The sequence below is a fragment of the Amblyomma maculatum genome, chromosome 9 (genome assembly GCF_055883805.1).
Source record: "Amblyomma maculatum isolate TAMU_Amacu chromosome 9, ASM5588380v1, whole genome shotgun sequence".
NCBI classification, from domain to species: Eukaryota; Metazoa; Arthropoda; class Arachnida; order Ixodida; family Ixodidae; genus Amblyomma; species Amblyomma maculatum.
The window spans coordinates 38,088,282-38,160,370 of NC_139352.1; the positions used below are offsets into that span (position 1 = coordinate 38,088,282).

At 45.4% G+C, this 72,089-nt stretch overlaps 1 protein-coding gene across 3 annotated transcripts; it reads left to right on the forward strand.

Annotated features, from left to right (window-relative positions):
* The first annotated feature begins 1,476 nt into the window (after positions 1 to 1,476).
* Positions 1,477 to 31,829, forward strand: LOC146178875 (uncharacterized). 3 transcript variants are annotated; one of them, XM_084578610.1, is made up of 8 exons: positions 1,477 to 1,585; positions 5,370 to 5,717; positions 10,266 to 10,404; positions 12,108 to 12,332; positions 21,225 to 21,619; positions 26,303 to 26,441; positions 28,488 to 28,712; positions 30,991 to 31,829. In XM_084578610.1, the coding sequence occupies exons 3-8, from the start codon at positions 10,386 to 10,388 to the stop codon at positions 31,404 to 31,406; spliced, it is 1,419 nt and encodes a 472-aa protein (XP_084434736.1). In that variant the 5' UTR covers positions 1,477 to 1,585; positions 5,370 to 5,717; positions 10,266 to 10,385; the 3' UTR covers positions 31,407 to 31,829. The 3 variants fall into 3 exon arrangements, with proteins under 3 accessions (XP_084434736.1, XP_084434734.1, XP_084434735.1); XM_084578608.1 differs by having other exon boundaries at positions 5,370 to 5,545; XM_084578609.1 differs by having other exon boundaries at positions 1,492 to 1,595; positions 5,370 to 5,545.
* The last annotated feature ends 40,260 nt before the right edge of the window (positions 31,830 to 72,089 follow it).

Sequence of the window (72,089 nt, forward strand, 5' to 3'; positions counted from 1 at the left end):
AATTACATATGTGGTGAAGAGACGCCGAAAGGGCCGAATAAAACTTACCTCCAAGCTGACGTCGTAGAAGGCGGTTTTCATTTCGTTAGCGCATTTTCTGAAGATATCCCCTTCTGCACTGTGAAGTTCTCCGCGCACTCCACGCACGTGCTGGCTTCGTACAGTTTCTGACCGCGCACCGAGCAGTTATTCTTAAATTAAGACTCAAAATTTACGATCACGCGAAAGCCCCCGAACAGCACGCGCTGTGGAGCTTGCTCAGCCATGGCTGTTTTTCCGCGCACTGAACCGTCACCACTTATTTCGACGCATCGAGTAGAAAATAAAAACTACGGTAGAAGTGCCAAGCGCCGAAAAAGCACGTGCACGCAAGGCCCGACGCCTTAGGGTACATCTCCATATACAGCCTGCTCGTCCCGTCCTGGGGAAGACGTGATTTTTTTTTTATTTTTTTGAAGAGCCTTTCTATTGACCAGCGGAGCCCAGCTCTGGGCTGTCGCTTTTGGGGGGTCTAGCATGCCGTTTCCATATACACTGCCACCGAGGGGAAAAGCCAGTGCTACGCATTGCACACTGGCTTAGTTTTTGTTTTATTTATGTCTTTACTTTCAAAGTGCCATATTGTTCGGGTTCCGAATTCCTACTTCAAAGGAAAAAAAAAAAAAAAAGCCAGAGCCGACAGCAGACGCGCTCGCGCGCGCACGATGCGCTGCGCCCAAAGCGCCGGCGGCCTTCTCTCAGACGGCGTGAATGGGTAGCGGCTTTCTTCGCTTTGCTTTTGGTTTATTTTTCAACACACACACATGGTACATGTGTCAGTTATGTACGCGTGTGACACGAGGCAGGAAATGACTGACAAAAGTTTTCTTCTCACAAGGTTTCTGCCGAGAAGAGTAGACTTTGCGTTCACTCCGCCGCCTCTCTCCGACGAGTAGACATACCACATATGGGTGCGCCGGCGGAAGGTGGCGCTACTTGTTCCGGAGCAGTGGCGCCTCCATACCAGCGCACTAGGCCCACAGAGTGAAGTGAGCTGGCCGTCGGCGGTCTGCTCATAGAGTACTCTACGTTACTCTATGAGTCTGCAAGCGGATCGTAACGGCCGGCCTGCTGTTCCTACCGCTCAATAATCGGTGGCATTCAGAACACCCTGTATCCCGTTCCATAGGAGTTGCTGCAGCTTGAGGCAACGCACAACACGGTACACAAAACACCGTTTTTCCAGCGATTTGAGCGCTATTATTGACGAAATACATGTTAAAACACGCGCCTGCCAGCAACGGCTACACAAACGAAACCACAAAAAAGACTCGGAAGTCAAAATTCACGTGACAAAGAATCGTGACGCAATCTCCGAGAGCACATCCTGATGTTTCGGCAGTTTCGATTTCTGTTTTCAAGCAAGACCGACTTTGGCTTCAATAAACTTTCTTTTTTTCCTCTTTTTTTTTCTCGTGTATGCGCAGTGCACACCACATGGTAGGTGCGCGCCATTTTTCAAGATGCCAACAACAGTCACACTCGTTCATCGCAAGGAGGCGAGACTAGAGTCAAGGCGTCAAGTTTCTTCTCGCAGTTAGGTTAGGTAAGTGCCGGTAAGAAAGATATTTGTGTAGGGAGCCTACATGTTGGGGTCTTTGGTGCCAATGAACATGAATAGTCGGCGTCACTGTTGTGTAGAGCGCTCAGGCAGTGTGCATCACACGTTCAAAACAAATTGGAAAGCAGCCATCGCCTTCCGCACAGTGTCCGTGCGCACCTGCGACGAGTTGTCGATTTTTATTTTTATGCAGGGAAGTGCGCTGGGCAGGCGCTCTACACAACGGTGACGCAGACTGAGCTGTACTTATAAAGCTAGTTTGTCGTCAGAACAAAGCGAGCGCTCTTGGAAGAAACTACTGCTCCACTGCTGCGGCGACTTCGCCGGTGCATCGTACGCTGCACTTGGCTGTCCGAAACGCATTCGAGAGAGACCGCGAAATTCAATCTGTGCATGATGGCTTCTCTTCGATATTGTGTGCTGCCGACCGAGCACTGCCGTATGAACACTGAGGCACCGTTGATGTCTTGTGTGTTAAGTGAACGCAGACATGAGAAGAAGGTGGCCGTTTCATTCTGTTCTTCTCGAGTGCTGTAGCTAAGGCGAGAGTCGGCGCTAACTATAGTGCAAACATCAAGCGCGTATACCGTTGCGGAGACAACGCGCATCCCGCATCACACTGCAGCGTGCGGGCTCACCAGTTGCGAAGCGGCTGCCCGGCTTTGGGTGGCCTTTCAAGCTGTTTTGTGCCTCCAGAGAGCATCGCAACACATGCTTGTATGCGTTGTAGTAGGCACTATGCACGAACAGTTATGCCGAATCTAGGATTTTGTGTCAGGATTTTGTACAAACGGGAATAAAAGTGGACAGACCACAGCTTCGGCAGCATGAGCAGCACCAGGGCTACCACGCGGCGATGCTATCTCGTTTCGAGAGTGCCCAGAGAAACTCTTTCGTTACCGCGAGAAAATGGCCATTTTTCATAGGTCTCGGAAAATATATATATTTTTTTTGCCAGTACGAATAATACTGCAGCACAGGTTGCCGCATACAAGATTGCGCATGATGAAATGCTCTTTCCAAAAACGTTACAAAGCAAATTTTTTATGGAACACAAAAAAAAAATCAGAAAATTGCCATTTCTGTGGCGAGTTGATAAAAAAGGCACAATATCTACAGAAGCAATATTAACAAAGAAAATTTAGTCTGTACATATTGAAGATCAATGACCCAGAAACACTGTGCAAAAAAAAAAAAGAAACTGCCTGTACAGAGCCGTTCTTCAGCTACATAACAAAAGCAACAAGTGGAAACAGCCTCATTTCTCGTGCCGTTTGTTGAAGGAGTTCCTGGTTTTTGCGAGACACCAAATCAAAACTGTATACCCGGCCTTTACAACCAAAACTGGTTGTAAAGGCCGGGTATACATGTTGGATATGCGGTGGACCTTCAGGAATGTGCTTTCGTAGAATAAAACCACCCAGAATCAGAGCCAAAGCTCATTATAAATTGCTGGCGCCACTTTCAGCTAATTATCACCATTCAACACCGTCAGATAACAAAGCTGACAATACTATTCAATATTTAACTTGCTGAAAGTCTTTTAATCATAAAATTTTGACATTAACGCTGTATTACCACGAGTGGCAGGTTTGTTATTTAAACCACGGCCATTATGCCTTCTTTTGCAGCAACACATCCATACTAGTTCTCAAAAAGGTACACCAAAAACAGAACGTCGCCAGAGCGGAAAAATTTAAACTGTTTCTACAAGTGCAGTGCTTAGACTAACCACTATGTAAAGCTAGATGCACGAGAAACAAATTCAGCATGTCTAAATCTGCGCGATTTAAAGCATCGATCACCAATGATCGATTTGAATAGACGTGGTAATGAAAGAGTTAAACTTCGTCCTCGCTCCCGCATAGTAGCTTATTAATCCTTACAAATTTCCAGTGGATCGTTCGGCTGTTCTAATGCTGATGGCCTCGACAAACGAAAGTGCTCATCTCGAAGTGTCTGAAAATGGTGCTGGATATGAGAAGCACTCTGTCAAGGGGTTGGTACTCTGTAAATGTCTGAGGTGCGATCAGTAATGATGGCTGGTTCCCTGTTCTGTGCAGTGAGGACCGCTGTAATACATCCCATCCATCGGGAAGAAATGGTCCCCTATGTGCTTGTTGGCCTCTTAAGTGATAGCTGCTTCATTTTTCAACGCGATTGGCGCCCTCTTCGTACAGTTCGCATCGCGGGTACACTGTTCGAACAGCTGGGAATCCGCATGCTAAAGGGGCTGCCAGTAGGTGATGACCAAATTCCTGTCGCAACAGTTTGCAGGCTCATCAAGAAGCAATTGGCGTAATGGGATCTCTCACAGCTATACCCAGTTAACTATGGACTGCTCCGGATTCATTATAGTGTAGTAGTGTCCTTTTATCTACAAACTATGGATTGCCACACAATAAGCGTGAAAGACGCTTCATACTGGCTATGTCATCGTAGCATCATTTGTACGAATGTGTGCCAAGTGGTACAGCGCTTGTTATTGCCATTGGTGGGAATTTCAATAAGTATTATTTTTGCTTTCAGTGTTAAAATTGTTATTTTGTGCAGAGATCGAGAGCCTGTGAAAGCCTGACATTTTGTTAACAGTTATTCCACGGTGTGTTTGAAGCAGCAGCCAGAGGACTGTGCATTTTTTGCCTGGATGTAATCGTATCTATTAGAGCATTCAGGAACCTAGTGCAAACAGCATGTCGTTAGTGAAGGAATGCTCAGCCTATTGAATCACCCATTGGAATAACCTTTCAGATGCATTTGACTGTGAAAATATTGTACCCATTCCTTCTTCAGGTCAGAGAAAATGCTGAATATGAGTACAAGTAATATCTAACAGGCTTTTACCACTCGGGAATGTAATGCTTTGATTCCGCACTAACCATTATATGGGTACCACTGATTGTTGACAATGGCGATGCCAGGTGGATTTTTTCATATTGTGGCTAGTAAGGCTGACACATTGAGATTTTTGTTTCACGTCTTGGAATCGCTGTACTCGGCAATTGACAGTCACGTGAGGACCTCATTGGTTACTGTTACTTAGGTATTATTTTTTTGGTGACTGTTTAGAGAACAAGCTTGCTGTTTCAAGTGTTTCTCATGATCCATACTCACTTTACCTTGTATCTGTCTATTTCTGGCTTATCTCCTTCCCTGAAAGGTCTGCCTCCTGCTACACATTTTTCAGGCTTCATGCTAGACAACCTGGAACCATTGATAGAAGTTTTGTAGAGTGTGCTATGCATGCAGACTCGTGGCACTAGCTTGATCATTCAACAGTATCTGCTTTTGATAAATTCTTCACATTCATTGCATATGTAACTAATAGTACGTAAATTGCTAGTCTATTTGCTATCTCTGTGTCTGTGCACTTTGTCTCTAGACTGCTTCATGGTTCTTTTGTCTTCTGCACTGGGCTCCACAAAGCATTCATTACATTGTCACTTCAGTTTGACACTTTACAAAAGTGCAGTGGTTAAGGTGGAACATTTGTTACCCTCAACTCACATCCATGTTGATGTACCAACCTTTTGTTTATGGCTTGCATCACATTAACTGCTTTTCATCTCTTCCACTTTCTGCAAGAAAGAGTATTTAGGAGAATTGTTTTCTGGACAGCCTCCTTTTTGGGGGTGGGGGGTGGTTGGGAAGAGGGGTCATAGCTACACCGCTTCAACTTCAGAGTCCTTTTGTAGTTCAAACCAATTCCACGTTGTGTCTTCTCGAGAATTGCCTACACATCCTCCTGTGTCCATTTTTTATTGCACAGGCAGACGTTCTTCGTGTAGTCCAGCTGCTGTTGTGCACTGCCCCAGTGCAGCACCGGGACAGGCCCTGAGGTTGTGTTGCACGCGCTACCCGAAGACCCTGTCCTGCCTGAGGCTTGGAGCGACTTAGTGCGCCAGTGTCCCAGTGCTGGTGGAAATGACTGGATGCCACCAGAAGGCGAGGAAAACTTTCTCTGCTCACTCCACTTTGACATCAAGGGCTTCACACATAATCCCTGCACAAAGTGTCGGGGGCTGCAAGCAGTTGCTGCACCTTCACAGAGTGCAGGAGAAAGCCGTTTTCTTTCCCAGCTTTACCCGTCAACGCTGAAGACGCAGTCATGTCGTAGGTTGGTACTGTATCGTTTGTTGGGATGTCAATGATAGAGGGACGCTGACGGCAAATTGAATTTGGCTTATATGAACAAAATGCTGTGTTCCACTGATACAAAGAATGACTAAGTTACACTAATATGAGAATGATAGGAAACAGTCATCATGTAGGCTGACAAAAGGTACATGAAATATAAGTATTACTGCCCAGCTCTTTCCACAGAGAGTATTGTAGTATGAAAACCAGTTTCACGTGTTCTTCTAATGCCAGATTTACTAACTGTAATTCACTTCCAAGCAGTCACCGAGTTTTTCTTGCCCTTGACATAACAAACCTGAACCGAGTGGCAAGGAAGAAAAAAATGTTCAGTTTTCAATGCCAACTTTCGCAGCTATTTTTACTGCTGAAGACATCAGCACAGAGCCACATAATTATGTTTTCTAGCAAAAATTATGCGACAGTTCCAGTGTCCCGTTAAGCAGTGCTGATTGTTTCCTTTGTCTGCAGGTGAGCTTGACCAGCATTTGAGCATGCATGCTGTTAAGATCTGATTAAATCTTGATGCATCGAGATTTTTTTCTCATTTTTGATTGAAAAATCTTCCAGTTATGTGTAATGCGGTTTGGACCCGATTAGGGTCCCTATTTTATGTTTGCGTCGTTTTCACAAATGTCATCTCCTTGACCTCAAATCATCTGATTGGCTTAAACACTGGAACTGAGTGTTACTATCACTTTCATTTCCACTGTTTTCATCAGTCAGATGACTCATCGGGGAAATAACTACAATTCTGAAAATTACGCAAACTCAATGCAGACACAGGTTTGAATTGCATCAGCCATGCTACTCAGAGGCAGCCTTGCCCAAAATTGACGGTTTAAGTTTAAATGCAACATTAAATTGCAACCACATGTTGACATCACATTGCAACTTTTATATTTTGTTTGTACAATAGCCTAGCCTTCGCAAAATAATTTTCTTATTGCATGAGGCACAGGTTTGCAACACGATTTGCTTTTGTAAAACTGTGGGTCATAATCCAGGGCGGAAGGTTTTGGTTTCAGGAAACTAGATTGAATAGTACATTTGCGTTCAGGCATGTTCAGACTGCATTGCACAGTGTTTACTCTAACCTGACATTCCATTTCAGCGATTTCTGTGTGAAACTGAAGTAATAATCTATACAGTTTCCACATGCAAAGTCTTGTGCTTGAATTTTTCTTTTGGAGTGCTTGGCCTTCCTGAGCACTGCATTTCTCACCATTGCCGTCTCTCTGCCCCATGGTGGATAATTGTTCGTAATAGTATTGTCATATTGTCATGTGTGCATATGTTCAACAAGCTGGCCTAATTTACAGTTGCTGTAAATGGTCTCATAGTGCCCTTTAAGGCACTATATACTGTTATTTTCACAGTGAACGTAAATTTTCCTGGGAGTATGGCACACTTCATAGTTATCATATACACGAAATAAGCTCTTTCATTTTGTAGGTAGGGTAGTTTATTTTTAAACTAAGCAAACGCACTGCCCAATATTGTTTTGAAGAACGTGTTGACAAAGAAGGCAGTGTAACAGGGGATGCTTTTAGGCTGTGCCACCAGCCATTAAAGGCATGACATTTTGTCATCATGTTGTTCCATTGTTTTGCTCCCCACCACTTGACAAAAAATATTGATGCTGTGTGGCTGAGATGAGGATGAAGACTGATGGACATTAGAGAAGAAGGCCACATTAATGCAGTGCAGGAATTTCCTTAGTGCTTAATGAGCATTAATTGAAATGCATTCTAAACAGCAGTGCATATGAATGACTTTGTTGAACAAAATTTTTACCCTGCTTCACTGTTGCAAACTAGGTTGCAAAATTCAGAGATAATGAGAAGGGGGTGTATCAGACTGGCTAGTTTATCTTAATGGAAACGATGGAACAGCACTGTCAGATAAGGTGGAAATACATTCTTGTACTGGTTGTGTATCTCCTCGTGTTCCAACTTCTTGCTGTGGTATTAGGCGTATCAAGTAATGTAGTGTAATATATTGCGTTATGCAGATTGCTTATGGTTGTCCAGAAGGGCATAGACGTGTGGTAGGGACCAAAGTTTGAATCTGAAGACTTCTGGCACTGCATTGTCTATCACAAGCACAGACACAGGACGTAGACAGAGGAGACAGGTTGTAGTCCTGTCTTACGTACACGACATCTCGCATCGTCTTAAGATCATGAGCCGATTTGATATTAGGCTTGTGCTATCTGCACCGAACAAGTTAAAGTGTCTGCAGGAAGGTGAACGGAACAAAATGAGCCCAAGGAAGGCTGTGGCGCACTGCATAAGGAGCACTTTGTCAACTGCCGCGAAGGTGTTGTGTACAAGATTCCTTTGACATGTGGGAAGGCATATGTGGGGCAGATAGGCCAGTGCCTCAGTGAGAGCTTAAGGGAGCACAGGAATGCGTGTGTAGCATTGTCGGCTCCAGGAAACCTGGCAACCTATTGCTACATGGAAAGGATGGCACTCAACAGGACACAAGGGGTAAACATTGTGTAGCCAGGGTCACGGAAATCTAGCTGCTGACTGAGGCAAAAGACACTTTGAAGCAAGATTATTGAAGCATTTAACCCCTTAAGGGCTTTAATAAAAAAAAAAATTGTTCCAAAATTGCTAAAATTATGACACGAAATGCTTGATAACATATTTAAAATGGGAAATTAATTGCGCAAAAATGTACAGCAGCTATTAACCTTCTTTTTAGCATTCTATGTGCCTATCGTAATATGCCATACATGGCTTCATTTAGACGATATAGAAAGAAGTAAATAAATGTCAGAGAAAGTGTAGAAAAAAAGATATGCCTTGAATAGTCATCCACACTTGTCCATTTTTTCGTAGTTCGCATCAAACTAACTTAGATTGCCGTCTGTGTGATAGCGCTCAAAGCATGGTACCATTGCAGGAGCTGGCCAACATCTGCTCGCTGCACTCTTCCGCTTCAGACTCACTGTCTGTATAAACATCATCACTATCTTCTTCGCTTGAAGAATAAATCAAAAAGTCTACATCCGTATAAGTTGCACTGTCACCATCTTATGCATATTGTTTTCCCACACTGGAATGCCACTACACCACCGGACCACGTGACCAGCTACAACGCAGACATAGCAAATGGGGCGGTTATTTTGGGTGCGCCATGGATTTATAGTGCGCGGACCGGTGCGAGGACGAGCAGGTGTGCCGTAGGCACGGGCTGCTGCCTACGAAAGATGGGGCCCAGTGTCATGTATGTCGACATAGTGGGTGGAAGCGGGGGTCTGCTTGCAATTTCGGCATTAGTCAGCGGAGTAGCGACGATAGGCAGTGGGTTGCCGGGTAGCAGGATCTCGGCAACCTGCTCCTGGATGACGCGTTGCAATGGAGGCAACAGAGATTGTGTGGCAGGGCGGCAGGTAACCAGAGACAACTGACGAGCCACCTCTTCCCGTACAAACTGCTGGATTTGCTAGAGAAGCATTGCGTGATCTTGAGGCGAAGCGGGAAGACCGAGAGTTGAAACGGCGTCTTCCGAGGAAATGCTATGCCGCGTCATGAGATGCTGTTTTTGGAGCTCGTCATAACTTTGACAAAAAGAGATGACATCACAAATAGTTTGGGGATAAGCTGGCCAGGTTGAGCTGTGGTGTCAGTCGGTTATGGTACGACTGCGGAGCTCCAGGATGTGAAAAGGCGGCACCTCCACCAAGTGTAACTGATGATCATATGTTTGTTTTGAAAGCACGGGAAAGTGTAGGAAACACAGGACGCACCTTGTGCCATCTCGTGCACAAACTATAATTCAGTAAATGTGCAAAACACAGAACACATGCTGCCATCTAAGTTTTAAATAGGAAAGCACCATTTGACGAGTTTGGCTCGTCAAAAGCCACTTAGATCGCCGCCAAACACCCATGACGAGCTCGGATCATTATAAGCAAAAAGGCGGTGATCGTTCATGATGAACAGAGCTCGTCATAGGTCCTTAAAGGGTTAAAATTATTTCGGGTCAAGAGGGGAGTGCGTGAGTGTACCGTCTGTAGCGCTCAGCAAGAAGGAATTGCTACTGCTTCGTTTCCACAGTAAGACAACTAGATAGGCGCAATTTTCCCTTATTCTCGTTTTAATTTTTTCCTTCAATATATTTCTTTGAATTTTCCTGTTTTTTTTTTTATTTTTACTGTATCCTTTTCTTCTTTGTCATGTTTTCTTCATTTCACAAATAATAGCCAGTTGATAGCGTGCGTATCATCGGTGTGAATGTCTTGTAATCTTTTGTGTCAGTGTGTGCTTGTGATAGACAATGCAGTGCCAGAAATCTTTAGCTTCATCTAACCAACTAGTCCGCACGCAAGTTCTATTCACCAAAGGTTTACAGCAGTTTCCGTGCACCTATGCACATATCATAGGGTAACACCGTTTTTTTGCTTATTATGTGTTATGCCTCTAAGTGAATATTTATTTCATTGCCAGCAGTTTAATCTTGGTATGTTTTGGCAGTGACAATGCTAGCTAATTAGTTTGTCCACACCCTCCAGGATGATGCATCAACGCAGTACATCGCTCAAGACGCTGCCCAGTCATTGGAGTTGTTCACCCTATCCAAGTTGTCGCAGTGCTCCCCAGTGAAGGTGTCCACGCTTACACAAACTGTGGAAATGGGTATAGACGCCAAAGGTACCAGACACTCATTTTAACTAACACTTTGCTTCCTACACTTGTTGCACCGTTAGGCTGCTACCAATGGCTTCAGAGTTGTATTTTCCCCCTTGCCAAATGCTCCTGGACAGTTAGAGTCATTTCGTGGGTTACAAAGGAACTATGCTCCGAGTCTGATTTGTTTCATTTTTTTGCCTCGTGGTGATATTGAAACCTCTTGTAGAGTCGGGTCAGTTGAGATGCACAGTGTTTACAGCATGGCAGCGATGCATCAGTGCTGCTCTGTAGAAAAGGCCTGTTTCCTCGAAGTGGGATATATCTGCGGACAAGTTTTTGAAGTTTATGGTAGCAGCAGCACGCAAGACAACTTCTGTTCGTAGGTTTTAGCACAGACATTGAAACTGCTGCAGACAAACCTGGAATGCAACAGGCATCCACTGATGAGTGTTTCTTCTCTGAATTGAATGACGGCTGCCGCGCGCTGACCTAAATGTATCCGTCATTTTCTAAGAAGCCAAATTTCTTACCTGCATGGTGTCAATGTCTTTCTGGGCAATCTCTTGCCCCTGTGACCGTACACAGAGTTGATTACGCCAGGAGACAGCCGGTGTCGACATCGGCATGCTTTTCCTGTTGGCACAATATTCACCAGGGACTACATTTTCTCACGAACCTATTAGATCCCTACATGAAAAATGATTTTGGGATGTAATGTGTAAACTTCACATGGAAATAGTATGTTCTGAATATTTCATGTGCCACTTTTATGAAAAGGATTTTATACAGTTTATAGTTACAATTTCTTTGTTATTATCATTTTCTTTTTCATCGCCACTTGAATGCAATGTTTATTAATACTTATCATTTGAGAGGTAATTTTCTTCTTTAAAATTTGAGACTGTTCACTTTAGTATCAAGCATTCTGTGTTAAATACAAAAAAATTGGGAGTGGCTTAGCTCTGCTGTGCCTGGCTATACGTAGCGTAAAGCATGCGCAGTAGCGCACGGCGCAAATGTCGTAAACAGGGCTCCACCTAAAGGTCACGCATCGGAGAGGAGCGCACGCCGGTAGCGAGGAACGCGCACCGGCTGTGGCAAGGAGGCGATGCACCTGCGCCTCTCGTGACGTCACGTGGCTCTCGCTTATGCACATAACGGGCAGCGCACACTCTCGCAAAACTCACCTCTGACCCACATAGTTTAGCTTTACGGTAAAAAAAAATATATTTGTTGCACCTTCTAAAAGCTACCGCTTCATTGTAGGCAGTATAGCATTATTTTTATTACTGCAGAGCCTGAGGAAGCCGATTGTTTACCTAGATAGCAGTGCAAACATGGAGTGTTGTGATGGTCTACTTCCTAAGAGGTGAACCTTAGCAAGGTTTTCCAGGTTATATCAAATGCTTTGCTATCGACGTATTGTCAGTAAGACCCTCTTTTCAGAAAGGGAGGTCCCTCTTCACAAAATGGCCTTGCCGCATTCTTCTCAAAAAGGAAGGTCCCTCTTCACAAAATGGCCTTGCCGCATTTTGGAAATGCTTCACTACACAGTACTAGTGCAGCAAAATAAAACTTACTTTCCCTCGTCCTGGCCGCTGATGAGGCGACAACCAAGAGTTTTACACCACATATGTTAGCCACATTAAAATATTATTGCTCTGTAACTGCCTAAAAAAAGTTGACCTTTAATTTGCCTCACTGATATTTTTTCGAATTTGCAGGTGCCGCCAGTAATGCAAGTCTGGACACATCTATGCCTTCAAAAAATTCACCAGAGGGAAACAAGCAGTTCCAGTGCCCGGAGTGCAGCTATGCTACAAACGCCCACAGCCACTTGGAAAGGCATCTGAGAACTCACACAGGAGAGCGCCCCTTTCAGTGCAGTGAATGTCAGAGGTGGTTTTCAGATAAGAGCAACTTGGTGAAGCACCTTCGCACCCACAGCGGTGAGAAACCCTATCACTGCACACATTGCAACAAGAGCTGTAAACATATTGGCCATTTAATAGTACATGTTTGTGTTCATGCCGGTGAGAGGCCCTACAAATGCCACCTGTTTGGCATGGTTTTTGTAAAGGATTGGCACTTGTATCAGCACCGCAAACTGGACAAAGTGTTGGTGACATCACTTTTTGTTGTGTTTGTTGCTATGTTGGGGCAAATTGTTGTGCTAGTAATCTATATACAGTAAAACCTCATTAAAACGTACCCGCTTTAACAGTAGTTTCGTTTTAAAAGTAGTAAAGTCAAATCTCTGACTCGGCACCTATTCAATATAATGCATTTCGCATCCGCATAAACCGTACCAGGCTATTGCGGACGTATCGGTTAGCACGTACCATTTTCACTTTTCGGCGTACAACTCACGGCGGTAGTACCGCCTCACAAAAGACTTTTTGACTAGCGTTGTGACAAACCTCTGTAAACACGACCGATGCGGTAGCAAGCTACATAGCCAATGACAAATCGGAGCCAAGTTTACCAAATGCAGCTGCGATGATGATGATGATGATAGTACAACTAGCGCCATCTTGCGGTGAGTGCGCCAATCCAAGCCGTAAACTAGCTATGGCCTCCGAGCGCCATGCCGCAGGAGCCGATCACGGAGTCATCCATATAATCCGTCCTCCCCCTAGCCGGCCCTATTTTGGACCACCCCTTCTTGCTCTATGACCCTTGCACGCCTAGGCCTTGGTTCACTTTCTTTCGCACGTGTGACGAGGTGACTTTGAGCGGTGTGCGTCGAGAGTTCTCCATTCGTCTGCATCATGCCGAAGCTTGGACAGAAACATCGGGTGCTTAGTATGAATGGCAAGGTGGAGATTGGCCGTGCCATCGAGAGAGAGGCGAAAAACTCTGTGCTGGCATGTGAGAGAGACTTGCCGCTAACTACTGTGTGTGACATTTGGTATGCCAGAGTAAAGCTACTCGGCAGTGCTGCTGCGACTGCGAAGAGATGTCGAGTACGAGGATCAACATTTCCGGATGTAGAGGAGGCGCTGGTGCGATGGCTGAAAACAGCTCGGTCGAGAAACCTACCAGTTAGCGGACCTCTCCTCGTTGAGAAAGCCCTGGTTTTCGCCTCGCAGCTCAACCGTGACAACTTCGTGTGCAGCAATGGCTGGCCAGCCAGATTCAAAGCAGGGCACTGAATATGCACGAAGACTGTAGCTGGAGAAGGTGCCGCGGTTGACACTGAAGCCGCAGAAGATTGGAGGAATGGCCAGCTTGGACAAATTTTGGAAGACTATGTGCCTGACAACATATTTAACCTCGATGCGTTCGTGCTTTTCTTCAAGCTGCTGCCGAATAGAACTCTTGTGTTCAAGGGAGAACCGTGCACTGGCGGCAAGCATGCCAAGGACTGCATTTCAGTTGCATTCGCATGCAATATATCTGGAAGCGAGAAGTTGTCACTTCTCGTCATTGGCAAGTCAGCCAAGCCAAGGCGCCCCACTGCCATCAGGTGTTTTTTATAGACAAGCGTCATGTTTGTAAACAAAGGTGGCGCTGCGATCGGCAGCGACATGGGGTGTAGGCAAAAGTGCGGCGTGCCTACACTGCGCAAAGCGACGCTGCCTTCGAAACCAGTTCGCGCGTGTGAATATATTGAAATGTAAGCTTCGCTTATTATGTAGAAATAACTTGGCTTATGCCTGGAGAGTATTTCCGCACATTATCAGCCGATTACAGCTAGAATTACTTGGTGAAGAGTGCTGCATTGGCTTCCTTCTCCGTGGCCTCAACAGCGCGCGACTGCGGTACGTAGGCGACGGCCGTGAGTGATTAAGTTAAATAAAAACGAGAAAGCGCAATGTATAAGAAAGACTAATAGTCAGCCCTGTTCAACTCCCAGGCTTATTCCTAGCGCATGCAAGGAGGACGACAATATGAATGACTGGAAGTGTGTTTTTCATATGACGAATCTATTGACTGCCTTTCTGTTGCTTCAAGCACTCACTCTAAAGAACAATATTATCGGCAACTATATATAGTAAACTAGAAATCACATTTCTAGCTCACTTTACCGGCAACTTAAGTCATAGAATTTCGTATCTAAAAAGAAGAACTCAATCTTTTAGATCTTTTTAACATATGTTGGCAAAGTGCACTGCCAACTTGTTTTCGCCTGCCCAATAAAAAAGACGTTGACGTCTATCTCATCTTACAGATGTAGCAAGGTCATTCACAGGTTAATATGTACATGAATGCCAGTACGAAAGCTCTCATTTTGTTCTCTTTGCTCAATAGGAGAGACGCATGAGTGCAGATGAAACGTTCTCCACGATCGCTTGCAGCGAAATGTGCGTGATCTGCTGAGCTTTTTTTAATATACATGGAAATTTTTTATTCAAATGCGCATCATCTTATTCTGCTTATTTTGCACCCCTCATAGTCGATTCCTCTTTGGGACATTGAACTCCATGTACCATATATACTTAAATATCCTGCTCGATCAGAGCTAGATTGTACGTGGATATTTAATTCGTTTGTCAGGATCTTATAATGACCTCCAAAAATAAAATTTAGAAATGAGAAATAATGCTGCGGAACTGCCCGGATCATAACAATGTTTACTATAGAACCGGTGATGAAGAGACTGGTTGAAACTCGTGAAAGTACAAACAGAGAAAAGCTTAGGTCCGGGCCTGTTATAGCCAGCAATATCATACTGGAGTGACCACGCTCAAAGTAATTGCAATTACCTTCACAGCAGCGTTTGTGTCCTTTCTGTGTGAACATATGCAGGGGCAGCACTGCAAGTGAATAGAACTCACAGTGCAGCTTCCCTGCGGGATCATACGCACACGGAATATATCGCGTCTGAACTTCTTACACTTAATAGCATATCAAAATGGGCACGAGCTGCAGGCGTTTGTTCTTGCGCTATTCGTCGTGCCGCCGAAAAGCAATCATGATAATTAAGGGTTGCAAACGAACTGATCTAGTTTCGGTGAAGAACTGCAACGCATATATATGTTAGCCGCGAAGGCAATCCGTCACCGAAGAGTCTACTTGTCGCGCGCAATGCCGCTGCCCTTCGCTCTCATCTTTATTCTACCGCAAGAAACATGTTAAAACAAGTGCCATTTTGCTTTTTGTGCCTTGTGGCGCAATCAACCGCACCACAGCTCGTAGAAATATTGGGAAATATGCCCGAAAATACAGCAATCGCCGCGCATCCAATGCAGACAGCCCGCGCTTTTGCCTACACCACGAAAGTCACTGCTGTCGCCAGCGCCACTGCATCTCCGCTGACGTCACGGGCTGACGCTTGTCTATAGGAATAACACCAAGGCATGGATGACTGGGAAGTTTTTTGAAGAGTATGTGCACTTCATTGACTGCTGTTTTGAGGCGAAAGGAAGAAATGCTGTTATCCTTGACAACGCATCAGCGCATGTTGCAGTGGATGGCCTCAAGGCGCTGAAGCTGGTGTTTTTGCCACCAAACACTGCAGTGATTGCCCAGCCCTTGGACCAGGGCATCATTAGAGTGGTAAAGCAGCTCTACAGGAAGAACTTACTGTGCAGGATGCTGCTTGCACTGGAATGCGGCAAGGTGTACGCCATTGACCGGCTGGGTGCGATTCACCTGCTGGAAAACTCATGGTGGCAGGTCGAGTCTGCTACCGTGCAGAACTGTTTTAAGCACGCAGGTTTTTGCGAAGTGTGCGCGGGTGACGCAGACGACACAAGCGATATCACCGGTGTCCCGGACCAAACATGTGACAACCTGCTGACCGAAGTACTTGAGAGGGAATGTTCTTCAGAAGGCATTACCTTCTCTGAATTCAGGGACGTCGACAACGAAGTGGAAACTTCGCCCGACATGTCGGATGAAGCCATCGTTGCCTCAGTAGTGGCGGAAGTGGCTCCAATTGACAGTGACGACGACGACACAGAAAGTGTGGAAGACTTGGGCCCAACAGTGGCAGGTGCTGTGCGCGCTGTGAGTGTCATGCGGCTGTTCGCCGAAAAAGGGGGACTGGCCGAAAAGCTGGCTCATGTTGGTGAAGTTTTCAGTAGCCCTTTAAAGTTGAAGTGCGTGGAATTAGGCATGCACATTTGGATTTGAACGTGCCATTTTCTTCATAGTGCTTATTGTAGTGTTCACTTAATGCAAATGGCTGAAATTTATGCAGTGTCTCTTGGAAATCTTCACTTGCCTCAGAGGGACATGAGTGCCTTAAAGTTTGTGTTGTACCTCCTTGCACATCTTAGCAAAGAACTCTATAAAAAATTTCTATATTAGGCACCCATTGCACATTGTATGTAATTTCAAGCTGGGCATCCATTTTTCTGCAGGGAACACTGCTAAATAGATCCATAAACTCACGTTTAAACATTTACTTTCCTGTAATATGCTCCAAGATTACCTCGGAAGGAGACTGCAGCCATGAAATTAGGAGACGCCTGCTTCTGGGAAAGAGAGCAATGGTTAGCCTTGACCACCTAGTAAAGAGCAGAGACATTAGTCTGCCAACCAAGATCCGTATAACTCGTGCTATGGTCTTTCCAGTTGTGATGTATGGATGCGAGAGTTGGACTGTGGAAAAGGCTGACCGCCGAAAAATTGACGCGTTTGAATTGTGGTGGTGGCGAAGACTCTTGAGAGTTCCTTGGACTGCCAGAAGATCGAATCAGTCGATATTGTCGACCATAAACCCTGACTGCTCATTGGAGGGTCAAATTCTAAAGTTAAAGCTCAGCTACTTTGGTCATCTGATGAGAAGAGAGGAGTCGCTGGAGAAAGATTTGATGTTGGGAAAGGTTGAGGGTCGCCGGAGAAGGGGTAGGCAGCGAACGCGATGGTTAGATGGCATCCTCGAGGCACTGCAGATGAAGTTATGTGATGTTGGGAAGATAGTGAGAGACCGGAAAGCGCGGCGTGACATGGTCCATAGGGGCACGAAGAGTCGAACACGACTGAACGACTGAACTGAACTGAATATGCTCAGTTATATGTATCATTTTCAAAAAATGTTAGTTGCCTTAGTTGCCTGAAGATGTCTTTTTTTTTTATTTTATAGTTTTCCACTTACGAACAGTGGCACAAAATTATTAGGTTTCTCACGAACATGAGCGCTTGTTTGATGTTAATGTTTACTTCATTAACTCTTTTCGCTGCTCTATCTCTCAGTAATATTTGTGGCCAGCACAAAAGTTAATTGTGACATCTGCGTATTAAATCTTTCAAAGGTGACTCCTTATACAAAGTGCTTTCATTTTCTTTGATAGTGATTAAAAATGTTTTTTTTTCTTTGCATTCTAGAGCCCATCTAAAGTAATTTTTAGCTTTCTTGTGTGCTTTTGTGCACTTTAATTAGAAATCGGTCTTAAGTCAAAATTTTTACTTGCCTCGTGAATAGGGTGAGCTGGAAGTGTGGCCAGCAAAGGGCAGCAAAAACAATGTTATCCAGTGTCAAAATTTTAACACAAGCATTCATTCTGCGGCATTCAAGGTGGCGTCGTACCATTTTGCTTCCCATTTAGACCCCATCATCTAGTCAAGTTGGACGCTAATTTGCGATAGGGATTCAAAATGAGGACACATGAACCTGTCATTGCAGGCCATTCATTGCAATCATAGGTGGCCACTGAGAAGTGAGAATGGTGCTACAACTTTCCTTTAAAAACCGCTTTCCCAAGATTTGTGCCAGTCTCTCAATGCTAATCTGCCAAGCAAAACCATGTCAAGCCATGCTGATCAATGCTTTCACGTGTCATAATTTGATCAAGTGGAGTCTAACCCCAACCTATTTCGTATGCATCTTTTTAAGCATTGGAAAGCAAGAGCAATTTTTGTCGCAGCGAGACTACAGTCGAACCCGGATATATCGAATTTTGGTTATATCGAACTCACGGAATATCCCCTTGAAAATCCCATGTAAAAGTATAGGAAAGCCACGTCATATATCGAACCCACTATCACCGGTCGTTCGATATATCGAACTCCGCACCACGCACTGGAAAGTGTGCCTTCCCCAAAGACGATCGCATCACACTCCGGCGCGGGCAGCCATGTGCGCGAATGAACCAGAGAGAACCGGTGGGAACGAGAGGGGGAAAACGCTATAGAGCGAAGCGTAAGGGTGTGCCCATTCTTTTGCCGAACTATCTCCCTCCTTCCTCTTTCCCGGCTTTCGTTCGCAGTAGCACGCGCTACGCATGCGCCAAGCCAGCTCAGCCCGTTTTCAGACAGAACGTCGGACGCTTTCTGCAGCGTGTGTTGCGAACCCTCTGCGCGCGGCGGCTGACGTGGCTATGGCGCCTGCGGAAGTTAAGAAGCGGTAGATCTTTTTTTCTTTCTTTCTTTCTTTCTTTTTTTTTTTTTTGCGAGAGTCGTTTGTTCTTATTGTGCTGTACGCGCGACGTAGCGTAAGATATGGCGTTACGAAGCGGCCTTTTTCTTTTTTTCTTTTTTTTTTTTTTGCTGGAGTCGTTTATTTTTGCATGTATGAATCAACGAAAGCACGCGGTCAGCTGCGATCATGACACCGGCTTTTAGCATTTTTCGCTTCAAGCAGCATTTGCAGCTACTTTATCACGCTTTCCAATGATTTTGTGGCAGTAGACTACGCCCGCCCACCCCAAGCGCAGCGTGATAAATCGAACCAGGCTTGTGCAATCAAGCCATCACAGGCAGTCTGCCAAGTTCGCTCCCGGCCGCAGCAGGAGCTATCAAAAAATAAACACGCCGCGATGTTATCGCTGCGCAGCATCTTGGCACGCTGCCAAGAAATGAGCTGTGGATGAGACGACCGAAACGAAATGCGACATGCAAGCGATAACGCTGGCGATTTCTGCCGCGGCGACACAGAAACCTTTTTTTGAGCTGCCGCGGTGGCTCGTACGGCGCAGTTCCAACAAGTTGGAAATTTTTTGCTCGTCGCTGAGATCGCTTAACGCTTGCATGTGAGCAAGCTGTCCTTAACGTTTTTTTTTTTTTTTCCAAATTCTCGAGTGCAAAAGTGGAGGGGGGGTTCATTATGCAAGGGAGTTGATTACGCGACAAATACAGTATCGTTTTTTCGCATCGTAAGTGCCGTCCCAAGCCGATTTCTGTATATCGAATTATCGATATATCGAACTATTTCGCGATCCCCTTTGAGTTCGATATATCCGAGTTCGACTGTATTTTCATTTCTTCTTTCTTCTTGATCCTTAGCACTTTTGCAGAAAAAATTTTCTGCTTCAGGGCTATGTTGTTTTATATCTTTGCCTTCTGTATTGGCCTGCACAAATGGCTGCTATATCCTGGTTCCGTAACGTTAAACAGGTAATAGAATTTTGTAAGGACACTTGTTGTAACCAAAGTTTTTTTTTTTTAAGCGTAGTGGCTGTTGTTTTTCATATGGCACAACTCTTTATGTATCTCCTTGAATATTGCAGCTGTGAATTGGATGGCTTTGGAGGATATGTCTGCAGTTCGCTCTTTCCGCTGCAAATAATTGTGTTGAATGTCTTTTATGATTTTCAGATTTCATTGCTATGTTAATTGCATAGTGAATTGGTGAATTGCATGGATCGGAAGTCAGATTGCCTTATGATATCTAGGCTTTTATTGAAATATTGTGTCACCTGTTTTCTGTGTTTGATGTAGAGGTGTGCAAATACTGAACATGAATAATGGGGGAAAAATGTCTTCAGATATAGTATGCCTGATCATTGAAAAAAAAGAAGGAAATGTATGAAATAGTAAACATTCTTCTTATTTATTTCAGAGTTCATATTTATATGCAAAGAAAATTAAACTAGAGGTGAATAAAACTACTCAGCTGGCAAATACAAAATAAAGTTTTGCAGAATTCCGTAAACTGGTTTTCTGTACTGGAAAGACCTGCATGAAACTGGCTGGGGCTATCATATCAGTACTGAGCACAGCTCAATAATTTGTCCTTCAAGGGAAAAGAAAAAAATGGGCTTTGAATGGGCCCGCAAAAAATAGCCAATAACGTTTGCATGACAGTAGTTTTAGTTGATGAATACCTGCACGTTGGCTGTCCACATTTGAAATTATTAATAAAGAATAATTGGTTCACAGGAAAGGAAAGACGCAGTATATGTCACACTTGCTCTGTGGACACCTGAACTGCGCCTAAGGGAAGGGAGGGAGGTGGGAGTGAAAGTGGAAAGAGAGACCTAGTGGAAAGTGACGGAGTAATTTTGACCACCTGAAGATCTTTAACATGCGCTGACATCATACAGCATACAGACACCACTTCGTTTCGCTTCCATCGAAACACAGCCGCCAGAATGAGAATAATTCTTTTGCTGGTATTGTCAAGTGCTTTGCTTTGCATAAACTGTCGAAGGCCTTCTTAGCAAAACAGGTGTGTCGCATTTTGGAGATGCTCCACTGCAGAGTACACATGCTCAAACATTTTAGTGAAGCATCTCCAAAACCCAGTGGGACCGTTTGTAAAAAAAAAACCTTCCCCTTTTATGAAGAATGCCTTCTTGGCGCTGCAAGTCCAGAGTGCATTGAAACTGGATTTAATTCGAGCATTTTGGGTGTATTGAGTAATTTCTTATGTTCAAAAATTCGGAATATCAGGTTCTTTAACATGAATAAAGAAACAAGCATATTCGATTCGTATTCAAAATTTTGAATATTTGCAAAACTCAAGTGTTAAGCTTTTCATAGTGGTGAGAGGACGGGATAAATTTTTAATGGCACAATCTTTCATTTCAAGTCTGCAGTCTGTCAAAGTCTAAATTTTACACCGTATGTGATAGCCACATTAAAGTGTCTTAAAAATTTTATTGCTTCCTAACTGCCTAAATAAAGGTAATCTTTAACTTGCCTCATTCATGTTTGTTCCAAATTTACAGATACAAGTGATGCAAGCCGGAGCAGGTTTGGGCCAATCAATTCGCCAAGAAAATTTCGGTTACGGTGCCCCGAGTGCAGCTATGCCACAAATGTCACGACCAGCTTCAAAAGACACCTGAGAACTCATACAGGAGAGCGCCCTTTTCAGTGCAGTGAATGCAGAAAGCGGTTTGCAGATAAGTACGACTTGAAGCTGCACCTTCGCATCCACACAGGCGAGAAACCATACCACTGCGAACATTGCAGCAAGAGCTTCAGACATATTAGTCGCTTAGCGGATCACGTTCGCCTTCACACCGGTGAGAGGCCCTACAAATGCCATGTATGTGACATGGCTTTTATAAGGAATTGGTACTTGAGTCAGCATCTACGAAGGCATCACAAACCAGAACAGGTACTGGCACATCACTCTTGAGACATCATTTGCTGTTACATGCAGGGAGTGCCTGAAGCACAACAAACTGAAACTTCTGAAGTGTACTGTTTTCGTAAGTTATTGCTTGTTACGCTAGCTTTCAGGGGAAGGTAAAGCTGTGCACAATGTGACATTTACCTACATGTGCAGGGTCATCCACTTCTAGCTATAACACGGTCACTGCTTTCAAAGCAACACTGCGTCCAACCCAGGTGCATATTGATGCAAAGTGATGCAAGCGCAGAGGGACCTGGAAGTGTTGTTTCACATAGACTGCCAGTTAGCTTTACTGTGTAGACAGTTCGGACTTAACAGCGTTTTGAAAGCAGTGACCATGTTATAGCTAGAAGGGGACGAGGCTGTACCTTATCCATTTTACATCATGAAATCCACTTTTTGAGTTAGTGTGCTTGAACTGGCATTTTGTAATCATTGATATAGCTCTTATAGCACCTCCAAGGTCACTTTTTTATGTTTATAGCTAGGGGTAAATTAAACTGCTAGTAAATTATGAGCATGGCGCATGCAATTGCTACATCAAGGTTGTGAGTTTACGGCAGCCCTTTCGAATAAAGTGCATAAACTTAAAGGGAACAAGTTCATTTGTATGTGAACGTGCCAGTTTCTTCTCTTCGTGTACATCTAGCATTCATGAGCACTCTTTAAAATAAACCTATACGGTGGTATTCAGTGTTATCGGTACCCTGACTGACACTGTCACGTTATGCAAGTGACTGAAATCTATATAGTATTGCCCATTAAAACTCGTCAGTTTCTTTAAAGAGAATGCTTTGAAATTAGGGTCTTGGCAAAGCATCTCGTCAGCTATCTTAAGAACTGACAGCCAGTCTGCTTTGCTTTCGATATTGGCATCCTTTTTTTTTCAGTTCAACTGTTATGCTTTGATAGATCCAGGGCTCATTTTTAAAATGTTATGTTACCTCATATGGAAAAAGATAAGTTGCCTGAAGACGTTACTTTTAATTACATTAGTTTTCCACCCATGAACATCAGTGCAAAGTAATGCGTTTCTCAGGAAATTGTGTGAGTGATAAGATTTGATTTTAATAATAATCTTTGCGGATCCATATCAGCCATATTTTATAGGAACTGCAAGGAAGGGCATCTACATTATAAATATTTCTAATGTTCTCACAGCTAGGCATTGTATTTTTTATGAGTCTATAGCCACCAAGTGGTTTCTTAATGCTTCCTGTAGCCTATCTGATGTAATTTTGAGTTTCTTTTTGTTTGGATGGCTGCATAACATTGTTATTACAGCAAAATTTGTCTCCTCATGTGTGAGCTGGAAGTGTGGGAAGTAACGAGAAAATTTTCATATTTTTTCATGTCAAAATTATCATGAAACCATTCATATGCAAAGTTCAGTGTGGTGTCATACCATTTTGGTTCTCATTTAGCATCTATCTGCTAGTCAATTGGAGGTGAGTTTTCAACCAGGATTGATACATTTGAACCCGGATATACCAAACTCGAAGGGGATCGCGAAATATTTCGATATATCAGTAATTCAATGTACAGAATTGGCTTGAGATGCCACTTGCGATCGTGAAAAAGGATACTGTATTTGTTGCGTAATGAACTCAACCCGCACCTTTGCCCCCGAGAATTTTGAATTAAAAATATGCGGTCAGTGCCATGTCCTTCCGTTTCGACCGTCGCATCCACAGGTCATTTATTGCCGGCCCGCCAAGATGCTGCGCAGTGATAACGTCGCGGCGTGTTTATCTTTTGAGTAGACTTTTGGTAGATCCTGCGGTGGTGGGGAGTGAACTTGACAAAGTGCCCTTGATGGCTTGACTGCACAAGCGTGGTTCGATTTATTACGCCGCGCTTGGGGCGGGCGTAGTCCACTATCACAAAATCATAGGAAAGCGTGATAGCTGCAAATGCTGTTTGAAGCGAACAATGCTAAGAGCCAGCGTTATGATCACAGCTGACCGTGTGCTTTTGTTGAGTCACAGATGCATTTAAGAATGCACGACTCTCGCAAAAAAAAATCTGCCACTTCTTAGTGTACGCTGCGCTGCACGTTCAGCACGACAAGTAAGGATGACTCTCGCAAAAGAAAAAAAAATTTTGCTGCTTCATAACGTCCGCAGCCCCCATAGCACGGTGGAAGAAATATTTCAGGTGTAGTAACTCCGCGGCCGCGGAAATGTCGTACCAACTTCGACGCTTCACCGTGAGATGGCGCTACTATACAGGAGGTTTTCAAATGTTCGCCGTGACACGTGCTATCAACAATTCTAGCGTTGTCGGTGATGCGTCACCTGTGCGAAATGATCATACTTGATTTTAATGGTCCTTTTCAGTGAAATTCGTCGGCTAGATTTCCAGGTTATGACCTGATGCTACTTTAAAGATGCGATGGCATCTGAAACCGCGATAATTTTTGGCGTGTGGTCCGCTTTTTCTCAGTCAATGAACGCCTAACATGGCCTGCTATTGTGTAGATAAAAAAGCACAATCGAGCTACAACAGTTATATGATAGCTAGCCATGTCTACCAACGTCCGCTATTTCGCATCGCCACTTTTGCTTTCCATGTATGGTAGAATAGCTAGACACTGATGTAAATAGCTCGGTATCAGGTCATCATTCTTATGGAATTTAGAACCAGAGGTATTGGATGTAATGCTGACGCCCACAAAAGTACTGACAAGGAGTATGTGTGTATATTTTTTTCTTGTGGCACAGAAACGGCTTTTCACTACAGTAGGTTTTTGTTGAGCTTGGGTTAAAAAGGGGGAAGCAGCTGCAAGAATTTCAAAGGCATATAGAATGCACTTTACTTATTCTCTGAAAACACAAGCAATGAAATGCACCAATTCATAACGCAGTTATGACAACAAACAGGCCCCGCGGGCGATACTTCACTCTGTGACCATGCAACGAAAAAAGAGTACTACTTCAAAATTTCAATGATGATAAAACAGTTTTAGACTAGCATCGATAGCTTGCGTAGCTTTTGTGTTTTGTTTTCAGCATTCTTTTTCAGCTGCTTGCAATACTGACGCATGCATAGTGCTACGTAATAATGCTCTACTTGTGCCATTATGTCGACGTTATGCTCACTGCATGGAAATTACATCTTATGATTGTCTAGAATGTAGTCAACAGTTATGTCGTAGACATTCTTATGGGAAGCATGCTTCTGAAACTGTTTTTCTTTTCTATTTCGTTTAAGAGAGAAAATATGGCAGCATTTGCACGTAGCGGACCGCCTCGTGTTTTCTGCAAAACTAAGGCTGCTTCGGGCTTGGTCACGTTTGCAGAAGCCATTAGGCCAGTTTTGCACGCTGAGCAATCGGTACATTTCAGCAGCTTCCTGCATAGAAACCCGGTCACATAATAAATTATACAATCGGTTACACTAACTGAGTCGGGTTCATTAAGAATAAAGTCCTCACATTCATTCTCACTCTCTACAAGACCATCATATTTGGCCTTCCGCTCATTGAAACGTGGCTCGTTAGGTCCTTTGAAGGCTAGAATCATGACAGACAGGTTTATCAGACGCGAGTCTTCATTGTCATGTACCTGGCAGTTACCATATCTTGAAGGTTTCAACAAGCTGTACACAGAAAGCATGCTGTACAGCTGCAAGAAAGTTGGTAGACACGGGTGCTCATTTTGCCCGCCTGCTTGGCGGATAATACCGAAGAATTTTTCGAGCACATCTTGGTTAAACTTCGCAGTTAAAACATACTTGAAATTGCATCTCTCCAACAGGTACTTGGAAAGTTGCATGCTTGAGAGAATAGTCACTCTTAAGCCCTCGGCAGTTGAATTTGACAGAAAATCTCTGTGGTCAATACGTCCTGCCTTCACTTTTTTTTTCCCATTCATTGAGCCAATTCAGAAAACATTCCAGAACAACAAAATCTTGACTGTGCAGTTTTATCCCTTCCTTTGGATGTTTCCAATTCAATGCATCGAACAAATTGTTCATTTTCACAGTAAAATCAACAGTGCCCTTGACATTCTCTAGACCTGGCGTACCTCTTTTGGAATAGAACTCTAGCCCATTGGCAACGCTGAGGCTGAACAGCTGTGTTGCTAGTTTCACCCGCATCTTTTCAGTATATGTTGGGCTTAGATGCGAGTATGAGAGTTTAGGACAAACCCTCAATTTGCCTTCATGCTTAGTGTCTGCAACATATAGCTTGTCATGTTGTGACCAGAAAACACCGGAACTGTTAACAAAACGCACTTTTTGCTGCAAAAGTCGATTTCGCACGCACTTGACAAGATGTGGTGCATCTGAAAAAACACTTTACTGTACCCTTCCTTTTCTTCTTTGTCATGTTTTCTTCATTTCACAAATAATAGCCAGTTGATAGTGTGCGCATCATCGGTGTGAACGTCTTGTAGTCTTTTGTGTCAGTGTGTGTTTGTGATAGACAATGCAGTGCCAGAAATCTTCATTCATCTAACCAACTAGTCCGCACGCAAGTTCTACTGACCAAAAGTTTACAGCAGTTTCTATGCAACTATGCACATATCATAGAGTAACACTGTTTTTTTTGCTCATATGTGTTATGCCTCTAGGTGAATATTTATTTCATCCCCAGAAATTTAATCTTGATATGTTTTGACACTGACAATGTTAGCTAATTAGTTTGTCCACACTCTCCAGGATGATGCATCAACGCAGTACATCGCTCAAGACGCTGCCCAGTCATTGGAGTTGTTCATCCTCTCCAAGTCGTCGCAGTGCTCCCTAGTGAAGGTGTCCACGCTTACACAAACTGTGGAAATGGGTATAGACATCAAAGGTACCAGACACTCATATTTAAATTAAGTTTGCTTCCTACGCTTGTCGCACCGACAGGCTGCTATTGATGGTTTCCGAGTTGTATTTCCCCATTGCAAAATGCTCCTGGACAGTTAGAGCCAGCTTGTGGGTTACAAAGGAACTATGCTCCGAGTCTGTTTTGTTTCATTTTTCTGCCTCGTGGTGACATTGAAACCTCTTGTGGAGTCTGGTCAGTTGAGATGCCCAGTGTTTACAGCATGGCAGCGATGCATCAAGGCTGCTCTATAGAAAACATGTTTCCTTGAAGTGTGATATGGACAAGTTTTTGAATGGTGATGGTAGCAGCAACACGCAAGACAACTTCTTTTGGTAGGTTTTAGCACAGACATTGAAACTGCTGCAGACAAACCTCGAATTCAGCAAGCATCCACTGATGAGTGTTTCTTCTCTGAATTGAATGACGGCTGCTGCGCGCTGACCTAAATGTATCCGTCATTTTCTAAGCGGCTGAATTTCTTGCCTGTATGGTGTTAACGTCTTTCTGGGCAATCTCTTGCCTCTGCGACCGTACAACACAGAGTTGATTATGCTACGAGACAGCCAGTGTCGACATCGGCATCGCTTTTCATGTTGGCACAATATTCACTAGGGACTGCATTTTCTCACAAACCTATTAGGTCCCTACATGAAAATTAATTTAGTATGTAATCTGTAAACTTCACATGGAAAAAGTATGTTCTGAATATTTCATGTGCCACTTTTATGAAATGGATTTTATAAAATTTTAGTTACAATTTCTTCGTTATTATTATTTTCCTTTTCATCGCCACTAAGACTTATTATTTGAGAGGTAATTTCTTTCTCTAAAATTTGAGACTGTTCACTTTAGTATCAGGCATTCTACTTTGATGCTTGATACTTTAGTATCAAGCATCAAAAAATTGGCAGTGGCTTAGTTCTGCTGTGCCTGGATATACATAGCATAAAGCATGCGCAGTAGTGCGCGGCCCAAATGTCGGTAACGGCTCTGGCTAAAGGTCACGCATCGGAGAGGAGCACACGCTGGCGGCAAGGAGCTCACATTGGCTGTGGCAAGGAAGCGACGCACCTGCGCCACTCGTGATGTCACACGGCTCTCACGCATGCACATAACAGGCGGCGCATAGTCTCGCAAAACTCGCCTCTGACCCTCGTTGTGTAGCTTTATGCCACAAAAAAATTTGTTGCACCTTCCAAAAGCTACCGCTTCATTGTAAGCAGTATAGTGTTATTCGTATTACTGCAGAGCCTGAGGAAACCGATTGCTTACCTAGATAGCAGTGCAAACACGGAGTATTACGATGGTCTCCTTCCTAAGAGGTGCACCTTGCTATCGACACATTGTTATGAAGGCCGTCTTCTTAAAAAGGAAGGTCCCTCTTCACAAAATGACCTTTACTACGCAGTACTAGGGCGGCAAAATTCCTGGCTGCTGATGAGGCGGCAACCAAGAGTTTCAAACTGAACATCCAGGGTCTCTCATGTGCCCAAGCTATACACGTGCACCGCTTGCAAGGCATGCTATGAAATGAAATTGTTTTTTGTGTGCTCCATTTTATTGTGTGGGCACTAGTATGTGCGCTCAAGCATTGCTGTAAAGCATCCCCAAAATACTGCGGAATCATTTTTTGGAGAATGCCTTCCTGGCACTGCAAGGTGACATTGTCAAGTTTTGCAGTTAAGCATGCTGTGCAGTGAAACTGGAGCATTCTGACATTTTGGGATTTTTGAAAATTCTGAATATCAGTTTTTTGAGTATGAATACAAATTGTATAACAAACATATTCGATTCGTATTTGAAACTTCGAATATTCCTACACCCATAGTTTGAAGCTGTTTTTCAGTTGTCATGCTGATGAAAGGCAGGAGTAAAGTTTTGATAGGATGATCCTTTATTTCAAGTCTGCATCCTGTTAGTCTCTAAATTTTACACCATATATGTTAGCCACATTAAAATATTGCTCTGTAACTGCGTAAAGGAAGTTTATCTTTAATTTGCCGCACTGATATTTTTTCGAATTTGCAGGTGCCGCCAGTAATGCAAGTCTGGACACGTCTATGCCTTCAAAAAATTCACCAGAGGGAAACAAGCAGTTCCAGTGCCCGGAGTGCAGCTATGCTACAAACATCCACAGCCACTTTAAAAGGCATCTGAGAACTCATACAGGAGAGCGCCCCTTTCAGTGCAGTGAATGCCAGAGGTGGTTTTCAGATAAGAGCAACTTGGTGAAGCACCTTCGCACCCACAGAGGTGAGAAACCCTATCACTGCACACGTTGCAACAAGAGCTGTAAACATATTGGCCATTTAATAGTACATGTTTGTGTTCATGCTGGTAGAGGCCCTACAAATACCACCTGTTTGGCATGGTTTTTGTAAGGGATTGGTACTTGTATCAGCATTCACTTAGGCAACGCAAACTGGACAAAGTGTTGGCGAGATCACTTTTTGTTGTGTTTGTTGCATGTTGGGGCAAATTGTAGTGCTAGTAATCTATATACTTGGCGTATGCTATAGCATACATCATGTTTGTGAAGTTTTCAGTAGGCCTTCACAGTTGAAGTGCGTGGAATTAGGCGTGTACATTTGAATTTGAACGTGACATTTTCTTTATTGCTCTTATTGTAGTGTTCACTTGGTACAAATGGCTGAAATTTATGCATTGTCTCTTGGAAATATCCTCTTGCCTCATAGTAACATGAGTGCCTTGAAGGTTGTGTGGTACATCTTTGCACGTCTTAGCAGAGAACTCTATAAAAAATTTCCAGATTAGGCACCCATTGCACATGGTATGTAATTTTCAGTTTGGCGTCCATTTTCTGTTGGACACTGCTAAATAGATCTATAAACTCACGTTTTAAACATTCACTTTCCTGTAATATACTGAGTTATGTTTATCATTTGCAAAAAAATGTTAGTTGCCTGAAGAAGTATGTTTTTTTTTTATAGTTTTCCACTTATGAACAGTGGCAGAAAAATATTAGGTTTCTCACGAACGTGAGTGCTTGTTTGATGTTAATGTTTACTTCATTAACTCTTTTTGCTGCTCCATCTTTCAGTAATATTTGTGGCCAACACAAAAATTAATTGTGACATCTGTGTAATAAATCTTTGAAAGGTGAATCCTTATACAAAGAGCTTTCATTTCCTTTGATAGCGATTAAAAATACTTTTTTTCTTTGCATTCTAGAGCCCATCTAAAGGATATAATTTTTAGCCTTCTTGTGTGCTTTTGTGCACTTTAATTAGAAATTGGTCTTAAGTCGAAAGCTTTACTTGCCTCATCAGGGTGAGCTAGAAGTGTGGACAGCAAAGGGCATCAAAAACAATGTTATTCAGTGTCAAAATTTTAACACAAGCATTCATTCTGCAGCATTCAAGGTGGCGTCGTACCATCTCGCTTCCCATTTAGACTCCATCATCTAGTCAAGTTGGATGTTAATTTGTGATAGGGATTCAAAATGAAGACACAGGAACCTGCCGTTGCAGGCCATTCATTGCAATCGTAGGTGGCCACTGAGAAGTGAAAATGGTGATACACCTTTCCCTTTAAAAACCCAATCAACCACATTTTCAAGATCTGTGCCAATCTCTCATTGCTAATCTGCCAAGCAAAACCATGTCAAGCCATGCTGATCAATGCTTTCACGTGTTATAATGTGATCAAGTGGAGTCTAACACCAACCTATTTCGTATGCATCTTTTTAAGGATTGGAAAGCAAGAGCAATTTTTGTCGCAGCGAGACTATTCCCATTTCTTCTTTCTTCTTGATCCTTAGCACTTTTGCAGAAGAAATTTTCTGCTTCAGGGCTGTGTTGTTTTATATCTTTGCCTTCTGTATTGGCCTGCACAAATGGCCGCTATATCCTGGTTCCATAACATTATAAAGGTAATAGAATTTTGTAAGGACTCTTGTTGTAACCAAAGATTTTTTTTTTTTTTAAGCGTGTTGCTGTTGTATTTCATATGGCACAACTAATTATGTATCTCCTTGAATATTGCAGCTGTGAATTGGATGGCTTTGGAGGATATGTCTGCAGTTCGCACTTTCCGCTGCAAATAATTGTGTTGAAGGCCTTTTATGATTGTCAGATCTCCTTCCCCCCCCCCCCTCCCCCTGCTGGAGCTAAATTTAAAAGATAAACACGCTGTTATCGTTGCGCAGCTTCTTGGCTCACTGCCAAGAGATGTGTTGTGGACTGTGACGACGCAAAAAACGAAGGGAGGCGCTAATGACTGAAGCCTTTATTTATATTTTTTTTTCAGGTTCGTAGGCACAAATCGGGGCAGGGTGGGTTCATTATGCGAGCGAGTTCGTTACGCGACTAAGTACAGTACATTTACTGTAATACAAATGGTTCTTGTCAGTTTTTTCGAGGCTATTCGATAATTCGAACATCGGATAATCCGAACTTTTTCCCCGGTCCTGTGAAGTTTGAATTAACAAGCTTTTACTGTATTGCACTCTAACTGCCTAAAGGAAGGTAACCTTCAACTTGCCTCATTCGTATTCATTGCATGTTTGCAGATGCAAGCGATGCAAGCCGGAGCGGGCTTGCGGCAAACAATTTGCCAAGAAACTTTCGGTTACGATGCCCCGAGTGCAGCTATGCCACAAATGTCATGACCAGCTTCAAAAGACACCTGAGAACTCATACAGGAGAGCGCCCTTTTCAGTGCAGTGAATGCAGAAAGCGGTTTGCAGATAAGTACGACTTGAAGCAGCACCTTCGCATCCACACAGGCGAGAGACCATACCACTGCGAACATTGCAGCAAGAGCTTCAGACATATTAGTCGCTTAGCGGATCACGTTCGCATTCACACCGGTGAGAGGCCCTACAAATGCCATGTATGTGACATGGCATTTATAAGGAGTTGGTACTTGAGTCAGCATCTACGAAGGCATCACAAACCAGAACAGGTACCGGCACATCACTCTTGAGACATCATTTGCTGTTACATGCAGGGAGTGCCTGAAGCACAATAAACTGAAACTTCTGATGTGTACTGTTTCCGTAAGTTATTGCGTGTTACGCTAGCTTTCAGGGAAAGGTAAACTTGTACACAGTGTGACATCCATGTATGCTATGCAACATCAGTCATCAAGGCCATTTTTTGAGTTTGTGTGCTTCAACTAGCATTTTGCAATCAATGATTATCTCTTCTAGCACCTCCAAGATCACCTTTTCTCATGTTTATTGCTATGTAGAGGCAAATTAAAGCGCTAGTAAACTATGGACTTGGCATGTGCAATAGTATACATGAAGTTTGCGAAGTTCGCAATGGCACTTTGGAATCTGAAGTGCATAAACTTAAAAGTGAACCAGTCCTATTGTATGTGAACATGCCGGTTTCTTCTCGTGTAGATATCATGTTCCTTCCTCCAGCTTTTAGAAGCATTCTTTAAAAGTAACCTATGTGAAGCTGGTATTCAATCTTATGGGCACCCTTACTGACACTGTCACTTTATGCATGTGACTGAAATCTGTATATTGTCCATTGAAATTCTTCAGTTTCTTCAAAGAGAGTTCTTTGAAATTAGGGTCTTGGCAAAGCATCTTGTCAGCTATCTCAAGAATTGACAGCCAGTCTGCTTTGCTTTCAATATTGGCATCCTTTTTTTCAGTTTTGTTATGCTTTAATAGATTCAGGGGCTAATTTTTAAAATGTTATGTTGCCTCATATCGAAAAAGATTAGTTGCCTGAAGGTGAAACTTCTAATTACATTAGTTTTCCACCCATGAGCTTCAGTGCAAAGTAATGCATTTCTCAGGAAATAGTGTGAGTGATAAGTTTTGATTTTATTAATCATCTTTGCTGATCCATCTCAGCTATATTTTTTAGGAACTGCAAGGAAGTGCATCTACATTATAAATCTTTCTAATGTTCTCACAGCAAGGCATTGTATTCTTTACGAGTCTAATAGCCACCATATGGTTTCGTATTGCTTCCTGTAGCCTATCTGATGTAATTTTGAGTTTCTTTTTGTTTGGATTGCTGCACAATAACATGGTTATTACTGCAAAATCTTTGTCTCCTCGTGTGACCTGGAAGTGTGGGAAGTAACGAAAAAATATTGGTATTATTTTATGTCAGAATTATCATGAAGCCATTCTTGTGTATAGTGTAATACCATTTTGGTTCCCATTTAGCATTCATCTGCTAGTCAGTTGGAGGTGAGTTTTCAACTAGGATTGATGCATTTGAACCCTGATATACCAAACTCGAAGGGGATCTCAAAATATTTTGGAGTACAGAAATTGGCTTGAGATGCCACTTGCAATCGTGAAAAAAATACTGTATTTGTCGCATCCCCTTCATGGATCACTGCCTTGTCGTGGCGGAGGGGCTTGCGAAACTCGATGAAGTTGTGAGCTCTGCTGTGTAGGGCCACCCAAGATAGACAGGTCACGGCAGAGAGTTCGGACAAAATGTGATTCACTGGAGAAGGTAATGGCAACCCACTCCAGTATTTCCTGCCAAGAAAACCCTATGGCCAGTCACAACACCATTAATGATATGGCGGCAGAAGATGAGCCCCCCAGGTTGGAAGGCGTCCCACATGTTACTGGGGATGAACAAAGGGCGATTCCTAGTAGCTCCAGGACGAATGAACCGGTTGGGCTAAAGCCGAAAGGACGCTCAGTTGTGGATGTGTCGGGAAGCGACGGGGAAGTCCGATGTTGCAAGGAGATATATCACATAGCAACATGGAATGTAAGATCTATGACACAAGGTAAACTGGATGTCGTCAAGCGAGAAATGGACAGATTGAACATTGATATCTTGGATATCAACGAGCTCAAGTGGACCGGAATGGGAAAATTTAACTCCGGCGACCATTATGTCTTTTATTGTGGGCACGAATCCAAGAGAAGGAATGGGGTCGCTCTCATAGTAAACAGAAGAATGGGCAAAGCAGTGCTAGGGTACAACCCCAAAAACGACCGAATGATTTCACTTCGGATCCAAGGTCACCCTTTCAACATAACAGTTATCCAAGTCTATGCACCGACCACTACTGCTAAAGAAGCTGACATTGAGAGACTTTATGCGGACCTACAATGCCTTTTAGACCGCACCCCATCATCAGACGTCGTTTTTCTCGTAGGAGACTGGAATGCTAAGGTCGGGAATGAAGAAATATCTGGAATTATAGGCAAGTTCGGTCTTGGCGAGCCAAATGAAGCTGGGCAGAGGCTAGTAGAGTTTTGTCAAGAAAGCAACCTGACCATAGCGAATACTCATTTTCAACAGCACAAGAGGCGCCTGTACACATGGACTTCACTGGACGGTGTGTACAGGAATCAGATCGATTATATTATTTGCCGTCAGAGATGGAGAAGCGCTATACAAGCAGTAAAAACAAGGCCTGGGGCCGATTGTGGCACCGATCGTCAGCTTCTTGTTGCCAAAATTAAGCTTCGGTTGAGGAAAACGCAGAAAACTAGAAGGCCTTTCAGGTATGATCTGGATCAAATTCCATTAGAATATGCTGTGGAAGTGAGAAATCGATTTCAAGAATTAGATCTAGAAGACAGAGAGCCCGAAGAGATGTGGACTGATGTTAGTGATATAATACAAGAAGTTGCTACTAAGGTAGTTCCAAAGCAGAAGAAATGCAACAAAGCATACTGGTTATCTGAAGAGACTTTGCAAATAGCTGAGGAAAGGAGGATGACAAAAGTTATGGGGGAAAGAGAAAGATATAAGGTTCTCAATGCGGATTTTCAGAAAATAGCAAGGAGAGATAAGAATGCCTTCCTGAACATACAGTGCCAAGCAGTTGAGAACAACAGCCAATTAAGGAACACAAGAGCTCTGTATTATCATCATCATCAGCCTGATTATACCCACTGCAGGGCGAAGGCCTCTCCCATATTTCTCCACTTAACCCGGTTCTGTGCTAGCTGCATCCACTTGACCCCTGCGAACTTCTTAATTTCATCTGCCCACCTAACTTTCTGCCGCTCCCTGCTACGCTTTCCTTCCCTTGGAATCCACTTTGTTACCCTCAGCGACCATCGGTTATCCTCTCTTCGCACTACATGTCCTGCCCATGTCCATTTTTTCTTCTTAATTTCTACTAGAATGTCGGTAACTAAGTTATTTCTCTGACCCACTCTGCACATTTCTATCTCTTAATGTTACCCCTACCATTTTTCGTTCCATAGCCCTCTGCATTGTCTTTAACTTAAGTAGAACCCTCTTGGTTAGACTCTATGTTTCAGCCCCGTAGGTGAGTACAGGTAAGATGCAACTGTTGCATACTTTCCTCTTGAGCGATACCGGCAAACTGCTAGTCATAATCTGCGAGTGCTTGCCAAATGCACTCTATCCCAATCTTATTCTTCTTGTTATTTCCTTTTCAAGGTCCGGATCTGCGGTTACTACCTGTCCTAAGTAGACATATTCGCCTACTACTTCCAGTGCTTCGCTATCCAGCGTAAACTGCTGTTCCTTCCCGAGGCTGTTGAACATTACCTTAGCCTTCTGCATATTGATTTTCAATCCTACCTTCCTACTTTTCCTGTCTAGGTCACCAATCATTCTTTGCAGTTCATCTCCTGAGTTACTTAGCAAGGCAATGTCATCAGCAAATCGCAGATTACTGAGGTATTCTCCATCTACCCTTATCCCTAACTGCTCCCATTCCAAGTCTCTGAATACGTCCTCTAAACAAGCTGTGAATAGTACTGGGGAGATTGTGTCTCCTTGCCTAACACCTTTCTTTATGGGAATTTTGTTACTTTCTTTATGCAGAACTATGGTTGCTGTGCAGCCACTATATATATCTTCCAGCACTTTCACGTATGGCTCGTCCACCCCCTGATTTTGCAACGCCTGCATCACCGCCGAGGTTTCAACTGAGTCAAATGCTTTTTCGTAATCGATGAATGGTATGTGTAAGGGCTGGTTGTATTCCGAGCATTTTTCTATCACCTGATTGCTGGTATAAATATGATCGATAGTAAAGTACAGTTTCTGAAACCCTGCTTTATCCTTTGCTTGATTGCAGTCTAAGTTCGTCCTGATTCTATTAGCGATTACCTTAGTAAATACCTTATACGTAACAGACAGTAAGCTGATTGGTCAATTTTTAAGGTCCTTAGAGTCCCCTTTCTTGTGAATGAGGATAATGTTTGCATTCCTCCATGGTTCCAATACCGTCGATGACACCAGGCACTGCGTATACAGGGTGGCCAGTTTTTCTAGCACGATATCCCCCCCGTCCTTCAGCAAATCTAGTTATCTGATCCTCTCCAGCTGATTTCCCCCTTTTCATAGTTTCTAGTGCTTTCTTGACCTCGTCCTTCGTCACTGGTGGAACGTCTGACTGTTTTTCCCTACCGCCAATCTCATTACGGTCCTGACTACTTTGGCTACTGTAGAGATCTGTATAGAACTCCTCGGCTACTTTGACTATCTTTACCATATTAGTGATGACGTTGCCCGCCTTGTCCCTTATCGCATACATCTGGTTTTTGCCTATGCCCAATTTCTTCTTTACCGCTTTAAGGCTTCCCCCATTCTTTACAGCATGCTCAATTTTCTCGATGTTATACTTCCTTATATCGGCCGCCTTGCGCTTATTGTTTAGCTTTGATATCTCGGCCAATTCGATCTGGTCTGTTGGATTGGAAGCTTTCATACTCTGGCGTTTCTTAATCAAATCTTTCGTCTCCTTAGACAGCTTACCGGTATCCTCTCTAACTATCCTACCGCCTACTTCTACTGCGCACTCAGTAATGATATCTGAAATTATTGTTCCTTGCCTCTAGGGTAATGTCGCCATCCTCAGTTAGAGCTGAATACCTATTCTGTAGCGAGATCCTGAACTCTTCTGCCCTCCCCCTCACCGCTAATTCGTTGATTGGTTTCTTTCTTTCTACAGTAGAATCTCGGTGATACGAACTCGGCTGATACGAAATTCGGTGTGATACGAATTCATAAAATTTCCCGGCCGAATTGCATTGCGTTCAGTGGGCAAAAAAATCGGATGCTCCGAACACTTTTTCTTTTCGCTACGGATGATACAAACTTCGGTATCACGACCGGTCGAGGCCCACGCACGCACAGCGAGAAAAGCTTGCGCAGCGGTGCAGCACTGATAGCACGGATCACGCACACGCGCGCGAAAGAAGAAAAAAAATAATACAGCTGGAAAAAACCGGCTTGGCAACCCGCGGCAGCAGCGAGGTTGGCGAAGGAAGGCTGCGATATCTTGCCTCCCCTCCCGCCCTCTTTCTTTCTCTCCCCTCCCCCCGCATTTTTTTTTTTTATCTCATGGTTGCTTTCTGCTATTGGTGTTGTGCACACGGCCTAGCGGCCCTCTCCGCATTTCTCCGCCGCCCCACAGGCCACGCTCTTCCGCTTTCCGGAATCTCCGCTGCAGCGCCAATACGTTGTTTTGTTTTCTCGTTTGTTGAGGCTGACAACGCGTTGATAGCGCGTCGTTTGTGATCATCTCGGCAACGCGAAAAGATACATCATACTGCAATGTCACGGAAGAGAAAGGCGCTGACCTTTAAAGACAAATTGGAAGTTTTAAATAAGGTGGACAAAGAGCCCAAGAAAAGGCGCACTGACATGGCCAAGGAGCTAGGCCTGCCGCTGTCAACGTAGTCAACGATCGTTGGTCAGCGCGACCAAATTATGCAGAATGTGCAGCACTTCGCGATGAATTCTAAAGAAGCCAAAACTGCCCACCATGTGAAGTTGGAAGAGGTTCTTCTAACGTGGTTCAGAGAGGTCATGTCGGCCGGCGTCAACATCGACGGAGAAGTGCTTTGTGAGAAGGCAGCGGACATCGCACTCACACTTGGAATTGGTGACTTTCAGGCCTACGGTGGATGGATTCACCGGTTCAAGGTGCGTCATAATCTTTCCTACAAGACCGTTTGTGGCGAAGGAAAAGAAGTCGACGCCTCCGCCGTGGAAGACTGGATGACAACCACACTGCCGTCTTACATAGCGGGATATGAGGCACGTGATGTTTTTAATGTAGATGAAGCAGGGCTGTTTTACAATCTCCAGCCCGAAAAAAAGTTTGTGCTTTAAAGGCTATGCCTGCCGGGGCGGACAAAAAAGCAAACAACGTATCACAGTTTTGTTTTGTTGCAACGCCGACGGATCGGAAAAGATGCCGCTGACAGTCATTGGCAAATATCAAAAGCCCCGATGCTTTAAGGCAGCGGTCGATTGCCCTGCGTTTACAAGGCGAACAAAAAAGCATGGATGACGTCTTCTTTTTTATGGAATTCGTCACGTACCTCGACCGCAAGATGTCTTGCCACAACAGAAAAATAGTTTTGCTGCTGGACCAGTGCACCGCCCATCCAAAACAAATGACACTACAGAGTGTTAAGGTGGTGTTCCTACCCCCGAACGCAACAAGTCATTTGCAACCACTGGATGCTGGGATTATAAGGAACGTTAAGCATCATTTTAAAGCTTTGTTGGTGCGCCGCCTCCTCGCGAAGATTGAGAGGAAGGACGCGAATCTCCAGATCACTCTTCTGGACAGTGTGCATTTTCTTGCAATTGCCTGGGATCGCGTCGTTCCTACGACCTTTGCCAATTGTTTCGCAAAGTGTGGGGTTTTCAAATCCGCTGTGGCTACTGCCTCGCAAGTGCCAGACACGATTCCCATCGATGTCTGGAATCAACTTGACGTCGACGATTTCGTCACCGCGGACGACAACCTCGCCACTTGTGGTCTTCGCACGGTTGAAGATATTGCGGAGGAAGCGTCATCACAGCCTGTCATTCCATGCAGTGACGAAGATGACGACGACCAAAGCGTTGATGACCCACCGCCGACGGCAGCAGAAACGATGCACGCCATCGATGTTCTGCGGCGCGCTGTGACCTCCGAGTCTGTGCGGGAGAAGACAGCGGCCCAATTTTTCAGTTCTCAAAACTCTGTTATCAGATCTCGCGGAAAAGAAGGTGCAGAAGGATATACGCGATTTCTTTCAACGAAAATAAATATTTCGTACCTGTTGGAGGGCTTGAAAACGGATTTTGCTCTTTTTTTGGTGATACGAAAATTTTCGTCTCCCTTTGAATTTTGTATCACCGAGATTCTACTGTAATCTGTTGCGTTCCTTCTTCAGATTTAGGCTAATTCGGGACCTCACCATCCTGTGGTCACTGCATCGCACTTTCCCGATTACCTGTACATCTTGCATAATGGCGGGGGTTGAACACTATATGAAGTCGATTTCATTTTTAGTCTCTCCGTTAGAACTTTTCCATGTCCATTTCCGGTTCTTCCGTTTGCTAAAGAAGGTATTCATGATCGTAAGTTATTGCTCTCTGCAAACTCAACTAGTAACTCCCTCCTACTATTCCTAGAACCAATGCCATAGTCACCTACTGCCTTGTCTCCTGCCTGTTTTTTCCCTACCTTGGCAATGAAGTCGCCCATTAGTACAGTATACTGCGTCTTTACTTTTCGCATTGCCGATTCTACATCTTCATAGAAGTGTTCAACTTCCTGGTCATCATAACTACATGTAGGTGCATAGGCCTGTACAACCTTCAGTTTATACCGCTTATTAAGCCTAATTACGATGCCTGCAACCCTCTCATTAATACTATAGAATTCATCTATATTACCCGCTATATACTTATTGACAAGGAAACCTACTCCTAGTTGTCGCTTCTCTGGTAAACCTCGATAACACAGTACATGCCCATCCTTCAGTGCAGTATATGCCTCATTCGGTCTCCTAACCTCACTAAGCCCTATGACATCCCATTTCATGCCCTCTAGTTCCTTTAACAGCACTGCTAAACTAGCTTCACTAGCTAGGGTTCTAGCATTAAACGTTGCCAGGGTCAGTTTCCAGAGCTCTGTATAAGGCAATCAAAGATATCAAAGGAAGCTTCTGTGCTAAGGTGGGCGTGATAAAGGACAAACGAGGCAAGGACCTCACTGAAGCCTCAGAGATAAAGAAGAGGTGGCAGGAATACACAGAACTGTACAAGAAGGACCCGAATGTGCAAACTCAACATAAGACGGTTGTGATTACTGATCTCGAGCCGGGCATCCTGAAGAGTGAAGTTGAATGGGCCTTAGCCAGCCTTGCTAAGAACAAAGCTAGTAGAATTGATGTGCTTCAAAACCACAGCCATGACGCTGTTAACATTCTGCATACATTATGTCAGAAGATTTGGACAACCGTGCTGTGGCCACAGGATAGGAGGAGGTCAGTTTACATCCCCATTCCAAAGAAAGGCAGTGCCAAACATTGTTCCAACTACCGCACGATCGCGCTTATTTCGCATGCTAGCAAGGTGATGTTGAAAATCCTCCAAGGTAGGCTGCAGCAGTATGTGGATCGGGAGCTTCCGGACATCAAGCTGGGTTCGCAAGGGCAGAGGAACTAGAGACCAAATTGCCAACCTTTGCTGGATCATGGAAAAAGCAAGAGTTCCAGAAACCCATCTACTTCTGCTTTATTGATTATGCGAAAGCGTTTGACTGCGTAGATCACAGCAGATTGTGGCAAGCTCTCCAAGAGATGGGAGTTCCAATTCACCTCATCTGTCTCCTCAGGAACCTGTATGAAGGGCAAGAGGCCACAGTCAGAACTGGGCATGGTCTTACTAATTGCTTTCCAATCGAGAAATGAGTGAGGCAAGGCTGCATACTGTCGCCCTGTCTATTTAACCTATATGCAGAGTGCATCATGAGGAAGGCCGCTCTGGACGAGTCTTCAGCTGGAGTGAAGATTGCTAGAAAACGTATCAACAACCTTAGATATGCGGATGATACTACTTTAATGGCAGAAAGTGAAGTGGAACTCAAGAGACTTCTGATGCGCGTACAAGGAGAGAGTGAGAAGTTTGGGCTTAAACTGAACATTAAAAAGACAAAGATCATGGCGTCTTGCCCTATCAAGTCCTGGAGCATCAATGGGCAAGAAGTGGAAGCTGTGACAGATTTTCTCTTCTTGGGCTCCAAGATTACCCCGGAAGGAGACTGCAGCCATGAAATTAGGAGACGCCTGCTTCTGGGAAAGAGAGCAATGGTTAGCCTTGACCGCCTAGTAAAGAGCAGAGACATTAGTCTGCCAACCAAGATCCGTATAACTCGTGCTATGGTCTTTCCAGTTGTGATGTATAGATGCGAGAGTTGGACTGTGAAAAAGGCTGACCGCCGAAAAATTGACACGTTTGAATTGTGGTGCTGGCGAAGACTCTTGAGAGTTCCTTGGACTGCAGATCAAATCAGTCGATATTGTCGACCATAAACCCTGACTGCTCATTGGAGGGTCAAATTCTAAAGTTAAAGCTCAGCTACTTTGGTCATCTGATGAGGAGAGAGGAGTCGCTGGAGAAAGATTTGATGTTGGGAAAGGTTGAGGATCGCCGGAGAAGGGGTAGGCAGCGAACGCGATGGTTAGATGGCATCCTCGAGGCACTGCAGATGAAGTTATGTGATGTTGGGAAGGTAGTGAGAGACCGGAAATCATGGTGTGACATGATCCATAGGGTCACGAAGAGTCGGACACGACTGAACGACTGAGCTGAACTGATTTGTCGCATAATGAATTCAACCCGCACTTTTGCTCCCGAGAATTTGAAGAAAGAAATGCGGTCGGTGGCGTGTCCTTTCGTTTCAACCATCGCATCCACAGGTCATTTATTTGCAGCGTGCCAAGATGTTGTGCAGCAATAACATCATGGCGTGTTTATCTTTGGACTTGGCTTTTGATAGATCCTGCGGTGGCGGGGAGGGAACTTGATGGCTTGACTGCACAAGCCTGGTTCGATTTATCACGCCACGCTTGGGGCAGGCGTAGTCCTTTGCCACAAAATCATAGGAAAGAGTAATGGTTTCAAATGCCGTTTGAAGCGAACAATGCTAAAAGCCGGTGTCATGATCGCAGCTGACCATGTGCTTTCGTTGATTCACAGATGCAATAAAGAATGGACTACTCTTGCAAAAAAAAAATATCTGCCACTGCTTATGGTACGCAGCCGCCATAGCGTACGCTGCGCTGCACATTCAGCACGAGAAGTAAGAACGATTGTCGCAAAAAAAACAAAACATTTTTGCTTCTTCTTAACGTCCGCAGCCCCCATAGCATATGCCACGCCATACGTTCAGCACGACGAGGATGGTCGACTCGAGAAAAAAAAAATTTGCTGCTTCTTAACGTCCGCAGTCACCATAGCATAAGCTACGCCGCACGCTCAGCACGATGCAAGGATGAACGACTCTCGCAAAAAAAAAAGATCTGCCACTTCTTAGCGTCCACAGCCGCCATAGCTTACGCACATTCAGCACGAGGACTCGAGCTGCGCATCGCACCTCGGCCGCCGCACGCAGAGCGTTCACAAACACACTGGAGAAAGTGAAGAAAGTGCCACGGGCTGGTCATCACCACTGAGATTCAAGATCTCGGTAGCGATGACTGAGCTGGCTTGTCCGCGCATGCACAGTGCGTGCTGCTGCGAATGAAGACCGGGAAAGAGAGAGGAAGGGGAGAGAGAAAGCTCGGCAGAAGAGTGGGCACACCCTTGCACTTCGCTCTGTCGCGTTTTTTTCCCTCTCTTGAACATCATGGCTGCATTGGTTCCCTCTCATTCTTTCACGCACATGGCTTGCAAACGTCGCATGCTGGCGTGCGGCAAGCGATCACCGCAGATGTGGCCGCCTTTGGGGAAAGGGCGTGGCACTGCCCTAGACCAGCCATCGCCGAACTGTGCCCTGTCATTCCTTCCTTGCATGGCTTGAAAACGTCATGCAGCAAACCGTGGAAAGGGATGCGATCGTCTTTGGGGAAGGTGCACCGTCCAATGCATAGTGCAGAGTTCGATACATCGAATAACTCGTGAAATTGAGTTGGATATATGATGCAGCTTTCCTATACTTTTAACATGGGATTTTCAAGGGGATATTCCGTGAGTTCGATATAACCAAAACTCGAATTATCTGGGTTGGATTGTACTATCCATGATTTTGTCTCCCAAGTTTTATGCCATTGATTTTAAGTGTAGGTGTCCACCAAGAACTGACACATTGTCCGGTGCTTTTCCTTTCCTCAAAAGTTACCAACTAAAGTTTAATGCTTGGCCAACCTCTGCCAGTTTCTCAATGGTAGACTGCCAAGCAAAGCTATGTCAAGCCACGCAGTGCTTTCACACATCCTGATCAGTTCAGAGGAGTTAAACCCTGGCAATTTTGTTATTTTTGCACATTGCAAGGCAACTGCAATTTTTCTGTTAGCTAGACTTGCCATTTCTTCTTGATCTTCAACAGCTCAGTGTGCTTCAGTGTTGTTTCTATAATTTTCACTTTTTATTCTCGGTTGAAGGTTAGCTGGTACTTGTGTACAGAACTGTCTTTTAAGGAGTTTTTACTATTTCCAGACACTAGCTTCATTGCATTCACTTTACATACTATCAAAAATGTGGTTAATGTGGTGAATTTTCTTTTTTTTTTTTTAAAGGTTTAGGTGTTCTAAATGTCTTGTTTGGTGGAATATTTTGTGTGTATTCAAATATCGTCACAGACACTTCCCTGCAGTAAACTGCGTGCCTTTCAGAGCTTTGAGGCCCACAGTCCACTTTCCGGTTGAAAATGTTTTCTTCCCCAATGACAGGCTTCACCATCAGAATGTAATACCATAAACATGCCATAGCCTAGTGGGGCAGGGCTCCCATCTCGTGTGCGGAAGGTGTTTGGTTCGGAACTCGCCGTTGGACACATACCTATAGGTAAAAATGGGCACAAGTGTCTCCCGATCCGCCGTCAAGCTTTCTTCAGAGGCATGCATGTGAGAGAAGCTCCATAAATCCCACTGCGTCTTCTTGGTCTGAAGCGTAGTTCTGAACAACATTCGCAGCCTACAAAGATTGTTTGTTGTCCTTGTTCTCAAACCCTCTAGCACAACGAGTAACATTCACGCAAAAGGGGTCACAAATGGGCTTCTGCCGCAAGATGCGGTCTTAAAGGGCCACTGTCCAGGGAAAGCCCTTTTAAGCAAAGGAGTCCAGTGTTTCGATCAGGTACCGGAGATAGTCTGTGCAAAATGCTACAGTGACACGCCCGCCGCAAAGCATCGAAAATACAATTCAAAGCTCTCTCATGCTCTCCTTTGGGAAGCCAGCTTCCCCGTTTCCTGCGCTGGCCTGACGGGCCACAGCAATGACGTACGTACCGCGAACGACGTCCATTGGTCTGTCTCGCTGACTGACGGGAGAAGGATGGATGTCTACCGCTCGCTGCGCGCTTTTCCCTCGCCACGGCCAGACTGAATCCAGCAGCGCGCGCTCCCTCGACCGTTTTTTTTTTGTTTTTTTTCGTGCTCGCGGAGTGCCACGCCCAACCTCCCGCCAAACGCGGAGGAAGGGGAATTTGTCTTGCGGAGGCTAGACGACCTCGGGCAGGAGAGTGAAAAACCTTTGCGAGGGAACGGAAGGAGAGAAGCATGACAGAATCGGGTGATTGCGGTGGCTGTAACTGCGTTATTAGTTACTCTTTTCAAAAACATTTAGTGGCCTTGCGTTCTAGAGGCGAAGTCTCACAGTCACCGGGGAAGAAAATATTTTCGACCGTAGGGTGGACAGTGGGCCTTTAAGGGTGCCTGACAGCAGAACAAATCACTGCCCGTCAGAGCAACGTTTTTGGCTCAGACTTTTTTCCCGAAAAGGTGCACTGATGGGTCAGTGATTTATTTTGCCATCACACAGCCATAAGTCTGCCTCATGCGGTAGAACCCCATATGTGACCCCTTTTGTGGCATTAAGTAATTCGACACAGAAGAGCAGAGTACCAGGCCTGGCTAAGCCTTGTACCCATTGAAAACCTGCTGGCACCCGGCGGCACAAAAGATCAAACCTGATACCTCCCGAATGCGAGGCAGATATTCTACCACAAGTCCACTACTTCGTTTCGGTGAAGACTAATTAACAGAGCAGCTGCAGCCACCGGAATTGACCAGTTTTGTCGCGTTTCTACCATTCCCTTTCGAAGGTTTTTCACTCCTGCTTGACCATCTAGCCTCTCATACATCTGTATGACTGCAGATCATGGTGAGACAGAGAGCGGACACCATGGTGAGAGGATCACACGACTCTGACCTACTCCATGTTGGGAGTGGCATTTATTGAATAAAAAAAGAAGGTATTCTTAGGGGGCGCTACTAAATGCATAGCACGCCACCACTTAAGAATTGACAAAATGAAAAAATGGTAATAAAATAAAAAAATACTGGCTTTCCCGAGCGTGCCTTCTTTGGGAGTGCTTGCAGTGGCAAAGTTCTCGGATGTGAGGGACAGTCAGGCAGGGCTCTCATGTGCGAGGAATGGTGTGGCTCATTTCCTTTTGTCGACTCAACAGGGTAATAGTCTTCAGGTGTTGCCTGGGGATCCTTTGAGCAGCGCTGCACTTGTAGGTGATGTAGGATATGCATTCGGCTGGCTCAGGAAAATGGAATGTCTCCACGACAGTAAGTTGTGGGGACATTTCGTTTGTTGCTTCTGACTTTGTGGTATGTTCGCATGCTGCTTCGTAAAGCTGGTAGGCTGCCTTCCAGTCCAACCATGCTTCCGCTGCATTGCTGCCCAGCTCAAAATGCTTCGGTGGTTGAATGAGGGGGAGTGCCATGCTTCACATACTGTGGTCCCGCGTCACTCGGGCCGAAGAGGTGCTACGTTGCATTACTTGACACCATGATATATCTGGATGACTGCAGATAATGATACTACAAAGTGCGGATGCCAGCATGGTAAGACGAGAGGATATCACATGACTCCGGCCTACTCTATATTGGGAGTGGCGTTTATTGAGTAAAAAACAAAGGGATTCTTAGAGGGACAGAACAGCGGAATTTAGGTCTCTAATTATTTTTGCCGCAATGGAAAGATTGATGTTTAAAATGTTCGAATCCAAAACGGTTTTGGTAGAAACACTAGAAAATTTTTACGGATGATTTTTTGATCAGTGCATGTGCCTTTTCTTATATAGTCCGATGCTGGAAACCATGAGCAGTGACCACGATGTCTAGTGATCAACAAAAGAGACTTACTGAAAACAAAACAGTAATCAGACATTTTTTGTTGTTTTAACATGAGTTGTTTTAATTCAATTTTCAATGCCAAATTAAAATTGTAAAGCCTGTTTTCGTTGATATTGTAGTACTCGATCTGTACTATACATCGCCGTAATATCATGACATTTTTGGACAGTGTTCTGTTCCTTTAAGGGGGGCTACTAAATACATAATAGCCTCAACAAGCCAAATTCCCCTTCCATGTTTGGGGGAGGGATAGTGTCTGGTCACATGCACATCGTGGCCCAGCTTTTCGAAATTCTTAAGGCGAAAACCTTTCTAGGCTCATGGAACGAAATCCTGTGCGCGAGATCTGTTACATTTCGCAGATCTGTTTTTGTCTAGCGTTCCTGCCATTTGCAATCCCACACTTGAATGTGCGTCAAAGGCGTCCGACGCTCGCACTTTGCCATGGCATATACACGTGGTTAGGGTGTGCAAGTCTCGGTGATGGCGCCACTGCAGACTGGACTATGACCGTTCACCTTTTTTGGCAGTGAATAACACTGATAATTTGCAAGGAGCTCATGAAGAGATTGAGCCGCTCGAAGATAGGAGCAGTGCAGGATTCCCAGCCTCTCCGCTTTGAGATGTTTCTCAAATCCAAGTGGGCGGTGTTTCTCTCATCGACCCTGTTGCAACTGTATGGGGCACAACGGTGCAAGTGTTTGGATTACCGAACGACCTGGATGTGATGGACCTTCGCGAGGCGCTTGAGAAGAACGGACCAGGGGTATTCATCTCCAGTTCGTGCCAGAGTTTGGGGAGTCCCGAGCGGCAACCGCCACGTGAAGATGGACAGGTGGAGGCCCCAGCTGCCGAACTTCCTGCAGGGAGCCACATTCACCCTGCAGTGTTGTTGCTGTTTTCATAAAATGGCGCATAAGCACAAAGGGGATTGGCCACGACCAGGTGGTGATTACAGTTTCTGAGATTCCATTGTGTAGAACTCAGATTAGAATTTTGATAAAATTCAGTTCACTGTCAGTAGTGGTTGAGGGTGGTGCATGGGCTTGCTGAAATTTTAGTGAAATCAATAATAGTAACAATATATTAATAAATAAATACATCATTAGGAATAACCAAAAGTATATCAGCAGTAAAAGACAAAAATTATAACAGTCAGTTATGATGGAAACCGGTTTGATTCTAGTAGAAAATTTTGTACGGCAGAGCATATATTCCCATTGGCACATCCAAGCATAGAAGCGCCAAGAGACAGAACCGCTGATGGCAAGTGTAATCTAAGTTTCTGCAATGGAAGTTCTAAAAGCCGCCTCCTTAGCAATGTATATCGGCGACAGAAGAGCAAAAAATATTCAGTTGTTTCTGGCTCATCAATATTGGCAAAAGGGAGAGGTTGCAAGACCAGGCGTGTAAAGGTAAAAGTTTAGTTGAACACGACAACAAAGTCGCGTGAAGGAAACTTCAAGTTTGCGAGACTGCCTGGTTTTACTCCTCCAGGGGAATAGAAGGTGATGAAAATTATCCACGGAAGTAAGGGCATTAGTGCGAAATTCTCGCCTTAAAATATAATTACGAAAACTTGCTCCCGTGAAGATCGCGTAGGTCGGACCACTCAGGGCTGCTTTCACTAAAGCATTGGTACTCATTAAAATGAAGGCCCCTGTGACCAAGAACCCACACTATCCTAATCGATTGAACATGAGGAGGGATGAGAAATGTGTGAACGAACTGTCACTCAGTATACGCAGATAGGGAAGTGCACATCGATAAGGAATCGGTAAGTATTAAAGCCGCTGAATAAGAATTTGGGAAGCTATGCAGGGCAAGGACTACAGCTAATAACGCTGCTATATAAATTGGGGTAAAATCTGGAAGACGCAGAGAAAAAGCCCAACCAAGTGACTGAGAGAAAATGCCCACACCCGCCGTTTCTTCAGTTACCGAGGCATCAGTAGCAATTATAACGTGAGAAAAAGGTCCTGAAGTAGTCCTGTAGTATGCCGTTTACCAAGGAAAAGGTAGAAATTTGGCATTACGTGGATAAATATCATCTACGATTATAATCACAAATGATGTGATTGGTCCTACCAGAACAATTTCAGCCATTTGCATATTTAGTCCCAGCAAGGCTTCAATGAAACAAATTTAATGAAACAAATTTGAGAAGATTGATATCAAGACCACCTTAACTAAAGAATTCCCCTGGTTGAGCAAGGAAAACAAACTTGGTCATATGTCGCTCTGAATCTCATAATTTTAAGAATGTTTGGACTGTCAGAAGGCAAAACCTCGAGGTAAGAGGTGGCAACCGTGCTTCAAGGTATAAAACATTGTTGGACACAAACTTAGGGAGTCCCAAACAGAGATGAAGAGCTTCTCTAAAAATAGAAGCTGACACAGTTTATATGCAGCGGCTCCAGAAAACAGGACACAGCTAAATTCTAAAATAGGGCGAACATACATTTCCTAAATCATCAAAAGGGCACCTGCTCATACTGCACTGAGGGCTGCTCAGCATATGCAGCATTCCCACCGCCCTGACTCTTTTCGCAGCAAATTGCTGTATGAGTCTTCCAAGTCAGAGAAGCGTCATATGTGACTCAGAGGTACTTTATAGAGCACATCTGAAGTATCGCAATAGGCTGGTAAGTTAGTAAAATGTCAACATGCTGAGCCTGATTAGAAATGGGGAATACTAACAATGCACATTTATGTACATTGCTTAAAACACGAATGAAAAGTCTAATTCAAGCCTGACCGTGCCGCGTTAAGCGCAGAGTCATAGGCATGCTCCTACCATGAAGTCGGAGTATCCAGGGTGCTTAGCGCTTCACTCACTGCAGACCACCGCCTATAGATGAGCCAAAAGACCTATCCATACCAATCAGGAAATGGCTCACCATTAAACCTGTTCCAAAAACATGCATTCTACACACGACAGGTGTGGGAGGACAGCCAGAGCTCTGTCTCTCCAAAGAGGTCGGCAAAATTCTGCAAGCAGGCAAGGAGAACGTACCCAACGACCTAATTAAAATAATATGGGAACCCGCTCGTAGTGGACTCACAGGGAACGAGATCGCCGAAGCTGCCAGAGGACTCACCCACCGGGCCCCAGCATGGGAAGATTACTCCCTGTCCAAAAAGCGAGACTTAACCACATACAGAGAAATTCTAGTATACTACAAAATGGCTAGGAGAACCCTCCCTCCCTCCATAGATATCTAGCAAAAAAGGAAGAGGTAATCTGGCGAAATCTGCATACGGGCACCTTCCCATACCCGTATATCCTACACAAATGGCATCCTGAGGTGCACTCTTCCAAATGTAAAAGCTGAAGGCATAGCTACCCTAAATCATATGCTCTGAGCTTGTCCAGCTCTAAACGGGGTACATGGAAATAAAGAGTCCTGGGAATCCTTCATTCACAGCCAGGAAGAACAAATTCAAAAAGTCATCCGTCAAGCCCAGGCTGCCGCCGGAAACCAACTGGTTCCGGCCCACGTCTAGGGGGGAGATAGATGGCGAAAGGGGGAGCTGCACCTCGCCCGATCATCCATACTCTGACGGGTGCAAATAAAGTGTTTTCTCCCTCTCTCTCTCCCCATCGGAATTATAAGCAGCAACAAGGTGTCGCTATGTCGATGCAGCTGACTAGCTCCCAATAGAATACTTGCAGCAGCAGTGGTTACGGGAACACAGTCCACAGAGCTCTCGGCCTCCATCTGTCTATGCACAACTGCAATGACTGCAGATGCAATCACCGCTTTAGCCACTACAAATTTGCAGCAAGATATAGACTCCATAACTGCCATACACAATTTCCTCTTGGGTAGGATTAAACAGTTAAATCGCAACACCTTTAATAAGATCTTCCCAATAAGGACATTGAATTGATTTAGGGGCCAGCACACACTGGCAACCTTAGGAACGAGGCAACCCACCAGACAGCCCGAGATTTAGTCGGCCGGGTGGTTGACAACCTCTAGTCAAGGGATACCAAATGATAGCCTTATCCCATTTCATAAATCAACTCATCATTTCTGCCTTGCACGAAGTAAATTTCTGCCCCCACACTAGGAGTACCGATTCACCTGGAGGAGACTCCAAACTGTTTCCCTAACCCGGTAGCCATCTCCCACAGTGAACAGTCATCAACTTGCTCGAGCTTCCATTCTGGCATACTCTCCTATATGTTCACAAGCCAGCTTTCTCCAGGTTGCACACTGTGATAAGAGAGCTACCCTCAACCACATACTCTGGGGATGCAAGGACCCGCACCTCTAGAATTAAGGGAAATCCTGGGGGTGCAGCCCATGCCGCTGAACGCATGGGCTGTTTTTGTGTTCTTTACTTGATTAAAAGAGCAATGTTGCGCAAATTAAGGAGCCGAGACAGTGATCGCCCTGGGCTCACTAGGCCCTTTGCTAAACCTGCATCCTTAAGAGGGAGCCACAGTTCACCTTTATTTGCTAACATTCTCAGTGGTTTAGGGCGACCTGTTCCAGTGGTCCAAATTTCAACCTCAGCCGTGACGGCGGCGTTTCGGTGCGGGCGAAACGAAAAAGGTATATCTGCTGTGTGACGCCTGTACGAGATCCACATCATTCCGCAGCTTTCTCCTATCACTCTGAATTATTTGCGTTCCCTCAGTGTCCATCATTAAGTGGTTAGAAATATTCAAATGCAAATGCATCCGTGTCTATGGGATGTCAGTGCGTGTTAAAGATACCCTGGTAGCCTAAATTATTCTGCAGCCTCCCCCTGCCTTCCCGAATGGTGCGATTCAGGTGCCGACAAAAAAAAAAAAGAATGGCAGATATTGCACCTTTCCTTTCCTATCAGCCAGTTTACATCTTTTAAATATATCAAAGTGGATTTGAAACCTACTGCGGCGAAAACGTTTCGATGGAGAAGGGTATCCATCTCCAGGATGGGACGGCCATCGAGTTCAATGAGAATGGATGTGATGTGTCATCCGCGTGTCGTGGGGTGAAGTATAAGGAGCTCATACTTCTCTGAGCAGGAAGAGAGTCCGATGCCCTGGCCGTGTTCTTGTGTGGCGCGAAGGCGTTTTGTAAGGTTCCCTCTATGTCGCCATCACTACCATGGGTTGTCCATAGTGTGATGTCATCCGGATAAAGGGTGTGATTAAGATGAGATACTGTGGAAAGTTTCCTGGCGAGACGTTCTGGGACTTCACTTTCAGAACAATGGCAAATTTAAAAGGCTGTGCCCTTCAAGAAATTCAAGCTGGTGGCAGGTAGGATATTGCACCTCATCAGTGGAGTTTAGGTTGACCACAGAGGAATGATAAATAACGACTTATATCGTCTCATTCACGGCTTCGTCCTCAACTGTTTCGTATACACAACTTCCTATCTCTGGCTCAACAGGCAGTAAACGGACACCTTGGACGTCATATTATGCACGGCTTTCAAAATGGCCTTATACACCTGTTATTCAACACTTACACAAAACGCCTTCTACAGCTGAGCCTCCGCAACACGTACAGTGGGGAGCATGTGGAAGCCTATCGCCGATCCCAAGGCTTGTGTCTCACCCAGACGTTCACCGGTCGCCATATTCTGGAGACTAGACATTCGATCCCAGTGAATGACTATACCCTCCTTCCTATACTTTGCCCCCTGCACCAAGACCATCTCATCAAACCTATCCTTCGCAACATGCACCCCCAGTATCATGAGCCACGCCGACAAACCCAAGCAGAGGCGTTCCACAAATACTACAGCTCCGAAATGGACGTCGTATGTGTGAATGCCGCATGAACGGATGAGGGAGCGGTATAGGCCATCATCAATTCTTCCATACAGCCTCGCTATTGTTCCCCTTCCCTGGTCACCCCTTCGGAGACAGTCGAGGAAGTAGCCATCACCTGCGCGTTTTCACACACGGAAGCATGCTGTATAATTTCTGTTTCTAAAACCGCGATACAAATTTCGCACATGGTAGAGTTTATGATCACCACAGATTAGGCTGCTGACGTCATGAATCATAGGAACATGTACGCTTGAGTGTAATGGAGCCATGGGGGGCCCAGGACCATCCTTGCCCCAAACTCTTCTGTTCTAATAAAGTTTATGCTACTTTGAATATGAAGGCCAAATTTGGTTGAAGCTCAGCTCGAAACTCTTATCTTCATAAAATTTGGAAGGAACGTCATAACTCATACCTGCCATATTGCATCTACGCTACCTGTGGTATACAATCCTTTAATTAATATTGACAATCTTAAAGGGTTGTTACCACAGGTGGCGCAGGATTTCTTCCAAATTTTTATGAAGATCAAAGCGCCTTAGCGGGCTCCTGGCCCTATGGGGCTGGGGCTGCTAGGTCACTGCCGCTTGCGGTACGGGCTAGCCTGCCACCTCATTTTTATCTGTTGTAGGCCGTCATTCACCCGCTACCATTTCGGTGGTGGAAGACGGCTGTTGCGAAGTGCGTCTTTCCTGTCCCTCTTCTTAATTTTTCTTCTCTATTTATTTCTTCTGTCTGCACGAGGCAGCGGAGGTGGCTCAGTTACAGAGCCATGCAGTAGCAGGCCCGTGCATTTTCTTTTCTTTCTTTCAGTTGCAACAACAAAGCGCCTTAGCGGGCAATGGAGGGGAGGATGCTCCTGGCCCTACGGGGCTGATACTGGTAGGTCACCGCCTTAATTGCGGCGGGGGCTAGCCTGACACCGTATGTATCTGTTGTAGGCCGTCATTGCACCCGCCAACACTTTGGTGGTGGAAGACAGCTGTTGCGACGCGCGTCTTTCCATCTCTCTTCTTTTTCTTCTCTATTTTCCTTACTACCTCGGGCTCTGTTAAAGATCTGCAGGTGGTCGAAATTACTCCGGAGCCTTCCACTATGGCACCCCTTTATCTCTTTCCGCTTTCACTCCCACATTCCTCTAATCATTGTCTCTTCCCCCACAATCCGTCATCATATGCCGTTTGGACGCATAGACCGCATTGCTGTTCACTCCTGGACTTCATTGCATCAACTAACATTTTTGCATTTATTTGATCATACCCCCTTCATTCATCATGCCATATCCTTTATGATCCGAACTAATAAACGTCACAAAATATACTGACACAATGTTTACAGCTTTATGGTGAGCTTACCTGCAGTGCCTTTCCACAGAGTCAACAAAGTGGCACGGCATTTCGTAATGGATGTTTGGTTTGTTTGTAGGGTTTAATGCCCGTAAGCAACCCAGGACATGAGGCGCCGGTCTCAGGAAATTGGGTCAACCTGAGGTTCTTTAGGTGCACTTACATCGCACAAAACACGAGTGGCTTGTTTTTATTGCGAAAGCAATACTAAGATCACTTTTCAGCCGTTCGCGTAGCGCGGCGGAGCACATGAAATGACCTTTTGCGTAACCCCGTGTGACGTCACGCCGAAGAGCTGGGCGACCAACTTGAGCCGTTCGCGAGGGGCGGCGGTGCACATGAAGCAGCGGCCTAACTCCCGGTGTCTCCACGAGGAGCGCCACAGGTGTTGTGACGTCACGCCGAAGAGCTGGGTGGCCAACTTGAGCCGTTCGCGAGGGGGAATAAAACTATATATATATATATATATATATATATAGGTAGTGACGTATCCGCAAGCTAAGTAACATCTTGTATAATTTCACTGCTTAATTCCAAACATCAACGTTTACGCGCCGCAAGATGCTGTAAAGTTATTTGCTTTTTGCCACTAAAAAACTGCATGTGTGTGGGTGCGCGTGTGTGCAAATAACTCATGCGCAGGTACTCAGTATATTTGAGGACCCGCATAAGGTCAGTACTCTTGTACGTTTTCATTGTAGTGAGGAAGCAATCACAATCCCTGCAGCGCGCTGCGAAGAAGCAAACTCGCGACTCGAAGTCCCTGCATTGCTTCGATTACCAACTCTAACCCCGCGAATGGGAGGGTATTTTTGCCGGTCGTGAACGCGCAATCACGTGACACAAAAGTGACGCAGAGCTACTACGTCACTTCTGCGTGTCCTGTCGACGTTTTTTTTGTTTGTTTTTTTTAATTCTACTGGGGCAGTGAGAAAAGCGCTTGGCCGTCGGAGCGCGGCTTCGAGCTGGCGGAGGGAGAGCATCTAGCCGTCCGCAGGCTTTCTTCTGTATTTTTTTTTTCCTGTTAGTAGGGAGAGGTTGAAAGGAGGGGTGGGTAAAGCCCCTCAATAAAGGGGGCAGTCTAGCCAACATAGACAGGGTGGTTTCAAACGACTGACGGCTTGGAGCTGCCCTCGGTAAAGCAGTATGCACGCTTGCTTCCTTTCTTCTCTTTTTCGCTAGCTGTGAGGTATGGGCCGGTTTGGCTTGAGAGGCAGCGGAGGTAGTGCTGAAGATTTGCTGTCGTTTACTTGGCTGAATCAGCCGCTTTTGCACCTTAAAAGTTACGCCTCAATTATGTACATAAAACTATATATATATATATATATATATATATATATATATATAGGTAGTGACGTATCCGCAAGCTAAGTAACATCTTGTATAATTTCACAGCTTAATTCCAAACATCAACGTTTACGCGCCGCAAGATGCTGTAAAGTTATTTGCTTTTTGCCACTAAAAAACTGCATGTGTGTGGGCGCGCGTGTGTGCAAATAACTCATGCGCAGGTACTCAATATATTTGAGGCCCCGCATAAGGTCAGTACTCTTGTACGTTTTCATTGTAGTTAGGAAGCAATCGTGACTGGCCATAGGGTTTTCTTGGCAGGAAATACTGGAGTGGGTTGCCATTACCTTCTCCACTGAATCACATTTTGTCAGAACTTTCTGCCGTGACCTGTCTATCTTGGGTGGCCCTACACAGCAGAGCTCACGACTTCATCGAGTTTCGCAAGCCCCTCCGCCACGACAAGGCAGTGATCCATAGATATGCGGATGATACCACTGTAATGGCAGAAAGTGAAGTGGAACTCAAGAGACTTCTGATGCGTGTACAAGAAGAGAGTGAGAAGTTTGGGCCTAAACTGAACATTAAAAAGACAAAGATCATGGCGTCTTCCTTATCAAGTCCTGGAGCATCAATGGACAAGAAGTGGAAGCTGTGACAGATTTTCTATTCTTGGGCTCCAAGATTACCTCGGAAGGAGACTGCAGCCATGAAATTAGGAGACGCTTGCTTCTGGAAAGAGAGCAATGGTTAGCCTTGACCGCCTAGTAAAGAGCAGAGACCGTATAACTCGTGCTATGGTCTTTCCAGTTGTGATGTATGGATGCGAGAGTTGGACTGTGAAAAAGGCTGACCGCCGAAGAATTGATGCGTTTGAATTGTGGTGCTGGCGAAGACTCTTGAGAGTTCCTTGGACTGCCAGAAGATCAAATCAGTCGATATTGTCGACCATAAACCCTGACTGCTCATTGGAGGGTCAAATTCTAAAGTTAAAGCTCAGCTACTTTGGTCATCTGATGAGAAGAGAGGAGTCGCTGGAGAAAGATTTGATGTTGGGAAAGGTTGAGGGTCGCCGGAGAAGGGGTAGGCAGCGAACGCGATGGTTAGATGGCATCCTCGAGGCACTGCAGATGAAGTTATGTGATGTTAAGAAGATAGTGAGAGACCGGAAAGCGTGGCGTGACATGGTCCATAGGGTCACGAAGAGTCGGACACGACTGAACGCCTGAACTGAACTGAGGAAGCAATCACAATCCTTCAGTGTTGAGTGCTTAATTTGTGCTCTTAAATAAAGTGTTTTTCTCTCTTCTCTCTCAATCCCTGCAGCACGCTCCGAAGAAGCAGACTCGAAGTCCCTGCGTCGCTTCGATTACCAACTCTAACCCCGCCAGACCACCGGAAGAAAGAGAACGAAAGCAAAAGACTGCGAACGCACAAAATCTGCGCTCACTCATTCCCCCGGGGGAGGAAAATTCTGTTTACTGCTTGGAGCCATGGGGGAGGGGAGAAGACTGTGTTGGAGGAGGACCCATGGCGTGGACAACACTGCCGCGAGCGCTTCCTCTTACAGGGGAAAAAAAAAGAAAGACTCCGCGAGATACGCGTACGTGACGTATAGGCTACGTCACTGTCACGTGATTGCGCATCAGTTCAGTTCAGTCGATCAGTCGGGTCCGACTCTTCGTGACCCTATGGACCGTGTCACGCCACGCTTTCCGGTCTCTCACTATCTTCCTAACATCACATAACTTCGTCTGCAGTGCTTCGAGGATGCCATCTAACCATCGCGTTCGCTGCCTACCCCTTCTCCGGCGACCCTCATCTTTTCCCAGCATGCTGGAATGCCGTCAATTCCGCTAGCTTTGTTCTTAGCAAGGCTGGTTAAAGCCCATTCAACTTCACTCTTCAGGATGCCCGGCTCGAGATCAGTGATCACATATCCTTCTTATGTTGGGTTTGCACATTCGGGTCCTTCTTGTACAGTTCTTCTGTGCATTCCTGCCACCTCTTCTTTATCTCTGAGGCTTCAGTGAGGTCCTTGTCTCGTTTGTCCTTTATCACGCCCAGCTTAGGACAGAAGCTTCCTTTGATATCTTTGATTGTCTTATACAGAGCTCTTGTGTCCCTTAATTGGCTGTTGTCCTCAACTGCTTGGCAGTGTGTGTTCAGGAAGGCATTCTTATCTCTCCTTGCTATTTTCTGAAAATCCGCAAAATCCGAAAGATCCCTTGTATCTTTCTCTTTGCCCCATAACGTTTGCCATCCTCCTTTCCTCAGCTATTTGCAAAGCCTTTTCAGATAACCAGTTTGCTTTCTTGCATTTCTTTTGCTTTGGAACTACCTTAGTAGCAACTTCTTGTATTATATCACGAACATCAGTCCACATCTCTTCGGGCTCTTTGTCTTCTAGATCTAATTCTTGAAATCGATTCCTCACTTCCACAGCATATTCTAATGGAATTTGATCCAGATCATACCTGAAAGGCCTTCTAGTTTTCTGCATTTTCCTCAATCGAAGCTTAATTTTGGCAACAATAAGCTGATGATCGGTGCCACAGTCGGCCCTAGGCCTTGTTTTTACTGCTTGTATAGCACTTCTCCATCTCTGCCGGCAAAGAATATAATCGATCTGATTCCTATACAGACCGTCCGGTGAAGTCCATGTGTACAGGCGCCTCTTGTGCTGTTGAAAATGAGTATTCGCTATGGTCACGTTGTTTTCTTGACAAAACTCTACTAGCCTCTGCCCAGCTTCATTTGGCTCACCAAGACCGAACTTGCCTGTAATTCCGGATATTTCTTCACTCCCTACCTTAACATTCCAATCTGCTATGAGAAAAACGACGTCTGATGATGGGGTGTGGTCTAAAAGGCATTGTAGGTCCGCATAAAATCTCTCAACGTCAGCTTCTTCAGCAGTAGTGGTCAGTGCATAGACTTGGATAACTGTTATGTTGAAAGGGTGGCCTTGGATCCGAAGTGAAATCATTCGGTCGTTTTTGGGGTTGTACCCTAGCATTGCTTTGCCCATTCTTCTGTTTACTATGAGAACGACCCCATTCCTTCTCTTGGATTCGTGCCCACAATAAAAGACATAATGGTCGCCGGAGTTAAATTCTCCCATTCCGGTCCACTTGAGCTCGCTGATACCCAAGATATCAATGTTCAGTCTGTCCATTTCTCGCTTGACGACATCCAGTTTACCTTGCGTCATAGATCTTACATTCCATGTTGTTCTGTGATATATCTCCTTGCAACATCGGACTTTCCGGTCGCTTCCCGACACATCCACAACTGAGCGTCCTTTTGGCTTTAGCCCAGCCGCTTCATTCGTCCTGGAGCTACTAGGGATCGCCCTTTGTTCATCCCCAGTAACATGTGGGATGCCTTCCAACCTGGGGGGCTGATCTTCCGGCGCCATATCATTAATGGTGTTGTGACTGGCCATAGGGTTTTCTTGGCAGGAAATACTGGAGTGGGCTGCCATTACCTTCTCCAGTGAATCACATTTTGTAGAGCTCTCTGCCGTGACCTGTCTATCTTGGGTGGCCCTACACAGCAGAGCTCACGACTTCATCGAGTTTCGCAAGCCCCTTCGCCACGACAAGGCAGTGATCCATGAAGGGGGATTGCGCATCGTCGATCTGCAAAAACATCCTCCCTTCGCGAGGGGCGGCGGCGCACATGAAGCGGCCGCCTAACTCCCGGTCTCTCCACGAGGAGCGCCACAGGTGTTGTGACGTCACGCCGAAGAGCTGGGCGGCCAACTTAAGCCGTTCGCGAGGGGCGGCGGCGCACATGAAGCGGCATGGCCTCCGAGATTACCCCCGCGCGCGTTTCTCTCCGGCCGTTCCAATCGGCGCGCGCCCCAGCCAAATGTCGTTTGTCAGTTCCTCCAGGCGCCACCAGGCGGCAGTGCGCGCCTATGCGAATTAAAGTCCCTTGAAAATTTGAAAGTAGCGACACTCTCCTCCACTCCGGCACTTTCCTCCTCGAATATCCTCGGCCGCCGCCTGCGCGCGCTGCACACGGCACGCTTTTTTGGGCAGCGCTCCTTCGCCGTCCGGAAATTGGCTGGCACGCGCGCGCGCTCTTAAGTTTGCGCTTTTTCCATGCTCTGTTATCGAATAAAGACACGAATAAGACATGCGACTTGCTTGACTGTACCGCGAGCCACACAAATTAGCGTCTCGTACGCGCATGAAAGTGGAAATTACGAGCGCTTTCCGCATGAACAAAAACCGCTGGCTGCATACACCTCTCATTCCTTTTGACTTTTCATTACCGTGTGTCTCAACCCGTCATAATATGTTAAGCATAATATTTACTATATACTTGAACATTCCTGAATATTCTCAGCATACCGATGCTGAGTTAAATGTATTTTCAACTCAAACTAATTTTAGCGGAAGTAAAGTTTATGCAGTTGTTAACGAGCGGAGGTTCATTAATGCGATGGTTGCTAGCAAGAGGCTGGAACAAATTCTTTGATGGTCATCCTAAAATTTTTCAATAAGGTTTAGACTGAGTTTGGTACCACGCAGTGCACATGCAGCTGCTTAGTTGTTTTCGTAGTTAAAAATTTTCGCGGCTGCTTGAAAACGATCGCATATCAACTTTTTTTCTGTTAAGAATGAAACGGATCTAGCTCCTGCTGTCGGCAGCCTTGAAGTGACGTCGAGCCGAAACCGAGAGCCAAGATCAGGGCACCGATTTCCCGTCTTCCGTACCCCAAAATTTGGCCCTGTCGACCACCGATACTTCACCTTGTCGGAAGTTCATCCACACTGGTGTCAACTCTAATTTTAGTATGACCAATATTTTTTTTCTTTTGTTTTGACTAGACTAAAGAAACGTGACCCACAACGCTTCCAACTCTTTAGTGACAAAATGTGGAAGAAGTACAGCCCTTATGTCGATGACTGCGACAGGATGCGCACGTACAAAATACTCCTATGTCAACTCAAGACCAAACAGCATTGTTTTCTTTGTATACACTAGACCTCCCGGGTCCAAGGCCGACGGCTACTCTACGCTACGAAAATGGACATGACGCCCGTTAACTAGGCAAATAATTAAGGAGGCCCACCTAAATTCGGAAGTCAAGACTGAGTTGGCCATACGCAAATTAGGTTGTAGACACCAATTTCCGGTAAGACTCGGACCAGGTCAAATTTTGGGGATTCAGAGGGCCACATTTCGGGGGTGGCCCTCCTAGATTGGTAGATAACCACTGAATTTCCCATACTCAAATAGGCCGGACACCAATTTTGGTCAAATTCGGGCGAGGGCAAATTTCGGGGGTTCAGAGAGCTAAATTTTTGGTATAGGCCACCTAGGTTTGGAGGCCACCACTCAATTCGCCATACGCAAATTAGGTTGGACACCCATTTTGGTCATATCGGACGAGGTCAAACTTCGGGGGTCCAGAGAGCTAAATTGTGGCAATGGCCCACCTAGGTTTGGAGGTAATCCCTGAATTCGCACTACGCAAATGAGATCGGTCATTATTCTGCCACCTTTTGAAGTCGTCAAATTTAAGGGGTTTCTGGGGCTACATTCTGAGGGAGGCCCACCGAAATTTGGACGTAACCAGTAAATATTCAAATTAGGTTGAACATCAATTTTCGCCAGATTAGGACGAGGTCTAATTTCGAGGGTATAAAGAGACAAAATTTTGATGTGCGGATATATATACACTCTTTGGACAAGTTCTGCGAAAGAGTCCTCTACACGCTCCTGCGACATAAACCTACTAACGAATTAACAATCTCCCTCATTGCACTCGTTAGCGCTGAAAAGCGAGACATTTAGTTCAGAAATTAAAGCGGCTATTGTATGCGCATTGTATGCACCCGCTGTCGCTATTATATAGCACGTTGAGCGGAATCATGAAGTCAAAACAATAACACGCATAACGGCGCAAAATGATCAGTGAATTAAGTGAGATTGTCAGCTTTGTGATGCGCTTGCAAGCAGTTTCATGTCGCTTGGAACAAATGCACAGTACGTCGCAGAGGCAGCAGAGGTGACTAGTCTTCGTCGGGGTGAAGTGCTTGCGGCCGATGTTGTTGAACCACTTTTTTATTCGAATGGTGGCCTTCTTTCCGCTCGGAATTGCGAAAAGAATGAAGCCTTTTTCACGACAGCTTGTGCAAATAAATATGCAGCAGCTCGGTATAGCGCTGCATTAAAACAGCGCGAATAGCGCGAAGTGCAAGCGCGGAATGCTAGGGAGCTCGCTCCTACAAACAGCGGCTGCCTAAAAAAATGGCGCCGGCTAAAAATGAAAACACAAAAAGAGCGAACTTTTCGCGCGCTTTTCCCGGCGACGCCCCTCGGAGCCAATCACCGTTGAGAAGAGCGCCGATGGGAGAGTTGAGAGAGGAGGATCTGCGAGGGGGCGCGGAGCGGCGGCAAAGTTCACAGAAAGTCGCTACTTTCGTTTTATCAAGGGATTTTAATGCGAATCGAGGCACCCTAATGCGAATGCGTCGATGCATCGTCCAGCCCGCTCACGGCGTATCTCCGCTGGCGGTTCTCTCGTTTTTTGCGCGTGTAAATTGACGAAAAATTTGTTACGAGCGTGTCACGTTGCTTTCAAGTTTTGCTGGTTTCCCAGCAAAGACTGACCTCAAGGTGTGTCCGAAATGTTTCACAATTTAAGTGTTGTGTTTACTACCGGAGCGGAGTGTTGATGTTCTTGTTGCGTTCACATAATGCGTTCCGTTCTACTTAGAATTTACGCATTGTGCTCGTGTAGATAGTTTTTATTTGCTTGTGAAACAGTTACTCGTCAAGACTACCTCGTCTAGGTGGTAGTCTTTGAGTGCCTAACTGTCACTCGTGAAGCCGGCAGTCAATCAACGTACGTTACGAGCTTATGCTTGAGTGGTCAAAGGCATGCATGTTTCTCAGCTGCAAGGTCTTGTTGCAGTTTGGTGAACTGATGGGACATTCGTTTTCCTCCCCATTTTTAATCCTAAGGCTTCTGCGCTTGCTTGCAAATATAACAAATTCCTGTGGAGCGTACATCGCTACATTCCATGTGTAGCGTACACGTCGCTATAGCTTATGTTGCTTACTTCGAGAGGTGCTCTCTTCTAGTTTTGTGCAGCAAGAAAGGACCACGCCACTGAAACAACGAAGATAATCATAGAAAAGTTGGTTAGGCCGCTGCTTATCAACGCAGGAAAAACAGTAATTGATCAAGCAGCTTACCGGAAAGAAAATAAAACTGCTGAGCAAGATAGGAGCTGCGTGTTTAGTCTGGCGAGTTTTATCTTTGCGAATGGAAAACTACGCAAGTAGTCATCATGGGGTGATTGAACTTTGTAAATAACGAAATGTTTGTGTGTACTTCTTGATTGTGCTTGCCCATATTGTTTTTCTCTTTGTCCACCTCATGAGTTTTGTAATTAAAGAAACAGGTCTTTTTTATATTGCTCACAATGTTTGCCTCGTAATTTTGTTCAGAAAGTGCATTACAAGCGGCGGAGGTTTAGTGCCAAAAATGTTCTTATAAGTTTCGCGTATCATTGCAAGTTAATGAAAAATTGCTAACTAGTGTGGCAGGCGTGTATGTTAGTGCCATTATTCTATAGTCTAATCATAATTCATTTGTATTAACCCACTTGCTCGGCCTGGCCCTCTTCGTGTATAGGCATCGGAGTAAAAATTAAAAATAAAAACACTGCACCCAGTCTGTAGCCTAAGCAAACAAGTGAAATTAAATAACCTGCAACTGCGTACATTTATGCTATGGCGGGCCGCGTAGTTTACAATCGAAGTAATAGCTTCTCCTCACTTTCGATCGTATAAGCTGATCCGTTTTTCGGGATCACTTCCGAAAACCTCGCATATATGACGGCAGAGGTGCCTGAACGTGCCCCGATTACCCTTCACCTTTATCGAACTTTTCTTTTTATTACGTAAGCTTGCCATAATGCATATTATAAAAACCCACGTAAATTGTTTTCCCTAAGAACTCTATCAAACTTGCGTGCTTATGATCTTCCAAGGCTGCTTTAAAACCGTGCGAGCAAAAAAAAAAAGCTATTGTGACATGCACCCAAGTAAGCAATAATCTTGTGGCTGTGGCGGAACCATTTAGAGAATTGCATTGATGCAATGGATGTTTATGTAAGTGGGCACACTCGTAAATACGGTATTTAGCGAGTTAATAAACTCGCACATGTACGGCGTGTATATACACGCTGTCAAAAAAAAAAAAAAAAGACGTGGAACCGCAGCAGAGAGCGCCAGAGCAGGCATTCATGCTTCGGGCAGGCATGCAGCTTCGGGTAGTCGCTGCCTAACTTTGCGCATGTGGGCTTCATATTATTAGTATATTAACGATCGCGAAATTGTTGGCTGCCGGCTTCCCCGTGGCATTTTAAAGCTGGCAGCTCGACTTTGGTACGAGTGCAAGCTGAGGAAACTCGTGTTCTGCCAAGCTGCGGCGGAACACTTGATGCATAGGTGGCGAGCGCCGCGGTGCGGCGAAAGACGCCCCTTTTCCAACTTACGCTCTCTCCGGTCGATTGGAACAGCCGGAGAGAAACGTGCGCGCGGAGGTGATCTCGGAGGCCATGGAAGCGGCGGCCTAACTCCCGGTCTCTCCACGAGGAGCGCCACACCGATCTGTCACGTAAGCACGATGCGGTGGCGCTTCTATCGCCAGCGTGGTCCGACTGGGGGTGAAAAATAGGCTTCGCGCCAATAGGAATACATGGAAGCGAAATATCCCAAAGCAGTTTTCTAATTTCACGGGTTATCTGTGATGTCGTTATTCGGCACAGAGCAACCATGAACGCCCTGGAATAGATCGTGGAAGTGCGAAATCTTATTACCAAGGCGAAGTATTTTTAAAACACCGCGAAACGTATCGGGGTGCAGTTGAGAGGGCGACCCATAGAAATACATGTAAACACAACTTACCGCAACATTTTGCTCGGTTCAGCAGCGTTGAACCCTTCTCATTTTTTGGTGAACGTCTTGTACGACGCCCTGACGTCATGTTGCATGACACACCACATTCTCTTGCTAGTAATGCAAGTCTGACGACTTGCGGGACCGCTCACAGCACGATAAACTGACCGCGCACAGTTGCAGACGACCATGCATCACCGGCGCTGTCGCTAGCAGACGATCCGGAGCTGGAGGCGGCCGCCGTGGGTATCGCCAGCTGCGCTGCCGTCTGCTGCAATGCGCGAATCTCGTTCGGTTCATATTGTCGTATGGCGTTTGACAACTGCTTTTTAAATGTAATTCTGTCTAGCACGTACGTATCACTGGAGTGACAGTATTATCAAGCTTATTTACGCTATGCGGCAGCATATCAGACTGTAAACAAAACTGCGCGATTCGCTACACCCAGCTTGCCTTTTGGCGATGTCTGGATTTATAACACAGTTTATTCGGTGAGTTTTAAAAGTAGACGGCCTCCATAATGACGCACCATACTTTATCACACACTTCTTCAAGGTCAACGTTTAACGACCAGCCACCACTCCTGATGCTCTGCGAAATGAGAAAAATGTTCCGGTAAGTTGCGTTTACATGTATTTCTACGGGTCGCCCTCCCAACTCGCTCTCCAACATGTTTCGCGGTGTTTTAAAAATACTTCACCTCGGTAATGAGATTTCATATTTTGACGATCTGTTCTAGGATGTTCATAGTTGCTTTGTACCGAATACCGACATCACAGGTGCCCCGTGAAATGAGAATACTGCTTAGAGATATTTCGGTTCCATGTATTCCTATGGGCGCTAACCCTATTTTTCACCCCCAGTCGGCTGCGACGCCGCGAGCGCCCCCTTTGTTTGCAAACACGGTGTTGGTCTATAAGTAGGCGCCCGACTCGTGTCGTCTGTGAGAAGAGGCGGTGCACACGACTATGATGCGGCTCGTCGTAATGAGAGGTTGAAACAACGGCGTGCTGAGGAGACAACCGAGGAGCGAGAAGCGAGACGTGCGAAACGTGCTCAATATGCAGCTCGGCGTGAACGCACAGCCTCTTTGGCACAAACTCTGGAAGATGACGGGGAATGCGCTGATTTCTGCTGGTGTAAAGACTGCCGTTACGACCGGTGCTGGAGCGGCAGTGGTACATTCTGTCATGGCCTCACCCACAACCACGTACATCGTTGCAGCCACGGCACTCCTTGCCTCGCTACTAGTTATACATAGAATATCCAGGTAGCACCATGTAATAACGATTGTGACCATATGCTATAGCCAGAGTGATTACTCATAGCCATAGTTCACCACAGTATCGCCACCAGCTACGCATTAGCTGAACCTAGGCTTAGCCATGGGTATTGCTTTCGCAACCTTCCGGGTTTAACCAAGCTAAGCCTCTGCCAATTTTTTGCCCCCTTCGGAATGTTACCGTCTTAGCAGAAATTTGATTCCGCTTTCTTGGGCTATGGCGCATATAAAAGTAGGTTCTGTGTAATGTAGTTGGGCCCAGGAGTCGAGCGCACTAACCACTCATGTATGGCGGCGGGTCACAGAGGATGTATGAAGTGGCATCGAAGAATACCTCAAATACAAGCGGGTGCACAAGGCGTTAGGTACTACCTATCGCTTGCATAGTGTTTAGTGTAGCGGCATATGTTTTCCCGACGAAAGTGCAATATCAGTGGAAACAACTTTGAAACTTGAGCGATGCATGATAAAGGTAAAGATGTAAGCTGGTTTATACGAAAGGAAGGGCGCCATATCTGTCGCACTTTATTTTTACTTTATCGCCAATTTCAACGTTCAAATCAATATGTCGCAAAAATAAGACGTCAGCTAAACTGTGGCAAAAACGGCTGGAGGGGGTGGGGGGGGGGAGAGGTCGAAGGTTGGCTTCTCCTGGCCCTATGGGGCTGGGATTGGTAGGCCCCCACCGTTTGCTGCGGGGGCCTGCCTGCCATCGGCGGCTGCACCTGTTGTAGGCCGCCATTGCAAACGCCATCGAATTGTGTGGCGGACGACGGCGGTTGCGACGCGCGTTGTTCTCCCCCCCTTTTTTTTTTCTTCTCTATTTCATTCTCTGCCTGCAGGAGGTAGCGGAGGTGGCTCAGCTACAGAGCCAGTAGCAGGCCCGTGCATATTCTTTCCCTTCTTCCTACAGTTGCAACATTTTTTGGCAAAAACGGCTCTAAATTTTAAACCCACACCAGTCTGTCGCACTTTCTCTGTGGACATCTGAACGGCACCATAAGAGAAGAGAGGAAGGTGCGAGTGGAATTAGAGAGATAAGAAGTGCTGTATTGGAGGGCCCTAAGGAAACCGGGGATCTCTAACGTGCGCCGACATTGCACAGTGCACGAATGACATTCCGTTTGCTCCCATAAAACGCAGCCTTCGATAGTTGGGTTCGAACCCTTGTGCTCGTGCTCGATATCCTGCTGTCTTAACCACTGAGCCACCGCGGCGGGCATGGTAAAGATCCCCAGGTGGTGGGAATTATTTCTCGGTCCTCTATTAGCGCACGTCTTTATTCTTTGGGGGTCGCAATGATCAATTTGCCCGACGACTTTGCCGGAGCACCCGGGTACGAACCCGACTGCTGGCGGCTGCGTTTCGATGAAGGCGGAACGGAGAGTACTCGTTTGCTGTTCGTTGCCAGTGCAGGTTGTTGTGGCTGTAGGAAGGAAAAGAAAACGCACGGGCCTGCTACTTGCTCTTTTAGTTGAGCCACCTCCGCTGCCTCGTGCGGACAGAAGAGAGAAAGCAGAGAAGAAAAAGAAGATGGAGAGAAAGACGCGCGCCGCAACAGCCGCCGTCCACCACCCAAGTGGCGGCGGGTGCAATGACGGCCCACAATAGATAAAAATTAGGTGGCTAGCTAGCCCCCGCCGCAATCGGCGTTGACCTACCGTCCCAGCCCCGTAGGGCCAGCAACAACCACCCTTCTCCCAACTAGCTCGTTTCAGATATTTATAATGTAATCGTGCCGGCTGGCATAATAGTAGTTAGCTATATATTTATTTCAATACAATCACATATCTGAGCTAGCTCGCTTCAGATATATGATTGTATTTAAATAAATATATAGCTAACAACTATTACGCCAGCCGGCAAGATTACATTATGATGCCATCAGCGCTGGGAGGATTGCTCTTCGCGGCAATGAGTAAGGACCACACGCCTACTGCCAATCGCCAAGCAAAAGATGTGCTTCTTCAATAATGTAATAAGACCACTTTTTCACCGCTAATAAATAGTTTATTAAAGATCAAAATTAGCAACAAATAATTTATACCGCCATAAGGCGGCGGAACGCTTGTTATATGCGTCGCTCCAAGAACCGACGCTTCCTGCAACCAAGCGCCCAGCAAAGGCTGCAGGTATTGTCTGCCACTCGAGACTGCGTGAACGGGCACCTTCACTAAGAGGCGCCTTGGCTGAACCGGGAGCCACAGTTGACGTTCTTCAATTGCAGCACTCCCGGTAATGCTTCAGGATGTCACACAATTCTCCGAGATATAGGAGCTTCTCCCGATATTCGAGCATTTCATCTGCAAACAACAAAATATGGAAAGAGCAATCATTTTAGATAGCATAGACTGATGCCTATTTAGGCCATGGGAAGAAAAAGACTGACTGCTCGGTTTGGAGAATACATTCGCCTTTCTTCGATTTGAGTGAGCCATGATGTGCGACAGTGGGTGCTCTGGCATTGCCTTTGTTGCCACATAGCCACTATATGCACAAGAAATTTGGCGGCGTTTGAAGACGCCCAAGGGCACGCAGTGGTTTGCTGTTCGGTTGACTTGCGAATGACCTTATAATAATTGATGTGATACCCCCTTCCCCTCAATCTAACAAGGGTGGAGGAGGTATCTCTGAGACGGCTGAGAGTCGGAGTGGCCCTAACACCCGCCGTTCGACACCAGTGGCAAAGTCCTACAATTCCAGTTCTCGACAAATGCCCACACTGCGAAGAACTCGCTTGCTACACCACTGTCCGCCATTTAATATGTGCATGCCCAGGAACTTCACATATGCGCAAGACCAGTCTACAAAAAGCTGGACTTTCACCGACTATAATGACTCTCATTTCCACTTATGGGTAACAAACAACATTTATGCACGCTGTTTATGTGACTTCTTGCACTTGGCTGCACTCCACACATTTCTGTGACTCTACCACCACCTTTTATGCCATGTGGCAAACAGCGCCGTAAATAAATTAAACCCGGTAGGTTGCGTAAGCAAAGCCGACGTAGCTTCTGCTGCGCAGCATGGCTATCGACCGGGTTTACCCGACGTATTAAGAGGGACCCCATCTGCGGTCGCTCTTGTTGTTATGGCAACGACGCGGCATCTGCGGCGCGGCGTGGCTACCGACCGGGTTTACCCGACGGCTTGAAGAGGGGCCCCATCTGCGATCGCTGTAAAGGTCAAACGTGGCTACCGGCCGGGTTTACGCGATGGGCTGAAACCTCGCGTAGTACTGCCCATACGCAATAAAAATTCCACCGGTGTTGAATAAACCCGCAGCAGAATTGTGCGGGACGCTTAGCTCCGCGTTTAATGTCATGACGTGATGACGTGAACGGCTTCCATCTGCGGTACCGCTTGCCAGCTCCTTGTTTAAGCACGTTATGAACGGGAGCGTTCGTAACGTTCGTAATACTGTCATGAAGAGCGCACATACATTAATGAGCATCTTTGCCTACATATCCTCTGCCCAGCACCATGCACTTCTGCCTCTGATTGACATGCTAGCTAAGATTCTCACTTTTCACCTCTCTTTTATGAAAGTTCTGGAGCAATATGACTTCATTCCCGTCTTCGAGATGTTTCTCGCACGGTTTGTCCTTTGCGGCAGGAAAAAGAAGTAGCTCGGTTCGCCTTCGGGTCGATATGAATGATGGTGCAAAGTTGATAATAGCTTACGCTCTTGCAATACAACGCCTGGCCGTGGCTGCATTCGTTTCATCGGTGGACCTGCCAATTAAGTTCGACTAAAAAGCCGGGAAAAAGATTTAAAAAAAATTGTAAAGCACGTTGAAAGGCCCTCAAATGTCACACTGATAGGTAGTTTCATACTATAGCACAACGCCTGTGACATAGATCACTCCACTCAGAGATTTTGTCACTCTGCTGGCATCGCCTGATAGGCAGACGGGCGTACGGTGTTTAGTTGTCAATTTCCTTTGACAGTGGCCTCGCTGATAATCGTTGTGTCGGTAGCCAATGCGCGCGGACATTGCCCTTGCCGTCCGGCCTCAAAGTGAGCATCGACCGAACGATCTACTCCGGTCGCGCCGCTGGCGCTGTGTGAAATGAAACCGCCTATCATGGCGGCATTTGCAGGCCTTGTAACGCCCGTTGCAATTTTATTTAAGAAAAAAATTGTTGGCGGCTCAACTCGGTTAAGCAAGGATATGTGTAGTAAAACTACCAAATAGAGTGTTCATAAATTCTGTCGTGAACATTCTTGTCGTTGATGTACTGGCTACAAACCATGCACGGTGTGATAAGCTATTCGACCCGTCTACTTGGCGTCTTCCGAGATCTTTTTGCTCCATATGACAGGCATAAAGCCGAGGAAACCCCAGCAATTGACTTGCATTTTCTACACTTGTGGAAGGCAAGAAGGGGCCTTGCGAACAGGTGGAAAAAGATAAGCCTCAACAAGAAGGTCAAAAAGAGTGTAGCGGTAACCATCAAAATATAGACAATTTATTATGAGGTAGCGCACAAGGAAGCACATATACAGGAAGGGGATAAGCATCGTGTTTATTTGTGCGCTGCCGATCATAATCAATGGCATACCAACTAGCTCTATTGTCCGCTTTACTAAAGTAGAGAAACAGGCATGAGGGCTAGCTAAGGCTAACTGGTACTGATTATGCGACTGACTCCAAGGCAGGTTGAATTCGACTAACACATGGAGCCTCCAAAGATGTCTCATTGACGCCAACAGAACAAGGAAAGTAGAGGACGAACCTGGTTGGAGTCCTACATAGCTTCAGCGGAAACGGAAAGGAACAAACATGTCATGTCATACTTATTGTAATTTATGCGAATAAACATACCAGTCTAAGAGCCTCAATGTTCTAGAAGACGTTATGTAGCCCGCCTATGCAGGCAACCATGATACGGAACAAGGCGGTAATCGCATCGCGTCGCGGTCACAGGAGTGAGAGAATTAATCCGGTTCTGCGGAGAAGGGCTAACAAGAAGATACATTCAGATCGGCGAAACATGCCACAGCAAGAATAGGAACGAGAGCCGAGTGATGCAATGGAGCAAGAAATAACAATCCGGAAGGTATGTATAGCGGTTATGTAAATGAGAAGCAACGGAAGCTCGCGAGGAGATAAGATTCACAGTGAAGATGCTGGCCAAGCTTGTGGCACCTTTATTAAACAAGCCTAACAGATTTCTTCAATAAATGCTGGTCAGAAGGGAAAATGGCCCAGGGCTGGAAGACGGCAGAGGTGCATTTTTTACTAAGGCGTTAGAAAAAATCAACGTAGCGAATTTCAGATAGATCTCGTTTACATCCTGATCGGCGAAACCTTTTGAAAAAAAAAAAAAATCCACAAAAGACTATAGACGCATATGGTCAAAAATTGCTTACTCCCTAACATTCTGGTTTCAGATCAAATCTACTAATCCATTACATACTCCTAGAGCTTAGTGGAAATAACAGATGCGCCTAGAAGCAGTCAAACTAAAGCAATACTAGCATTGGATCCCAAAGGCGCATTTCAGAAGGCAAAGAATGATATCATACAAAAGGATCTGCAGACTGCGAAATGTGGTCAAAGACGTACTGCATCTATATTAAAGACTTGCCATTTCTGTTAAACACAATAGATTGATTACACTATGCAGATTCGATCCATACTCTTTATGAACTGACTGAAACCGTATTTCTATAAAAATGCCTTCTGGTTTGCTTGTATGTCCTTGTTTCATCATTATTTGGAAGTGTCGATTTGCCGTGTTGCTGTTTCTGTAAAAAAAGAAAAGACAAATAAATGTATATCTGTATTGCTATCAGTCGCACCAAAGTTGCGAAGTGTTTTTATGGGGGCGTAGCCCCTCATCAAGCCTATGTTAGGCTTTTTGGCTACGCCCCTAACATCTCTGCAATGTTGAAATAAAGATGACTTGAATTGACTCAACTTTCTGGCCGAACGTACAGTTATATCAACCAAAGCAGAACCCATCAAATTGGATGACGGGGGGGGGGGGGGACTACACAAGGTACAGTATTATCTCCGCTACTATTTAACATAGCCATGATGGGGCTCCCAGAGATATAGCAAGAATAATATCCAGGATCACAAGCAGGAGAGGAGGGATGAAAAAGACACACTGCAGCTACTACAAGCACTCGTAATCACCATAGTTGCAAAGATTTAATGGCGCCAAAAAGGAGAAAATCAATGCCCTGGTAAGGAAGGCATATAAAAACTCGCGGCATTCCGATCAGTGCGTCAACAGACTAATGAAGTTGGAGTGCACAAGACTATAGAGAAATTAACTGAAGCCCACTTAACATGGCGGAAAATCCTCCTAGCCAATGTAGAACTGGTAGAGCAGTATTAGACCAACTCAAACTGCCCTACATAAGCATATCATAACAGCCCAAGCTTCTCCGTGCTGTCTCTAAATGGTGACGGATGTCTGTCACCATCACCCAGTTTTTCAAGTCTCTGATGTCTGGACCGTTGCGAAGAAGGCGCCCCCTCCCAACCGTTCCCTTTCTTTTCGAAAACATCATCTCATCTCGTCCCATCAATCTAATTTCATTCTTATCCTTTCTCACCTCACATCTAATGGTGGTCACCTTGAGTACCATGTCATGAAAGGAAGTTATCTTTGAAGGGATGTACTTCTTTCTGCTCCCCGTGCATATCTAAGGCTTCCTACAAAGTGCTGAATAGAGTATTAATAATTTTATGCGAAGCATATCAACGTAGGTTCCGGGCCTTCGCGCGACGCCCGGCGGTGGCCACCATAGACCCTGAAGTGGGGTCACGTGACATGACGTCACGTGATGACGTCACACCGGCTGCAAATGGGGCCTCATATCGCGCCGTCAGACGTCGCCCGGCGGAGGCCTCCACGCTTCGGTTCGCGCCGTCGCGCGCGACGCGGCGGCGGCGCCACCATCGCTGCATCACGTGATATGTGACGTCACGCTGTCCGTCCAGGATGGGAAACAGCGTCTGTGCAGACACCACCCCGGACCTTACCTTAGGAAAAAACACGGGAGACGCAGTCTGGAAAAACACAGCTCAAAATTTTGGCAGCGACCACTTTGTTCTGGCTCTCACCCTCAGCAAGGGCGTCAAAACGCGTCGCCTCAAAAAACCCAAAATCACCGATTGGGACAGGTTTAGGCAAATCAGAGAAAACTGCGAATCGGGAGATGAAATCCAAAACATAGAGCAATGGGCAGAGACGCTTAAGAAACAAGTAGAGAAAGCAACCACGACCCTACGGGAGGACGATGCGCCGGTGACGGTTGACAGCAAACTCCTTCATATGTGGGAAGCAAAATGCGGCATGGAGAGGCGTCTCCGGTCGCAAAGATGGAACAGGAACCTTAGGCGAAGGATAGCAAGATATAACAAAGAGATTGAAGATTACGCAGTAAAACTTTGCAAACAAAACTGGTGTAGTAGGTGTGACGAGATGGAAGGGAACATGAGCCTTGCTAATACGTGGAGCCTACTCAGACACCTACTTGATCCTGACAATTCGAAAACTCAATCGGGCATAAGACTGACGAAAGCCAGACACGCGTTCGAGGGCACGGACGGGGAACTCATGGCGAAACTAATTAACATGTACGTAGGCGACACGCAAACCTTACCCCTGCCGGATTACGAAGGACCCTTAAACGAGGCTCTAGACGCGCCGATCACGGAGGCGGAGGTTCGCGCCGAAATATTAGGCCTAAAAACAAAATCGGCTCCCGGCCCAGACGGAATCACAAACAAGGTTCTCCGAAATTTGGACGATAATTCCATCCGCGCGCTCACCAAGTACATGAGAATCGTATGGGACAGAGGCCGCCTCCCACAACAGTGGAAGACGGCAAACGTAATTTTGATACCGAAGCCAGGCAAACCCCCTAAACTAGAGAACTTACGACCAATCTCTCTAACATCCTGTATAGGGAAATTGATGGAGCGGGTAGTCCA

What these genes read in the sequence shown, in the direction of transcription:
- LOC146178875 (XM_084578608.1), top strand. Translation starts at nt 5,525, where the DNA reads ATGACTGGATGCCACCAGAAG. An exon ending in GGCATCACAAACCAGAACAG is followed by an intron (nt 21,620 to 26,302) that starts GTACTGGCACAT and finishes CACACTCTCCAG; the next exon opens with GATGATGCATCAACGCAGTA. An exon ending in GCACCTTCGCACCCACAGAG is followed by an intron (nt 28,713 to 30,990) that starts GTGAGAAACCCT and finishes GCATGTTTGCAG; the next exon opens with ATGCAAGCGATGCAAGCCGG.